The sequence below is a fragment of the Zingiber officinale genome, chromosome 3B, assembly GCF_018446385.1.
Source record: "Zingiber officinale cultivar Zhangliang chromosome 3B, Zo_v1.1, whole genome shotgun sequence".
NCBI lineage: Eukaryota > Viridiplantae > Streptophyta > Magnoliopsida > Zingiberales > Zingiberaceae > Zingiber > Zingiber officinale.
In genome coordinates this window covers 13,437,852-13,509,940 of record NC_055991.1, presented here as the reverse complement: position 1 = coordinate 13,509,940, position 72,089 = coordinate 13,437,852, and the positions used below count along the sequence as shown (strand labels likewise).

At 34.3% G+C, this 72,089-nt stretch overlaps 1 protein-coding gene across 2 annotated transcripts; it reads left to right on the top strand.

Moving 5' to 3' along the window:
• Positions 1-25,534: 25,534 nt before the first annotated feature.
• Positions 25,535-65,937, top strand: LOC122055943 (phosphatidylinositol-3-phosphatase myotubularin-1-like). 2 transcript variants are annotated; one of them, XM_042617641.1, is made up of 19 exons: positions 25,535-25,694; positions 25,792-25,863; positions 27,613-27,687; positions 35,514-35,585; positions 36,987-37,056; positions 38,493-38,542; positions 41,435-41,724; positions 41,840-41,913; positions 42,054-42,114; positions 42,209-42,268; positions 53,970-54,069; positions 54,237-54,350; positions 56,414-56,583; positions 57,419-57,503; positions 58,041-58,268; positions 63,838-63,897; positions 64,012-64,076; positions 64,574-64,853; positions 64,988-65,937. In XM_042617641.1, exons 1-19 carry the CDS (start codon positions 25,641-25,643, stop codon positions 65,495-65,497), a joined length of 2,490 nt encoding a protein of 829 aa, XP_042473575.1. In that variant the 5' UTR covers positions 25,535-25,640; the 3' UTR covers positions 65,498-65,937. The 2 variants fall into 2 exon arrangements, with proteins under 2 accessions (XP_042473575.1, XP_042473574.1); XM_042617640.1 differs by having other exon boundaries at positions 53,970-54,081.
• The last annotated feature ends 6,152 nt before the right edge of the window (positions 65,938-72,089 follow it).

Genomic DNA, 72,089 nt, shown 5'->3' with positions numbered 1-72,089 from the left:
TTAGAATCTCGTACAGAAGTTCGCGTGTTTGTGGGGTATCCCAAAGGAACGAAAGGTGGTTTATTTTATAGTCCTAAAGACCAGAAGGTCATTGTTAGCACCAATGCCCAGTTTTTAGAAGAAGACTATATAATGGATCACAAGCCCAGTAGCAAAGTTGTTTTAGAAGAACTTAGAGAGGACACGTCTACTTCAGTACCAACAGTACAAGATGAAGTACCACAAGAGACTGCAACACGTGTCACACATGATACACAACCACAGACTGTGCCCCGTCGTAGTGGGAGAGTTATAAGGCAGCCTGAAAGATTCATGTTTTTGGGAGAGTCTTCGGACTTGATCCCGGATAAACATGAACCTGATCCCCGAACATATGACGAAGCACTCCAAGATATAGATGCAGTATCTTGGCAAAAGGCAATGAATTTTGAAATAGAGTCTATGTACTCTAATAAGGTCCGGGAGCTCGTAGAACCACCTGATGGTGTAAAAGCCGTTGGATGCAAGTGGATCTACAAAAGGAAAAGAGGGACAGACGGGAAGGTAGAAACCTTCAAAGCTAGGCTTGTTGCGAAAGGGTACACTCAGAAAGAGGGAATCGATTATGAGGAGACCTTTTCACCGGTAGTCATGCTTAAGTCTATCCGGATACTCTTATCCATTACTGCTCATATGGATTATGAGATTTGGCAAATGGATGTCAAGACAGCTTTCCTTAATGGAAGTCTTAAAGAGAACATCCATATGAAGCAACCAGAAGGGTTTATTGAAAAAGGCAAAGAACATCTAGTGTGTAAGCTCAATCGGTCCATTTATGGACTGAAGCAAGCTTCAAGGTCTTGGAACATCCGATTTAATGAAGTAATCCAGTCATATGGATTTATTCAGTGTCCGGATGAGTCTTATGTATACAAGAAGTGTAACAGAAACGTGGTGGTATTTCTTGTACTATACGTAGATGATATTTTGTTAATTGGCAACAATGTCAAGGTATTATCGGACGTAAGGGTATGGTTGTCCAAACAATTTGATATGAAGGACTTAGGAGATTGTGCACACATTCTTGGGATCAAAGTTATAAGGGATCGCAAGAAAAGAATGTTGTGTCTGTCCCAAGCTTCATATATAGATACAATCCTTGCTCGTTTTAGCATGCAGGATTCCAAGAAAGGTTTCTTACCTTTTAGGCATGGAGTAGCTCTATCTAAAGAGATGTCTCCGAAGACATCAAAGGAGATAGAGGACATGAAAGCAGTTCCTTATGCTTTGGCTGTAGGAAGCCTAATGTATGCAATGCTATGTACGAGACTGTCGTGGGCGTGGTTAGCAGATATCAGAGTAACCCTGGACAAGGACATTGGACTGCGGTAAAGCATATATTAAAGTACCTGAGAAGGACTAGAGATTATATGCTAGTTTACCAAGCAGACGATTTGCTTCCTGTGGGTTACACGGATTCAGATTTCCAATCAGATAGGGACAACAGTAAGTCTACATCAGGCTATGTGTTTACTTTAGGAGGTGGAGCCATTTCATGGAGGAGTGTTAAGCAGAAATGCGTTTCGGACTCAACCATGGAAACTGAGTATGTAGCAGCCTCTGAGGCAGCTAAAGAAGCAGTATGGCTCAGGAACTTTCTAATGGACTTAGATGTGATTCCTGGTTTGCCCAAAATCATCACAATTTATTGTGATAATAGCGGTGCAGTTGCAAACTCGAAGGAACCACGAGCTCACAAGGCAAGTAAACATATAGAGCGCAAGTACCACCTGATACGAGATATCGTGAAGCGAGGAGAAGTTGTCATCGCCAAGATTGCATCAGCGGATAACCTAGCAGATCCTTTCACTAAGGCCCTTCCGGCGAAAGCTTTTGATCGGCATGTGGAGGGAATAGGAATCAATGTATGGTAGAAGAAATGACAGCTTAGTCATTAGTATAAGTGGGAGATTGTTAGAGTGTATACTAAAAGCCTAAGCTTTTGTAAACATTTGTTTTGAATAAAGAATCACATTTGGTCTAATTATCTACATTTGTTTGTAGTTGTTCATTTAATTTATATTGTAGATAACATAGTATGTGGTGTCACATACAGAAGATGATGTTATCAGTACCTTATAAATTATAAACAGTAGCTCACGACCAGAATGGAAAGGAACAAACCATTAGAAGGTCGTAGTGTAATTAGGTATTAGTTTATCTTGACTATATAATTACACTAGTACACTCAGAGTGTATTGAGTAGGACCATTTGAGATCGTTTCTTTTATACTGACTTTATAAAGGAACAAAGACCTCGGTTATTATGGAAGTGTGTGCTCTTAATCCTAATATAATAACAAGCACATATATTTGATATTTATTTCTTTAATTTATCAATGGGTGAGATTTAGTTCGATGAATCAATAAGCCCGATAAATTGGGAAATGATATCACTTATAGTGTGTGTTGTTGATTATAGAAGGAAACTGTGTCCCAGAGATACTAGGCTGATAATGTCCCCAAGAGGAGCTCATAAGGATTGTCATGTTAAACCCTGCAGGTGGACTTAGTCCGACATGACGATAAGGTTGAGTGGTACTACTCTTGGACTAAGATATTAATTAAATGAGTTGTCAGTAACTCACTTAATTAGTGGACATTCGATATCTTAAACACAGGGAGACTAACACACTCATAATAAGAAGGAGCCCAAAAAATGTAATTTGGGATTGGTGCGGTAGTTCAATAATAGTTCTCTAGTGGAATGAATTATTATTGATAAAATTAAGTTGTGTGTTCGGGGCGAACACGGGATGCTTAATTTTATCGGGAAACCAAAACCAATTCCTCCTCTCGGTCCCTATCGTAGTATCTTATTTATAAAGTACTATACCCACCTATACCCACTTTCTATACCCACCTAAAGGGGGCCGGCCAAGCTAGCTTGGGAACCAAGCTAGGGCCGGCCTAAGCATGGTTTAGGGTGGCCGGCCCTAGCTTGAACCCAAGCTAGAGGAGGCCGGCCACATTAAATTAAAAAGAATTTTAATTTTAATTTTTTATTATGTGGAAGATATAATTTATTATAGAGAATTTAAATTAAAATATCTCTCTTTAAAAGATCTACAAAAGATTAAAAGAAAGAGATTAGATCTCTTTCCTTATTTGTAGATTGGAAAGATATTTTTTTTCTTTGAAAAATTATTCACATGTTGAAAATTAAAATTATAGGAATTTCTTTTTATCAACCATGAAGGGATTTTAAAAGGAAATTTTATTTTTTTAAAATTTCAAGAAATAAATTAGGAAGTTTTAATTTGTTGATTGAAACTCTCCTAATTTTCTCTTTTGATTGTGGCCGGCCATCACAAGGTTGATTGGGAAATTTTATTTTATTTTTCTCAATTAATTCATGTCAAGGAAAATTAAGGAAATTTTATTGTAATTAAATTTCCTAATTTACCAAGGCTAAGGAATATAAAAGAGGGGGTTGAGGTGCCTTCAAGGGTACAACTTCTATTATTTTTCCTCCCTCTCTTATTCCTTGGTGTGGTCGGCCAACATCCTCTCCCTCTCTTCCTCTTTGTGGTGGCAGAAACATCCCTCTTGCTTGGAGCTCTTGTGGTGGCCGGATACTACTTGGAGAAGAAGAAGAAGAAGGAGAGAAAGTTTGCATCCCTTGGAGCTTGGTTGGTGTATTTCTTCTTCCTTGGTGAAACTTTCTTGTTTTGGCCGAACCTAGCTAGGAGGAGAAGAAGGTGTTTGGTGTTTTCTCATCTTGGAAGACCGTTGCCCACACAACGTCCGAGGTTAGAAGAGGAATACGATAGAAGATCAAGAGGTCTTTCTAAAAGGTATAACTAGTAATTTTTCTTTCCGCATCATACTAGTTATTTTTGGAAATAATACCAAATACAAGAGGCTTACGATTCTAGGATTTCGAATATGTTTTTCGATGTTGTGTTCTTTTGTCTTTTCTTTTCCTTGTGATTTGATTGTTCCTTTCGGTTAACCTAAAGTTATTTTAGGAAATTAAATATTAGCTTTCTATAAAAGGTTTTGTCTAGTCGGTGGTGGTTGCTCTCATATCCAATAAGGTCATGTGCCTCGCCACGTCAATACTGGGAACCAATTATGGAAATTAATATTTAATGGAATTAATAACTTAAGGTGATTTGGGTCGAACGTGTTAAGTTCCGCAGGAGATCCAAGTCAAAACCTAAATGAACAAATAGATTAAGTTTTGGATCAAACGTGTTAAGTTCCGCAGGCGATCCAAAATTTAATTTAAAAGAACACATGGTAGCTAGGAAAAGGTTCAGACCTTTGTACAAAATTTTTGTACAGTGGAACCTCTAGGTTTTCCGAGTAGCAACCAACAGTATCAAGGTCCCACCCCCTGAGGCTTATCTCATCTCCCTCCTGATGACTATGTTACCTTATTCAAAGATCAATTGGTAGCAAGTTTACGCTTCCCTATTCCTTCATTCTTATCGGAGATAAGCCAATATTTCAGTATTCCTTTACAACAATTTATCCCCAATGCTTTTCGATATCTATGTGGATTGTTCATGTTATTTCTCTTTTTCAGTATCCCTCCTACCCCTCAAAATTTTTTCATGTTCTCTTATCCTAAAAAATCAGAGCCAGGAGTATTCCTCTTCCAATCTCATCCCAATATAGTGTTCTTTATAGACATGCTCTCATCCAACAAGGGTTGGAAATCATGCTTCTTCTTCATAAAATTTTCTAGACCTGTTACATGGTCTACCTTATAGCAATCTTCCTTCCCCCCTCTTCCTGATGTAAAAGAACTTCATTAATAACCAGTCTTTTCTGATTATTACAACAGATTGCTTGGTCACTGCTTTTCTATTCACAAATGGATATGTAGTGATCTTCTATACCTTTTTGGCCTGAGCTTTGTTCAAAAGAGATTACAATGTTCCTTTTTGTAAGTTTTGACATTTTAACTATTACTCTTTTACTAACTAAAAAATACTCTTTTATTTGTTGTAGTGGATGTTGTATTCAAAGCTTTGGTTGACAAAGAAATTAACCTAGAAGAGGAGGCATTATTGGCCAAGGAACGAGAGCTCAATGCTAAGCCAACTCAACCTTCTGATACTCCTTTGTCTAAACTCTCTATCCAACCCACAATCACTTCTAGCTCTCACACTATTTCCATGGAGACATCCACAAATTTACCTCGCTTGTCAGAGGACACCCCTTTGGAGCTACAAGAACAGACACCGGAAGCTACTCCTACAAGAAAACGCTCTGGGCGGAGGTTAACCTTAGTGTCCCTCCCCAAGAAACGGGCTATTTCTGTTTCTGGAGATATACCTATAGGAGATATTCAAACCACTTCTCCCGAACCTACTCTATCTTCCTTGTATCCTATTCTCTCTTCCTCACCTATTCAACCACAGGAAGACCCTTCCATTCAAAGTGCTAACTCAGATCCTGAGTTTATTATGACATTCCCAAAACAAATTCCTTTACCTAACCAAGAAAACCAGGATCCTCCTTTTCTTCTCTTCTCTCCTCCTTCACTTCACACTTCTTTATTGTCCTCCTCCACATCTTCTTCCATCCTTCCAATATTATTAGGAGGTTCTTTAACCATAATTTGGGCAAAGGCCTACCAACAGCTTGAAAAGCTCACCTCTGCTGATTTGGCCGATAAGTTTTCTTTCGAGAAAACTAAGGTAACATTCTCTTCATTCCATTGTTTCTTCACTAATGCATTCTACTAATAATTTCCATTTCTATAGCGTTGGGTCATTAATATGAGTGTGGTCCATCAATTGTATGATTTGGATTACGAAAATGACATATTGAGGCAGCAAACCCCTAGAGCATCTTCTTCTCACGCTTCTAGAGAAATATCTGAGTTGCCCACCCAGCTACAAGAGACTCAAAAAAATTTTGAGGCAGAATCTAAGAATCTGAGTCGATGGAAGGCCTTTGCAGAAAACTTTGAGTCTCAAGTTAAATCAGAGACTAACCTTCACGCTGAACTGACATCCAAACTAGATAAATATACCACCGAAAATGCTCAATTATCATCTCAGTTGCAAGCGCTGAAGGATGCTCATGCTTCAGAATTGGCTATTAAAGTCTATGATTTACAATTTAAGGATTTTGAGCTAGTCTCTCTATGTTCATCCCTAACCATAGCTCAGGCAAATATTTCCTCCAAAGAGTCTGACTTGAAAGCTTCTCAAGATGCTCTGGCGAATTATCAAGTGGGTGAAGATGACCGATTTGAAAAGAGGAAAAAAATACTTTTTGAGTCTCCTGAATTCAATGCCCCTATTGCTGCTTCGATCGCCAAGGCTTTCACTCATGGCGCTGAGGGAACTATAAAGCAATTAAAAGAAAAAGGACATATAATTTCTAACCCTCCAGCTAATTTCCTCGATCATTAAAGATTGCTTAATACCATACGCCCTAATTTATTTTCCAAGCTGATATAATTTTCGATCTAATTTTCAACATGTTTTTGTGATGCAGAACAATTCTAAATATTAACCTTCTTTTATGATATTCTAACTATTTACACAATTTGTTTCTATCGTTATTCATCGAGTACCTAGAGATTTACATACTTAGATGAAGTTATGTTGATTTCAGTTGATTTGATTTCATTACTGAAAGGTTGAGCTACTATTTTTAATCATAATTGACATTCATTTAGCTTTTAACATTCACTCAGATTTGTTTCATTGTTTTTAGGGTTATTATTTATTAATCTTCTACAAGCAGATTATCCTTATTTTAATCTATACATTATTTCTTGATAACAACTTTGGTCCGCCCTTTACCAGTCGGTTAAGTTCACTTCTGTATTTAATTTCACTCGGACTTAATACTCGACTGGCCTTTCATGACCGGTCAAGTTTATACTTATATGTATACATATATCTCATAATAACCTTCGAATTTGATTGGTTAGTAATAGTTGACCGAGTTTACACACACACACACACACACATATATATATATTCGATCGGTCAATAATGGCTGACCGAGTTTATAATACAAGAAGCATATAACTTTTATAAATATTTAGTCTTTCTTGGGATCTTGGAACCTTTAAGTTTAACTTCGGTATTGACTTTAATATCTTAGGAACATAATCCTTTGTATCGATTATCAATACTATTTTCCTATTAGTGGCACGTGTGTCCATGACATCTGAAATGTACCTATCCCATTATGTACGTCGTCTTATCAATCCATCCAATGGTTCCTCTTTGACCCCGCCTTTCTTATTACCTCGATCTAACCTTCCTATTTAAAACACATTTTTCGTTACTCTGCTAAGCCTTTTAAAGAGAAAAAGGAGAAAAATCTCTAACACTTCATCTTCTTCCAGTTTACATATTTCTTATTCTTCTTGTTCCTATTAATCCTTCAATGTCGACCTTCGATGAGTGGTATACTCAATGTTTCTCCAAATTTACGAAACAGGAGACATATGAGCTTCAATAGAACTATGACTTTCCTCCGTACCTAGCCACCCCTACTTCCAAGGATCGTCCTCATTTTCCTCCTCCAGAAAATGTGGCCATCTTTTGGGAATATGTCATATCTGGTTTCAGGTTTTCTATTCATCCCTTTTTTGTTAGCAGGTATTTTGACCTTCCCTTGAATCAACTCATTCCTCAATCATTCTCTATTATGGTTAGTTTTGTTGTTATTTCTCGTTTACTTAACTTTCCTTTATCTCCTCGGTCGTTCCACCATTTCTTCATTCCTCGTCAAGTGGAAGATAACTTTTTTAAGTTTCAATCACACCCTAAAATCACTCTATTCCATAGAATTCTACCTCAAGGATAATGGCGGGACAACTTCTTTTTTTTGCATCTTCCTTCTCCCCCAGTATATCTGATAACATGCATCGAAACCTTTCTCCCATTCCCCAATTAGGCGATATTTGTGAAGATCCCCTTCTTCACTCCTCCATGGGAAAATTAAAGGAGCAAAGTTCAATCTACCTGCCTTAATCGTCGAAGGTTTATTATTTGCCTTTGGTCTTAGCCCAACCGACACAACCTTGGACATTCCCTTTGGTAAGATTATTCTCCTTATATATGTTTTTGATCATTTTCATATTGTTTCTAACATGAATTTCTCTTTTTTATAGCTGATGATATCCTTCTTGCTTTCATGTACAAGAATACTCGCCTAACAAGAGTAGTCTTGACTAGAATGGGGGAAGACTTATTAAGGGATCGTCGTCTCAATCACCCTTCCTCTTCTCTTGGTTTATTACCTCCATCTGAGCAACCCAAGGAATCATCAAGCTCATCAGAACAGGAAGATCCCTTCATTGTAAAGCGTAAGAAACCTCGTGCCTCCTCCCCATGTCCACTTGCCTCCACCATAGCTACTTTTGAGCAGATTCCTATTACTCCTTCTGAAATCTCCTACACTAGAGGTAAGGAACCCACTCCTCCTAGGGTCAGAAGGACTCTAGGTTGAGCACTTCGGGCAAGTATCGGGTTGAGCACTTCGGGCAAAATCCTAGAGTTGGGGACTCTAGGTTGAAATCCTGGTAGTCACAGACCAGGTGGAAGTCTGTACTGGTCGTGGAGTGGACGTCCAGCATGAAGACCAGAAGTCTTCAGCACAGAACAAAAGCCCAGTCGATCTGGAGGACCGGTCTGGCAACAGGTAACTTCTCCTTAGAGGAGTAGATGAGGATGCATTCTCCGAAGAGGGAACAATATGTGCCGATTCGACCTAGACTTTCGACGAAACTCAAAGTCAGAACCAAACAGTCATAGGCTGTCAAATTTCAGATTAGATATATTATTTTTTTCCTAGAATAACTTTATTTTATAGAAAATAAGGGGTTAGAAAAAGCTGGTCCAAGCGCCCGGAAGGGGTCCAGGTGTCTAGAGTCCGGGCGCCCGGAGCTGGTCCAGGCGCCCAGGGTCGGTCCAAGCGCCCGGAACTCAAAAGTTATCGCTAAGCTAATGTGGAGCTCGCAGAGTGGCCGAGCCACGTGGTCCAGGCGCCCGGAGGGGTTCCGAGTGCCCGGAACAGCCTATAAAAGCATCTTTGACCAAGAACTTGAGAACAATACAACGAACGACTTCTGCTTCGTCGAACTGCTCAGAAAAGGCTTCTACGACGCCCGAATGCTCCGACGACGGTTCTACTGAAGATTTTCTTATACAAAGCTGTCGGTATTCTTGAAATTTCTAATTACTTGTAAAACTCTATTTGTAATCTTTCTGATTGATTAGTGATTACCCATCGAAAGCATTCTCACGTGCGGGCCTTGGAGTAAGAGTCGTCACATACTCCGAACCAAGTAAATTCATGGTGTTTGCATTGTCTATCTTTGTTTTCCGCTGCATATTTACTCAAAACGAACGAATTAACCACGAGCATTATTCACCCATAGGGATGTAAATGAACCAAATGGTTCGCGAGTTATTCGGAGCTCGATTCGGTAAAAAGCTCGTTCGAGTTCGTTCGTTTATCTTATCGAGCCGAGCTTGAGCTCGATTTCGAGCTCGACAGTTTTATCAAACCGAGCTCGAGCTTAAGGGTATTCGGCTCGTGAGCTCACGAACATGTTCGTTTATAGGCTCGCGAGCCTTAAAACGAGCCTTAAGCCGAGCCAAAAAACGAGCTCTAAAATGAGCCAAAAAAATGAGCTCTAAAACGAACATTAAAATGAGCTTTAAAATAAGCCAAAAAATGAGCTCTAAACGAGCCCGAAAATGAGCCCGAGCTCGCTTAATGTAACGACCCGACCCATTTGGCGACCCTTGGGTCGTCAACCGTCGGCCGTGCCGTTACTCACTAGGACTTTCCACCCCTGGCAGTGGATTTTTCCGCTCACTTGGTTACCAGGATTCATAAACTTTAATACTTAAGCCTGGAGGTTTAGAGTTCGAATCCTGGGGGAGGCAAAAATTCACTACCAGAGGTGGAAAGTCCTAGTGAGTAATGGCACGGCCGACGGTCGACGACCCGAGGGTCGCCAAATGGGCCGCCAAATGGGTCGGGTCGTTACAATAAAAAGGCGCCTTTTATTGTAACGACTCGACCCTTTTGGTCTCTTGGGCGGTCGACGACCCAAGGTAAGCAAGCGTGATTTAATTTTAAATAAACTGTATAACATAAAAATGTAGGAAGGTGAGTCGGCAAGTCAACTTCACGCATAGATTCAGGACCTACTGAATGACCTTCATGCAACCGATAAGAAGGTGGAAAACCGCGGTATAATCAGGTATGCGCTCAATACATTTCCGAGGAACACTTTGTGGGCATCCATGGTAGATGCTTACAAAGTATCCAAGGACCTCTCCTTAATAAACTTAGATGAATTATTTTCTGAATTCGAGCTTCACGAACAAACTAATACTACTCGGGTCGAGAAAGGTATTACTTTGATTGGAGGAACAAGAAGAACGCGGGAATCAAAAGCAAAGCGCAGAACTAAACCTGAGTCCGAAGATGAACCGGACTCAGAAGACGATGACGATGACGATGAGATTACAGTTGAACTCATCAACCTTGTACGAAAACTCTACAAAAAGAAGAAGGGATTCACCAAGAAAGACATCAAGAAAGTGATTAAGTCCAAGATGGTGCAATCAAGTCCAAAAGTGAAGTCCGAAGTAACCTGCTATAGTTGCAACAAGAAGGGACAAATCAAAGCCAACTGTCCGAACCAAAAAAGAAACGAAAAAACAAAGGAAGAAGAAAACACTACAGGCGACATGGGATGAGTCTTCTTCAGAAGACTTTGACGAAGAGTTCAAACAGACGAGCTTCCTCGCGCTTACGACCCAGGAACAAGTCGACGAATATGAAACCGAGAGCGAGTCGGAAACAGAATCCAAGAGAAGTCACGAATCCGTATCCATTTCCGAATAGCCTAATCCCACTGTAAGAATTTCTCAGATAGATAAATTGCATAACTTAGTTAACTATCTCATGCGTAAGTTAGTCAAATCCAACCTCCGAGTCAAGTCACTCCAAAAGGAGGTAACAATCCTTAAGGAGGAGACTAACCTAAGTCCTTTGACTGAGCCAGTTCAAAATGGAAGTTCAACCCAAGTCCAACAACTTGAGAAAGAAAATTCTAATTTGAAAACTCAAGTTAAAGGACTTAAGGACACATTGGAACGGTTTACCTTGGGTTTCAAGAATCTTGATCTGATTCTAGGAAAACAAAGAGTCGTTTACAATCGATCCGAACTTGGATGACAAGGAGAAAACATAAGAAAACATAATATAAAAAATATAAGACATTATCCTTGTCTTTAGTGTCGTTCAAAAGCATCATCAAAAAATAGTCCCTGAGGAAGAAGAAGAAGAAGAAGAAGCGAAAGCAAAACAAAGAGGTCTTCTAAGGGGTTTAGGGGATGACGGTGCCGTAAAATTTCTTATCGATGGAGAATAAGAAATTAGATCAAGATGATTCCCTAAACCCTTAGGGACCTCCTTTTTTATAAGCAACCAATCTGTTATCAGTTTGTAGATGTAACGGATCAGACTAAAGGGTTCTACACATTCAACCCACATCCAATAACCCGAAACCCACTAAACATAAGTTAGATCACTTTAAAGAGTTCAGATCATATTTACATGTGTAACTTATAAATAAGTCCACCAAATAGAGATAATTATATCCAACAATCTCTTATTTGGGATATGTGTGAGTTGTTTGTGAAATACAAGTAAAACTTTATTTGATATCAAGTTTTATAGGTATAAGATACCCCTATTAATAATCTGGTTCATTAACTTCATTGGTATAAGACTAAAGATGTCATACCTACTGTATATGATCATAATAAGCCCCAACAATAATCACGATACTAATGTCATTAATGACATAGATCAAGATGTGGATGTATAGATGGAAATTACATGAAATGTGATCAACACATGTCAATTTCTAACTGGTCCTAAGTGACCCAAAATGGTCTAATCATATTTGCAAATACCGTATGCTAAACTGCAATAGCAAATCATGATCTAAACCTTATCATTCCTAAATAAAATCTATATTATATTTATAAATATCAAATGCTAAATAGCAGTAGTAAGTCATGATATTGTATTTTAGAGTGGTCGACAAACAAATAAAATCCCATGAATATTTTGACTTTAAGTACATACAATAATCAAAACCAAATATTTATCTTTATTATTAAATATAAAAATAATAAATACAGTCTCTCACTAGATAATTCTTCTTCCATAAGAAGGACTCTCATATCCACAACATGCGCATGAAATACCTTAGGCATCAAGCCTTTGGTGAGTGGATAGGTCAACTTGGAATTTGTGCTGATATGCTCTACCATGATCTGACAACTCTAAACTCTTTCTTTAACCACTAGAAATTTGATGTCGATGTGCTTGGACTTCGATGAATTGCGGTTATTCTTGTCATATAGTTCTGCGACTTTATTATCACAGTAGATCCTCAGTAGTCTGTCAATGTTATCAATGATCTACAATGGTGTGATGAAGTTCTGCAGCCAAATTCGATGATTGGATGCTTCATAGCATGCTATCAACTCTGCCTCTATAGTAGAAGTAGCTATTAACGTTTGTTTGACGCTCTTCTAAGATATAGCTCCTCTAGCCAGCATGAAAACATAGCCTGAAGTGGACCTTCTGTTATCCAAGCATCCAACAAAATTAGAGTCTGAATATCCAATCACCTCTAGATGATCTGATCTCCGATACATGAGCATATGTCCTTTAGTTCTTTACAAATACTACATCACTCTCTTAACCGCTTTTTAGTGTGACGGTCCTGAGTTACTAACATATCTGTCTAATATCTCCATTATAAACGTTATATTTGGTCGAGTACAAACTTGTGTATACATGAAACTTTCCACTACTGATGCATATGGGAATTGTTCCATCTCTTTTATTTCAAGTTCAAGTCATGGACACTCTTGTATACTGAATTTGTCACCTCTTGAGACAGGTGTGTCACCAGGTGTACAGTTTTACATACCATACCTTATAAGTACCTTTTCAATATAGCCTTATTGTAAAAGTCCAAGAATCCCTCTTGAATGATCGCGATAGATATGTATGCCTAAAATAAATGATACTTTACCAAGATTTTTCATTTCAAAATTACCAGATAGAAACGACTTGGATTCATACAACATACCCTTATTATTGGTTGTAAGCAATATATCATTCACATATAAAATAAGTATAACAAACTTGCTCCCACTGAACTTGACATATATGTACTGATCAATGGGGTTCTCTTTAAATCTAAATGAGGTAACCACTTAATCAAATTTCTAGTACCACTGACGAGACGCCTGTTTTAAACCATAAATAGACTTTTTAAATCTATATACTAGGTGTTTTGTGTCCTTAAACTCAAAGTTCTCTGGTTGCACCATATATATGGATTCCTCTATGTCTCCATTGATGAATGCAATCTTTATGTCCATTTGATGTAGCTCCAAATCATAATGATCTATAAGTGTTATGATTACCCTAAGGGAGTTTTTCGTCAACACAGGTGAGAAAGTCTGCTTGTAATCAATGTCTACTTTCTAAGTGAATCCCTTGGCAACAAGACGACCCTTATACTTATTGGCATTGCCCGTTGAATCTCGCTTGATTTTAAATATCTATTTACAACCAACAGACTTCTTACCTTTAGGCAATTTGACAAGTTCACAAACGTCATTGTCTGCCATAGATTTTAAATCTTTTTACATGACATTAATCCACCTTTCAAGATTAGAGCATTGTTTGACTTCTTGGAAAGATATATAATCACTTTCCAATCCTAGGTCAAAATTATACTCTTGGAGATAAATATAATCACGAGAATTAGTGATTCTTTGCTCCCTTATGGATAGTCTTAAAGGCACTTATGTTTGAGGTAGCTGAGATACTTGCTCATCAATATAAGGTAATACTTTAATTTTAGTAGCAGACTCCTCCAATTGCAATAGAGATATCATGAAAATATCTTGGTTTACTACACTCACTGAATGTGTGATACATATAATGTGTAGTATGATAATTGCACCGCTATTAATCGCACTAGTAGTGATCACAGGAGAATTACCAACGTATTTCTCAAAAGATACTTCCCTAACCTTATCACTCCCACTGTCCTCAATGAACTTGACATTTTCTGTTTCGAAGAAGGATCTATTAGAGGAAACATAAAATGTATACCCGCTTGACTTCTCAGAGTAACCTATAAAATTACAGTTAATCGTTCTTAAGTCCAGTTTTCTTTCATTAGGCTTGTAAGACCTAGCTTTAGTTAGATAACCCCAGACATGTAAATGTCTAGGTCTTTTAGGGTACGATTGTAACGTTTAGCTATACCATTCTGACTGGGAGTACCAGACATGGTATACTGAGACATAATCCTCACACTCAGCAAGATAATTCGCAAAAGGTCCTAGACGTTATTTACCTGATCCATCATATCGATCGTAATATTTACCTCCACGGTCAGATCATACGGTTTTAATTTTCTTACCTAGTTAAAGTTCAACTTCGGCTTTGAAAATTTTGGACATGTCTAAAGATTACGACTTCTCATGAATAAGGTACAGATAGCTAAATTTGGAATAGTCGTTTATAAAGCTAATAAAATATATGTGTCCATTCCAAAATACCTTAAGGAATGATCCACAAATGTTTATATGTATTAGCACTAAAATGTCACTACAATGACTACCCCCTTTGTTCCTTTTATCAGTGGTCTTCCCCTTAACATCTTCTATGTAGACATCAAAGTCTGACATGTCAAAGGAATCGAGAATTCCATGTGACATTAACATTTCTATGCATTGTTCGGATATATGTCCTAAACGCCTATGCCACAACATGGAAAAATTATCGTCGATCTATTTACGTTTTATACCTATACTATACATTTTTACATTGTCAATCGTAGGAATAAAGGTGTTCAGTTTATAAGGCTTATGAACCAAGGAACCACTGCCAACCAACACTGAATTAAAGAAAATACTAAAAATTTCATTTCTAAATGAACAAGAATAACCTGATTTGTCCCAAAAAAAAATTAAAATTAAATTTTGTCGAAAAGATAGTACAATATATACATTTTTTAAATTCAAAAAGACATTGGTTCCTAAACAAAGCCTAAAAATACCAATCAACTCGACTTTAGCGTTCTTTCCATTTCTATATAGATATATCTTTCACCATCAAATGGAAGTCGGCTCCTGAGACAACCCTGCATAGTGATGCTTATATGAGTAGTAGCACCAAATCTATCCACCAAGTGTCAGTGGGTACAATAGTTAAATTGACTTTTGAACTAACAAAGCTGAAAAGTTTATCTTTCTTTACACGTCAGTTGATGTATTTGGGGTAGTCTTTCTTCATATAATCTTTCTTTTTTTTTTGTAGAAGAAACAAGTAGGCTCCTTATATTGTTTCTTTTGCACCTTATAGTCATAGCCCATAGAATCTGTAGTTTATTTTCATTTTCTTTTATTGGTCATTTTCCTCTTCTTGATCGAACCTTGGGGTCATATGCTAAGTGAGCATTTACAGGTGTCTCCCTTATGTTTCCTTTGCCATTATATCGCATGGTTGCCAACTTCGAAAGAAGTGTGGTAATCTTGATCTTTTCGTTTGCTACGAAATGATCTACTAATTGGCTATGAAAAATCCTAACATCCTCTCCCACAATTATTGAGCCTTTAAGTTGTGCCGATATGGAAAGCCTCATGATACTTAGACACATACGATTTGATCTCTCCCACAGCTGAAATTCAACCCTCTGCTCTATAATGCTAGCACTGGTCAGAGGTGTGGGGCGATCGTTCCTTAATACATAGTCTAAGTTCATGCAGCCTAAGACTACGATAACGTATTCTTTCCACTTAGCAAAATTTGAACCAGTTAGTATGAGGATGTTATTAAGATTAACAGTTACATATTGCACTAAAATTTAAAGAGAAAATTTTATTTAAACTAAGAACGTATAAGTAACATAAAATTATGCAAATAAAATAAAATTTTAAATGCATATAAATGAGTTCTTCATGAGATACCAAATACAGCATAATGTGTCTTTCTTGGGACTGACACATTCTTTGTTAATGATACTCTCTGATATAACTCAAACTTTAATTAGCCACACAATGTGTTTTCCTCTAAGCCGACCCATTATGCGCATAATATGACACTTTATATAAGTTATATGTTGGTTCATAGCTTATAAATACTTTAGTCTACCATGCAATATATCCTCCTTTGGACCGACAAATTTTGTGTATGATCTGAACAAAATAATATTTTGTTCCATAGTTGTAAGCTACTATGTGCATATATCTGGCATACAAGTAACTTTCTTTTGGGTCGATTACTCTTAACATATATATACATCTACTAACACAAAATGCGCTAAAGCTACCTGAGGTGTCTTCCTTTGGGCTGACACATTAGTTCAACTTAGTAGCACGTTATGTAAATAGACTCAAGAAAACTCTAAAAACTTTATTCAAATATAAATGACTTAATCAGTCATACCACCATAAAATTAGGCTTATTAATCGATTGATATCTTATGGTAATTGATTGGTATAATCTAACCGATTATCCCAATCGATCTAAAAGTCTACTATATATGACTATATTATTATATATAGAACTCTGCCTTAAAAAGTTAAATCTTTCTGTATAATTAAATAGTACTATTTAATATTATTTAATCCCTTAATCATTCCATTAAAATTTATTTAATTTATTTTTTATTTATAAACCTTTAGTAAACATTGCTAAAAAAATGTTTAATATTGTTTTGAAACAGTGTGAATAGAAAAAAAAAACATTAACCGTCTACTTGGTTAGAGGGAGTTGACCATGGGAAAGGGTATGAGAATCAATTGGTATGTTTGGTGAGTGGGATTGTTTACTAAATAGTAAATTCCATATACTAGTATATGAGTTTTCTCCAATCTATAGTAAATTGGGGGGAATGAAAAAAATACTATTCATTTCCGATCCCGATTTAGCGCGCCTGCTTTCCCTCCATCTACCCTATTTCTTTTCTTTACCCATCCAAATCGTCACACCTCTTCTCGACCCGTTCTCACCATAGTTCTTCCCTCTCCATGATGTTGTCCTCCCTGTGACTCCACCCTCTCCGTGACGCGTTGGTGGACATCGTTCCTCATTGAGAAGTTAGGTTTTTTCCTCAACGTGTTCTCGCCATAGCTCTTCCCTCTCCTCAACGTTAGCTTTTTTCCTCAACGTTATCCTCGTCACGAATCTTCCCTCTCCATGACATGTTCTCACCATGACTCTTCCCTCTCCTCGATGCAGTTCCTCGCCAGGTGAGCTATCTCTTGAATGTTTATCTGATTTTGTTCTGCGATCTTGATCTAATTTTTTTCCCCCACAAAACTGAGCACACGTTCTTCTTTCAAGTCATCTTTAGGTATTTTTATTTTTGTCTCAATCTTTCTATCTAGTTGCCTAGGCATTTGTTTTCTTTGTACTCTTCTGTGAGCATGCAACTAATCAGGTACTGATATAAGTAATCAAAATGCATTATTTTTCTTTGTAGTCTTCTACGCATGCTGCTCATAAGAATGCATTTTTTCCACTCATATTTAGAACTGGTAACCAGGTAGAGGTAGGAATGGTTCTTTATAAAACAATAGTAGATGCACAAATAATTCCAACAAGGAATGTTCTTCCAAGTCATCTTTTTGGCATTTGCAACTTTGTCAATTTGCACTGTCTCAATGTTTCCTGTTGCCTTGGCATTTTTTTTTTGCAATCTTGATCTTTATATGATATGAAGAAGAATATTTTTAGTAGCTCTTCATATGATATGAAGAGGAATATGGAAAACAGAACTTGAAACACATGGTTATTTGATTTATATGGAAGATGTACCTTGAGAGATTTGCTTGCAACATATGATGCCCATGGTTTGTTTCCTGTTTTAAAAATGGTAACTAATTTGCTTGTTACTAATGATGCTTGCACTATCTTCCAATCCAGAAGTTACAATTACTTGCTGGATTTTTTTTATATAGATCAAATGGCTCGCCTTCCTATTACCGAACAACGGCGAAAACTAAAGAAACTATTATTGCTTCAACAAATAACCAACAATATGTTGGTCTTGTTATTTGCTCTATATTATGTACTCATTTGTTTGTACCTTCGAGATAATATTCGTCATATCAAAACAAAAGAAGAAAAAAGAGGCAATCGAATGAGATGGATGTGTAGATTGACAACGGATTGTGATTCTGCTTGCATTAGTCAACTTCGCATGGATAGAGCAACCTTTAGGATATTTTGTGATATGGTAGCATACATTGGAGGGCTAAAACCCACTAAGAACACATCCATAGAGGAGGTTGTAGCAATGTTCATATATACCTCGGCTCATCACAAAAAAAGTAGAACAATTAGCCTACTTTTTTACCGTAGTACAGAAACAGTAAGTCGGCAATTTCATCAAGTTCTTAATGCAATTTTAAAATTATATCATATTTTGCTCAAGAAGCCAGAACCTATTACTCAGGATTGTCAAGATGAGAAGTAGAAATGTTTTCAGATACTTTTTACATCTAACATCAACTTTAATACATATTTTTTTTATAATAAGTGCTAATCATATAATTGTTAACTTTGTAGGGATGCTTAGGAGCGTTAGATGGAACATTAATTAAAGTTACACCTCATACCAAAGATAAACCTCGTTATCGAACTAGAAAAGGGTGTATTTCAACAAATATATTAGGTTTTTGTTGCCCAAACATGCAATTCATATATGTATTGCCTGGTTGGGAGGGATCAACGCATGATGGTCGTGTGCTTCGAGATGCAATATCAAGACCGCATGGTCTAAGGGTCCCTCGAGGTACATTTGTGTTGCAATGTATAACTTACTATGAATTTTATTTTTATTTTTTAATGTTACTGATCCGGTAATAAGTAGGGGCGATGGCACGTGGAAAGTCAACGGTCAACGCCGTGAGTATCCGACCGAGTGGACGTATGTGTGTCCGATTCTGCATTACAGCTCGGCATCAGGCCGAGCTTCCGATGCTAAGAAGACTCGAGCATGACTAGCAAGGAGGAACGAGGGTCGAGCGACCGAGCGGCCTCGCCGCTCGATCGATCGAGGAGCGCAATTTCGACCCTGTGAATACGGTTTCTTTGCTCGGCGGGACAGAACCGAGACAATAAGATGATTGGTTGAGCGAACATCTCGCTCGGTCAGGCCCTAGTGTCGTCGGAAAGGCACCAGCTGAACGGTCCCTCCGCTCGGCTCGGTAGAGGACAAAGGAAGCAGTTGACGGTATCTTCTTGGGGACCAGTGACGCCGATAGGTGGCATGGTCGGCGACATGGTCAGACAGAGAATCGTACGGAAGTAGGTTCTACTGTCTCGTCAGGGATATGCTCGTGCTATTGAGGTATGGCGTCAGACACGCTTTTCTAACACATCCATTCCAAGTATGCTTTGAGGAGCGTGCACGACTCGGGGATCATGCACGCGCCTCTGGGAGCCCTATATAAGGACCCCCAGACTTCGACGGAGGTATGCTCACTTCTTTACTGTAGTTACAGTGCTCGTTTCCTCTTTGCTCTACTTCTTTCTGCCAGATATCTTACTTGAGCGTCGGAGGGCTATCGCCGGGGAACCCCTCCCCGGCTTGACGTTGTGCTTGCAGGTCCACATCGGCGGGAGATCTACACTTGCAGAGTCTTCGACCAGTCAACGGGAGCGCCACATCCCCAACATCTATCGACTTAGCTTTCGAACAGGAACAGTTACTAAACAATTTCATTTATTATTCAACAATGAAGGTTGTTATTACTTGGTTGACTCTGGATATTGCAATGCAAATGAATTTCTTGTCCCATACCGAGGACAATGATATCATCTAAAAGAATTTCATGGCCATCGACCGGAGACACCAGAGAAATACTTCAACATGAAGCATTCCAAGGCAAGGAATGCTATAGAAAGATGTTTTGAGTTGTTAAAGGGAAAATGAAAGATTCTTGCATCACCATCATTTTTCTCCATTCAAACCCAAGTTCGCATTATCATGGCATGTTGTCTTATACATAATTTGATTCGCAAGTTTATGAGCTTTAATCCACAAGAGTCACTTATAGCAGATGAGGAAGAGGAATCTAATGGGAGAAGTGACGATGAAGAAGTAGAGTATATTACGCAAATTAATCCAAGCAACGAGTGGTCATCATTTAGAAATAATACGGCAACCAATATGTATAACACATGGTCCATTAGAAATAGTGGCAATGTTAATGATTGAGTTCTATTTTGTAAGCATGTTATAACAATTGCGTATTCTGATTTTATATATGTATTCAAATGGTACTAGTTGTACTCGACATTATAAGATTCATATATTGGTATATTTATGTGGTGTTATGTTTTATATGTGTACTTGACATTATAAGATTTATCTATCAGTCATTACTAATGATTAAAAAAGTTCCTTTATGCCAATATAATATTCCTTTCATACTTCTTACACTGTCATATTTTTTGTTAGGATGACTACAATTACTCTATCAATTGCACGTGGAAGAGGGAAAAACAAATAATATTGGACGGATGAGGAGGTAGAAGTGTTGGTTGATGCTCTTATAGAATTGGCTTCCGATCCTTTATGGAGGGTAGATACTGGTTTTAAAAATGGTTATATGGTTCAAATACACAAAATGATATTGGGTAAGATTCCAAGTTTCAATAAAGCAGTTATTCCTTATATTAAATCCAAGATCAAATATCTTAAAACCAAGTACAATCCCCTCTTTGAGATGTGTATGCAAAGTGGGTGTCAGTGGGATGGCATGGAGCACAAGATTAACTGTGAAAAACAATGGTTTGATGAATGGTGTCTGGTAAGAGCTTTGTATACATCGATCATTTTTTTTAAGATAGTACTGTAGTGATTATTTTTCTTAATAGCAGTACATTTTCTAAAACATTATTTTTTATTTTGTACCTCTATTTGTATTCTTTTGTGTAGACTCACCCCAATGTTGTTGGATAGCGGGATTTTAAATTTTCATATTTGTGCAAACTGGACATTGTGTGGGAAAAGGACAGAGCCATGGGACTTGGTGCTGAAGATGTGGTTGGCGCAAGCATGGATGTTAATTGGCAAAAGAATTTGAATGTGAGTTCTTCCTCAGACAATGAAGATGAACTTGTTTTGGACATCTTATCACAAGGCTAACCTTCGAGTTCGTCATGTAACAATGGATCGAAAAAGAGAAAACAACTTTCACTAAGAAGGGAAAGTTTTTACAAGATAATGAAAGCATCAACACCCCAACAAACCATTGACTCGAGATTGGACAACTTTACTAATAAGTTTGAGGTCATTTGCGATCAAATGATAATACAATATGCTACTATTACAAATGTTTTGATTGCAGAATCCAAGCCAGAATCCTTAGGTGGTGAAAAAATGCAAGAGGTTATTGTTGAACTACTTAAAATTGGCATATCTCCAATAGATGTTGGTAGAGCTGCTGAAATTTGTTACAATAACCCTGCCAAAGTTCAAGTTTTGTTTGCATTGCCAAGCCATTTGAGGCAATCCTATGTGCTTGGATTTATCTATCCATCTTCTATTCCATGAAACATGTGTGGATTCATGTTTTTTTTTGTTGATGTTAAATAACTAGGTTATTTTGAATTGTATTCGGTATTTTTGAAGTTGTAATATTGTAATTAGGCACATGCAATATTGTGTTAACCCAGTTATGTTGTAAGTCAGTAAAAATATTTTGTAATATTGAGGCATCAGCTAGACAAAAGCTTGTATCAATGCTACAACTTTAGCACTTGCTGATTCAGATACTGTTTTATTTTGATGAAGTTATTATTGGCGTATGTTGTGTGTGGAATTTGTTGTTTGTTGGCTTTCAGATAGTGTAGGAAAGAGAATGAGGGAGCTTTGCTGAGCTGGTAATGGAATTCATTGATTGGTGTGACTTTGTTTAAGTTTGTTTTGTAGTGCTTGATTTTTATCTGGTGTTGGTGAATATGGCCTCTTGTGTATGGATTTCTTGTGTATGAGATGTGGTTTGCTGTGTTTTGTGTGCAAGTGTTGGTGTTTTTAAGTTTACAGGTTGATGTTTGTAGATTTCTTTAGGGAAGTGGCTATGACGATGCACGTTTTTGGGTTCTCAAAAGATCTCTATTGCCATTGGATTTGCTGATATTTGGATATTTTGTATGTGGAATTTGGTGTTGTTGGCTTTTGGCTTTTGGATGGTGTATCTCATTTATTTTTCTTATACTACAATGGTGAAGAAATGGAGCTATTATTTGGTAGTTTGCTGTGTTAGTTTCTGTGGAATTTCTAGAAGTTGTGGATGTGTTTAATCTTAGGAAATATTTATTCATCTAATGAACAATTTGTATTAGCATTTCATGTTGAAAAGTAAATAAAATATAAGTAACATATATATTGATATTGATTCCTTCATTAGCAAACCAAACACCATCTATGACAATGGTAATGATTCCCTAATATTAACCAAACAACACACTTCTATCAATCATATACATTCCTATTATCCACTTTAATCAATCCCAATGTCATTCCCATTCCATGGTTCTAACCAAGCAGATAGTAAGTTTTTTTTCTCTCTTCATATTGAAACAGTTTGTTATTATTTTTAATGAAATACTGTTTCGATTTGAAAGAGTTTTTTTTTTAAAAAAATTATAAAACACTTAATTATTTCACGAACGAGATTGATTAAAAATAAAAAGAAATTAATCGAAACAAATAATTTCAATTGATTAAAAATAATTCTAATCGATTGATAATTGATGTAGTCACAAATTTAAGACTATTAATCGATTGAATTTTAATCCTTTCTATTCAAAATTTTAGACTTAGTAATCGATTGTTCGATTAAAACAATCGATTGAACCATCACAATTTTACTTAAAATTAGATTAAATAATGACGATTTTCGTCGTTCTTCGCAGAAACACGAGAAACTCGAAAAAAAATTATAATAAGCCTATCCTAATTTTTTGTCTTATATGATTTTTGACGATCAACAATGTTATAATACTAGAAAAACTTGATCTAGCCGCCATGTGCGCTTCTCGATTTATCCTAGTAGATGGTGAGAAATTCCGTGGGGCCAAGCCGGTCACCTTAGGGATAGTCAATGAGACTGACTGAGATTATCAATTTTTTTTAGAAAAACTTGATCTAACCTACAAACAATAAATTGACAAAAAAATTTAAACTTTATTGTCAATAAAAACGACGAAATAGAATTTGTGGCTCTGATACCAATTAATAGAGTTAATTGTTTTCCCTAACCTTATGATTTCTAAGAACAAATAAGGAAATCCAAAGAGATAAACAATAAACCTAATCAAGATCTAGTTACGTCATAAATAAGACATAGTATAAGAAAGCACAATATAAAAATATGACAAGGAATCTAATTGAAGAGACATTGTCATTATCTTTAGCGTCGTCCATAAATAATCCTTGAGGAGGAAGAAGAAGAAGCGGAAGCAAAATAAAGAGGTTTTCTAAAGGGCTTAGGGGATGACGACGCTGAAAAACTTCTTGTCGATGGGGAATAAGAAATTAGATCAAGATAATTCCCAAAACTTTTGGGGACGACCTTATATAAGAGTCAATCTGTTGTTAGCCCATAGATGATAACAGATCAGACTAAAGGGTTTTACATATTTAACTCACATCTAATAACCTAAAATCCACTAAACATAAGTTAGATCACTTTAAAGAGTTTGGATCGTATTTATATGTGTAACTTACAAATAAATCCACCTAATATGGATAATTATATCCAACAGTAACCTCTCCGAAGCTAGAAAATTTGTATAAAACTATTACATGCTTATTTAACTCTTTAGCTAAATCTTAAGACAAAGTTAAATTGCTTAAGAAAGAATTTAGGATCATCAAGGAGGAGAGCATTTCATCCTTCACTTAGAAAGGTTAAGAGGAAGATTCTATCCAAGTTGAAAAACTTATGAAGAAAATGTAATGTTTGAATTGCAAGCGGATGAGCTAAAAAAATAATTTGAAATAATTTATATTGGTTTCCAAGCATCTAGATATAATATTTAAAGTCAATGTGGCATATTATAAGGCAAATATAGAGTATAGAAAAATTCAAAAGTAACTTATATTTCTTTGGTTGATAGAAAGTCATCTCTTATATGTAAGAATGCAATAAAGGGTATTAATAAGGGTATGGTTTTCAAGGCTTGGGTATTTAAAAAAGCTTACAACACTTTAGCACATATTGTCAAAATATCTTATTAGATGTTTGATCTTCTAATACAAAAGGTCATTATGCTAGGATAAAATGACCATGTGATTTATTTGTTTGTATCTTTTCATGTGAGCAATGATACCGGATTGATTAGGATGAACAATATCACCTTTTGCTTTAACATTTTTATTGGATAAAAGCAATTGACTATATCACATCGCGTATTCATCAACAAGAACAGAGCTAGTTGGATCAACTTCAAAAAATTTGTAACAAAATTATCAATGTTACTTCACTAGACCCAAAAGTAACATGACGCATCCCTCCAAGCCATAACGAACAGTAAAGCGTTCACGTAGTTTCTCAAGTATTTACGATTTGAATCCCAACTACAAACACAAGGTAAGATATTTTTCTCCAGTGAGATGAAAAACTAGGATGTTGGCTATTGAACGAGGAACCGCTTACACTTTCGGATTTATCTGATGACTATTTTCTAAGACTGGTTCGTTCATCTCTAGGACTAGTTGAACTGAAAACTCATATACCTAGATTATAAAATAATGCAGAGAAACATGACGCATATTTGAAATACAACTCCGTCAATAGTTCATTAGGTGAATCACGGTGGTAACGATTATAAAGTGAAATGATAGCCCCCATGGGTTGACATAGTTGATAACTACATGAATGATTACTCCAATGAGTCTTGTGGTCAATTCTCAATAGGTGTAAAATGCCACATTGGACGTTTGACCTCTCCCATGTAAAGAGCCACTGTGCTAGGGCATATTTGAAATACAACTCCGTCAATAGTTCATTAGGTGAATCACAGTGGTAACGATTATAAAGTGAAATGATAGCCCCCATAGGTTAATATAATTGATAACTACATGAATGATTACTTCAATGAGTCTTGTGGTCAATTCTCAATAGGTATAAAATGTCACATTGAACATTTGACCTTACCCATGTAAAGAGTCATTGTACTATAACAAAATATCCTCATAACTTATTTGCCTGTACATAACTAAGAGGCAAGTGATATTGGACCGTGATATAAGTGTTATCATTTTTCTTAATAAAATGAAATGAAAAGAATTTGAAAATATTAGGGGTGTTTTGAAGTTTCTGAAACTTCCGGAAGCAATCTTTCAGAGGAAATTTCAAAAGAAGATAACGTATTGGGTTAAAACAAAATTTTCCAAAAAACCAAAAAGGAAGAAATAGAGGCAGGAAGGTATCGGAAAATAATGAAAGAAACCTCCTGGTTCGGCCCATTGTGAATTAGCCCCGTCGTGCAGGCACCGGAGAGCCTGGAGAGAGAAGCGGCAGAAGGAGATGGACGGCTCCGGCAGTTGGGAGTCTCTTCTCGTCGAGTGGACTCCGGAAGAGGTTCTTCATCCTTCTTCCCTCCTCTCTCTCTTCTTTCATGCTCGTGCCCTAATTCACGGACTCAACCAATTTCTACGGCGTGTTCTTGCTGTCGCAGTTGCGCCAGTCTGAGTCGCATTCGCATGGCATGACTGAGTTCCTATTGGAGTCTGAGGATGTTCTCGTGCAGGTAGGCGACTTCCGTATCTATCGATTGTTCTGTTTACAGCATTTGTCGTCTTCAGTCTAGCAGATATCTTTCGCTCTTTATGATTTTTACCTTTCGTTGCGTGTATTGATCGACCATTCTTTATGCCCTATATTTTTGTCCCATTCTTTGTGATTACGACAATATCTCTGGTGTACTGTTATTGGTCGCAAAGAATTATCTTTTGAAGGGTCAAAGCCTTATAAGTTAGGCTCATCTTTGAGCATATCAGGGACCAAACTGTATGAAAGTTTTTTTGGTATGATAGGCAAAATATATAATCAACCACTAAAATTCCTACTAGTCAGATGCAAATAATTTATCACTTTTTAAAAATAATTATGAGAAATTTCAAAAGCGAGCATGCTGATATTGAATATCATTGGGGAAGCTTGGGTAGCGTGTGATTAATCTTTTATGATTGTATATAATGGAGTTAAGTGTTGTTTTCTCAAGGAAATCTATTTTAAGGCATAAAATATGCGGAAAAACTCTCTAAATGTGGACGATGGAAGTGTTCGATGGTGTATTGCAAAGGGATATGACAGAGAGTATTGTTCACCATTGAAAAATTGTATATTGAGATGGTTAAGTTCTGTTTCTGGCATATAACACCACCTTTGAATAGGTTCTTGACGAATAAGTGTTTGATGGTCCGGCACATTTATCCAACAGTTTGAGACTTCCAATTTGTGTGATGCTATTGTGTGCTTTGCACTCTAAAGAGAAAAAAAAAAGCCAAATTGCACTCAGGTGCTGCCTAGGTGACCAGGCAAGGTTTGAACACCTCAAATTCATTTTAGGCGAGTGCTTTTAGTTTGGCACAAGTCAGGTCGCCTCTAGGTGAACTGGCCCTCTGTTGAGCAAGCTAACAAGGAGAAAAATGCAACTGTAAATTTCTATTTTGTATTCTTACATCTCCTCCATTTTCCCTTCTTTTTTACATTAAGTTCACATGATTTTATATTATTGACCACATTGAAGAAAAAAATTCCCTTAGTAAGAATGATGAGCAATGATATAAATGAGAATGAAAACAAAACAAAATGAAGCACAGAAATCTACTTTTGCACAAGTGGGTTAATTTTAGCAGTTCTGTGATAAATTTCATTCCATAATGCTACTGGATTTGATGATAAAATGAAAAGAAGGGAAAGCTTTTTGGTGAATTAGTGAATACATTTTGCAAATTTTAACTCCTTGTATTTGACGAGGAGTTACTGACTACATATGGGCTTAGACAACATTATTTTTGTTTAGTTACATAATACATATGTGAATTTGATAAGCATTGAACGATACGGTGATGTTGAGCTAGCAAAGTTAGGTAGTTTTAGTTATTAAAGAGTACTTAGACAATCATAATGAAATATTGAACGGAACAATAAGCATCGTTTCACATTGAAATTTAGATAAGTTGACAGGAATTTCAGATGGAAGTCTATTTTGTTCTCTCTACAAGATGGTAGGCATGACTTTCTGATTGTTGGGATGATGTGATGGTTGCTTTCCCTCTCTAAATCATTTTGACTGCTAAGAGGTCAAGTATTTCTTATCTTTTATTGATAATGTTTTGTTGCTTTAAAATAGATGGACAATTATATTTTGCTTATGACAAGTAATTCTTCAATTGTTTTATTGAGAAGCTTGAGAAATTGGTCCCATTTAAATAATCTTCATGAATAGTTTGCTTGTCCTTGATTGTTTAACAATTCTCGTTACTTCTGGTAGGGACACGGTGTTGTTCTAGTCAATGCTGATGTGGCGGGAACACTAGCAGTTACAAACTTCCGCATTCTCTTTGTGGTATGAAGTCTCAACATATTTGACAATATAGAAAATTGTGAAAAGAACATTAGATGGCTATTCTAATTTGTTCAAATGGAAAATATAAATTTTAGGGGGCGTTTGGTACGCGCGTTTTCCATTTTCATTTTCTGGAAAACGTGCGTTTTCAGAAAAATGATGTTTGGTTTGCGTTTTTCGCGCGCGTTTTCTAAAAAATTGGCTATCGTTTTCTAGAAAAACAGAGAATGACAAAAAGTCGTTTTCTGTTTTCTAGAAAACGTGCGTTTTTTCAGAAAATGAAAATAAAAACTGTGCAAACCAAACGCACCCTTATCTTCTTAATCTTCTTAATCTATATAGTTGACAATTGTAGCAATTGTTCATTATTTATTTTTTGATGTTGATTATGTAGTCTTATCATTGCAATGTGAAGTTGACCTTGTAGTATTGGCTATAAAGAGGTAGATATCTATTGAAAACTTTGTTAAGTACCATTTTGCAACCCTTCATCAATTTTCATGCCAACTTTTTAATTCTAATACTAGGGTGAGTGGATATTGAATATGCAAAACTCCATAATTTACAATGGATTGAGGTAACAATACTTCATGTTCTCTATATTAGGTCACTATAAACCTATTCACTAGACAAGAATAGGTTTGCAAGGGAATACATTATTCGGTTGAAAATAGAATAATAGATGAATAACTTTTGTAGAGAGTTGATGTGGTACGAGACAACGATTGAAAGCATGAGTTGTATCGCCTGGCATGATTGAGATTTGCCATTCTCTCATGGGAGTGATACGTAAAATTGGTTGACACAGGCAAAGCGTTACTATTCTGCATGTGCTGGCACATTGCATGCGCTAATATGTGATGAGGTTCATTTAGTTCTGCTTGGTATTGGCTGATATTTGAGGAAATTGCCTTAGCTGTGCATTTGTGAAATTGGATCCAATTGTTGATCAAGGGATGGGGAAGAAAGGGTTAAAAAGAGAGAGTAGACAAGAAGAGAAGCCAACAAGCTTACTGGAATGAAGTAGGTTCTGACAACATCAAGGAAGTGATATCAGAGAAGTAGAGGAAGCAATGTTGAGGTAATATGCTTTTATTGGTTGGCGCAAGAGGAGGAGGAATGACGCCACATACTCACACTCCATCAGGAGGTAGGCGAGTGATATCTTACCTCATTTGTTTACCTCGTTGGATTTGGGAGGAAGATCTTGGTCTCAGAAGCTTTGGGTCTTTAAGAGACTCCTGAGATACATAATCAATTAAATCATTTATCTATAATGAATTAGTTATAATTTGATTTAGTTAATTTAATTGATGTAATCTATTAATTGATTTAATTGGTATAATCAGTTAATTGATTTAATTAATAAATCAATTGATTAATTATAACTTGAATAACTATTTTAATGTTTATGATTTGGTTAATTGATTTTATTTGAATTGTTAAAATGGATTAGTGTATAGCTTTAACTTTAATTATACTTTTGTTTCATCAAAGTTTATATAATAGTTAATCAAAATGTGTAAAATAGATAAGTTGATGTGAAATTAAATTAATTAATAGTTAACATAGTTGGCTATTTATATGTTTTAATTAAAGATTATAGTTCTATCAATTGTTTTTAATTTGAAATGATTAAAGTTGATTAGTTTACATGAATTAAGTTGCTGTTAATATAGTTAATTATTATTATTATTATTTATAAAATTAATGTCTATACAATTATAATTAATTAATTTTAATTTAAATGAGCAAAACCATTCCATATATGGTATTAAAATACTGTATTGTAGCCCCCCGAGCTTGGCTGAGTTGGTCACCACATGGTAGAGTTGCCAAATCAAGCAAGGGTGGATTCCTGGCGAAGTCGGGAGAAATATCCTCTCATGTGGTGGCCTGCCCAGTTTCTGATTTACCTCTCTACAAATGGCTTCGGGGAGGCCATGTTTGGGGCGGCCATGTGGGGTGCCCGGGGTCGGCATATGACCTTTTTGCCAACTGAAATACTGAATTGTTTGGCTCAAAGTTCGAAATTCTAGCACAACTCCCAAACCTTGTTATAGGTACAAAGTTTATTTGTTTAGGAAAAAATATATGGAATCAACAATGTTAAATGTATGGAAAATAAAAGATTAAGATCAATATGGTTCTTTTCAATATTCAATAAATTAAAGAAAGATGGCAAAAAAAAACTTATTACGAACTACTTAACTAACATTCTATTGAAAAATTACTTTAGAATTAAGTAGTGTTTTTGGTCATTGGTGAAAGATGCATTGTAGCACTTGATCAATGAGGTAAATGAAGCTTAAAAACAACAAAGAAAGGTAAACAGTTTTATGTTTGAATGGTTTTCTTGTAGATGCAGAAAAAGTTTATGATATCCATGTGTAATTTAATTAACTTAGTTATCTAACAAAAATTTTGATAATTGGGAAGATACCTGACGATTTGAAAAACTCTTTACTAATAATTCATAAAAATAAAAGGGAGTACTAAGTTGCCTAATTATAAAGGAATAAGTTAATAAGTGACTATATAAGAGTTCCTAAAAGAGCATTTGAGAAATGAAAAGAGAAGTGAAACAACAGTTTTCAAAAGTCAATTTGGTCTAATCCTCAAGAGATCAATTATAAATATTCACTTATTTAACAATTAGCTAATGGAGACATAAAAAAGGAGAATAATATACACATGATTTTATTTACTTAAAAAAGTTTTTTTAAAAAAATCTTTGGTATGTCGTGATAGATCTTTTAAAAAAGAAGTTTCTAGTGTTTTTTTGTTGATGTCAATCATAATATTTACTAGTTAGAACCTTAGATTAAAATATCGAGCCATTTCCCTCGTTACATGTGAAACATCTTGTTTTGCCCATGAACCGACATCGACACAACGCCAGACGCATCACACGGATCGGACGACGTGTACAAATCATTGCGCGATCTCGACGATGCATCCGAATGCGTCCCGCGGGCCTGTCGACATGTACAGACACGTCGTGAGGTCCCGACAACGCATCTGGATGTGTCCCCGCAGGTTGCGTGTGCCCACGGTCGTCGTGGAACAACCGAACAAAGGTAGGAGGGGGTGATTTTTAACTTAGGATTTAATAAATAACTTAGGTTAATAATTTCAATCAACTTTTAGTTATGATTGAGATAATTTAAATAGATTTAATGAAAGCCTAATAAAATTATCCCATATATATATATATATATTATTTTTTTTGTTAATATATTTTATATTTAAAAAATACCGAAATTATATCAGCATGACACGATACGTTATTGAAAATGTATCATTCTGGTTCGGGACTGAAACCTTGGCATGACGCTAGATTTTAAATCAACTATTAAAAGCATACTCAATATTTTTTATTATTTTAAGCTTACATCAAGGATTTACTCTATATAGATATTAGATGAATTTACCAATCTTATTGAAGATTGACTTCCATAGTGTATATTCGTTGATGATTATGGTGACTGATAAGAATTTAATTAGAACAAATTTTCTTAAGATGTTTGCATTTTGTCTGTGTTTACTATTCACTTCCAAGATGAGTATCATTTGGGAGAGAATGAAACCTTACTTAAATGGCTCATAACAACCACAAAGTGGCAATATGAGACTAAGGAATCTTAAACACCCTGCTACCTAGTAAGGCCGAAGAGAGCTGCAAACATATACTGTTAAGACCCAAGAAATAAAAATCTGACTCTGTAACATGTTAGGCAAAGTGCCAACCTACATGGTGGGGGATATTTGTAAACTAGTGGCGGAAGATTAAGTAAAAATGAAGCTCAAATCTGACCTTATAAAATTCAAAATTATTTTTCAAGTTTTTTTTTTTTAATTTCTGTTTTGTTAATGTTTTTAACCAATAAAATTTTGAAATTTTAAGTTTCCTTCCCTCCAAGGAACTGGTTGGAAGGAAAACTCACTTCTTTCATTCCCTCCTAGGAAATCATAATGAGGACTATTCCATGACTCCATTCCAACGCCTTTTCTCTCAACCTTCTTTTCTCAGAGGTTTCATTGCCTCATGGAAACAAGGCCTAAGCATTCAATTCACAATATCCATGGTGCAAATGCAGTGAGAAATTAGATTGGAGGTAAATTTGCCATAGAGTTGACACACACTGACAGTATTAACATTTCCTTTTCCTATTTTGTTTTATCCTCAATTTGGTTGGGATATTTTTGAAGTTTAATTGGAAATGGAATCTTATCAGCTTAGATTCACTCAGGATTTATATATATATATATATATCTAGCAAGATAATGAATCTGAATGAGGATCAGTTGAATCATATCTGGCCAGATTAACATAAGACATAGCTGAATTTGGTAAGCCAGTGAATCTAAATGAGGATCAGTTTATCAATTATTTTTATTTTGATTTGAGTTAATCAATGATTTTATACTTGTTAAGTCAATTCCGTTGGGATTATAATCCTACTTGAATTATTTGTTATGAACCATAAATACTTCTGAAGTGGAAATCCATCTTAGAATTATCAGTATGGATTTGATGAGAGTTGAAATGCTTTAGGTTCTTGTAATCATACATTTCACTGAAAGAAAAGACCATGTTATAATCTTGGTAGAATTTTGAAGACTATGAAGTGTGCACTGGGACGATACCTTCAGTACCTGCCATAGTTTTTTTTTTTTTAAGTATCACATTCCATAATGTTGATGAGCATGAGGAGAAATCAAGGAGGGAAGGAGAAAAAGAAGCGACGGAGGAACATTACATATCAACCTCCGGTAGAAACCATCACAAAAGAGCTGAGATCGTGAGACCACATAACTGCTTTCATGGAACCCTAGTTTGCGGAAGATGAACTTCAACATGAACCCTCATAGAAGAGACGAGATCTGAGTCATGAAAGACCTAGGGAAGCCTCACATGGAAGATGTGCTTGAGGAATGCTTGCTTGGGGAGGCTTTATGGATGAAAATTGCTTGAGAAGTCAATATCAAGTTGGTTGACTATTCCATATGCTGGCTGGCATGGACATAATTGATAGAATTACTCCAGTGCAAGGTTCTAAAATTCGCTAGGCGCTAGTCGGGCGGCAGACCAACGCCTAGCGCCTAGGCGGGGACTAGGCGCCGCTAGGCGGATTGCTCGGTATCCCTTGTTTCATGTGGACTATGTATGCTGAAATAAATGTATACTTTCCAATACCAAAAAATGAAAAACTATAAAAGAAAACTAATAGTTTTGTGCAAAGGAAATATATTAGACTCAGTAAATATGAGTAAAAGAAACAGTTGAACAATAGGACATGCAGTAAGTTATCATAATCATATAGTAAACAGTAGAACATTAGAAAATAGTAGTAATAGTTCAATTCAAGATTACAATGCATTGTGAACCAATAACCACTAAGCAAAATATAATTGTTAAAACTGATTTATATAAATTAATAATATTTATTAAATTTTTTAAATTTTAATATAATTTTAATAATGAATATTTATAAATCCGATTAATATACATTTATAATATATAAAATTTATAAATATGATTTATATAAATTAATAATATTTATTAAAATTTTTAAAATTTTAATATAATTTTAATATGTATAAATCCGATTAATATAAATTTATAATATATAAAATTTATAAATAATTAAATATGATTTATATAAATTAATAATATGTATTATATGTTTTTAATTTTAAATATTTTTATATTTTTAAATCTGATAAATGATAATATTTATTATAATTTTTTAAATCTGTTAATATATAAATAAATTAATATTTAATATTATTTATTTAAAAAAATTAAATATATTATTTATATATTTAAATATGATTATATAAATTAATAATGGTTATTAGAATTTTATATATAATTTTATATATTTAAATTTGTTTTATATAAATTAATAATATTTATTATAAAAAAGATAAATTTTAAATATATTTAATTGGGATCTTAATTTTATTAGGCTTTATGAACTCAACCCTATTATTAAAATTATCCCCGTTAGGAGTTAGGAATTGTTTTAATTTATTAAATCTAAAAAAATTTAAAAAAAGAAAAAAGAAAAAACGCCGTCTCTGTCGCGACGGTGCGGACGCCACAGGCCACCATCGGCGGCTCGCGGGAGGCCTCTGGCGCTGCCGGAAGCTTCGCCGGACGAGTCCGATGCGTCCGGCGAAGTCCGGCGTTGCTTCCAGCGGCGCCGGTAGCGTCGTGCGGAAAGCTTTTGGCGCAACCAGAAGCATCGCGACTCTACCGGTGTTGCTCGAAGCAACGCCGGACTTCGCCGGACGCGTACGGCGCGTTCGGCGACGCTTCAGGCAGCGTCTGACACCTGCGATGCGTCCGGTGTTGTCACAACGAAGATTCGAGAAAAAAAAACATAAATGAAGAGAAAAAAAAACTTCCCGGAAGCAACGCGATCAGGGAAGACGAAGAGTCGGCGAAGAGTCGGGGCGATGAAAGAAACGAAGCGCCTGGCAAATACCTAAAAAACGGGTTTAACATGCCTTAAAAAGCTAGGCCCGCCGAACCCGCCGAAGCCTGCCGAGGACCGCCTAGGCGGCCTAGCCGCCTAGGGCTTCCGCCTCGCTGGTTTCCGGCGCGGCATCCTGCCGCACAACGCCTAGGCGGCCGCCTAGGGCGCAATTTCAAACACTGCTCCAGTGCAACCTTACCTCACGAAAAGTAGAAAGCCTCTGAGAAAAGGTGAGATCACTAGCTGCGAAAGACCTACGAAATCCTCTTGCGGAACAAGACTTGCTTGAGGAAGTTTCATAGAGGAAGATTGCTTGCGAAGCCAATTTTCAGCGTATCAAGTGTTTTGTATGCTGAGCGACAATCAAAATGGTGTAAAACAGTAAATTACATTTGTGTTGATTGACATAAAATGAGATTTAATACCGTATATGATAGATGAAACATTGTAAAAAACGAGGGGAGAGGAAGAGGTGAATCAACAATTAGAGCATACCAACTACAAAAATAGTTGATGCCAAAGTTGGAAACATTGGGAAACATCATACAAAATTAGTTGATGCAAGATATCCGTATCTCGTGCCTATGCCTCTTTCAATTATAGTATGGTCAGTCCAATTCCAATAGTTAACCAAGATATATTTAGGGCCATGTGGCGATACCAATTATAGTACTAGATAGTCTTTCAATTATTTAATCTCATAGAGGTTACAAGAACCAACGCTCATCCAATGTATGATACTCATTTTGGTATTGATATAATTATTAGTTGAGATGCATGTTATAATATATTTGGAGGTAAACAAGCTAAATTAAAGAGGATTATAGTATTAAAACCCATTTACATTGATCTCATGCTTTCAGGTGTGTTGAGTGTAACATGCCAACTGATGATTGAAAACTCTGGCACAATACTTTCAACTTGGATAGAACATGTATTACCCCAGTCTTAAAAAAATTGTAATGTTGAAAATTCCAAATACCAGAAGATAATTTAATTAGTTTATCACTATATTACTTTTATTTCCATAATCTATTAAATAACTAACAGGCCCGAAATAATGTTAGATAGTTTAGTGAAATAAAACAAGGAGGTTTATTTCTTCAAATAAGCTTACAAGTGATTAGTTTTGTCCCGTTTAGGCAATCAGGGTTGCATAGTTTCTATCTGAAACAACTATCATTGTCACTGAAGATTAGGAATTATGGACATTTTTATATAAATGTAAATCCAGAGCCATGCGATTCTGTTCTGACAGTTGATATGCGCTTATTTGCTATCATATCTTGTGGATGACACTCTTTTTTGTGCATGATTTGCCCATTTTTTCTTTGGCAGAGTGAGGTGTCGCAGCAGGTAATTGAATTAGGTACCATCCCATTGGCAACAATTGAAAAATTCAGTAAATATGTAAGTAAAAAAATCTTCATCATTAATCTTTTACATTTTCTGGTGGATTAGTGTTTGCAGATTTTTTCCAAATTCTAAGCGTCTTTATACTGTTGTATGCCCAAGGCTTATTCAACTGAATGTATGTTGAAGCCTAACTAAAACGGTTAGATGCACACTTCATTCATATGGGTTTAAGCCAAGTTGAACCTAGCTGATCTAGGCATTTTTAATCAGCATTTATTTGCAACACTCTCTACTTTGTTTAATAAACTAAAATGATCTAAAAAAAACTGGATGACACAATTGAAAGGAGAAAAAACTAAAGGAGAACTGCATACATGTATTTGAGGATTTAAATCTTGTGCCATGTTAGGGCGAAATTTACTATTCTGCATGTTGACCGGCATCGACATAGTAACGACACGACAACTATGAGGCCGTTGTGACCTCACAACGGCTTCGGAGGTCGCAGAGGGTGCTGCAACCTATGCGGCGGCCTCAGGGGGCGCGCGACACTCACAGCGGCAACCAAGATTTTGTTTTTTGATTTTTTTTTCATGTTTTATTATTTATTTTTCATTTTTTTAATTTAAAAATTTTAATTTTAGGGTTGATTTTTTTATTTTTTAAATAGCTATTTCTTTTTTCCTATTAAAATTTTCCTTCTTAAATTTTTTCTCTTTTTATTTATTATTTTTTTCTTATTAATTTTTTTCCCTCTTTCATTCATTATTATTTTTTCTCCATCAAATAAACAAAGAAAAAAAAAATACCTCTTAAGGTAAATAGAGAAAAACCAAAACCTCTTAATCTTTATTCATTTCCCTTTTTAGATAAAAAAATTAAATATAATATAATTTTTGACTTTATAAAATATATTACTACTAATAAATTAAATTATTTTATATATAAACTAGATTTAGTTTTAAATTGAATAAAATATATCTAAAAAAAAATTTAGCTTAAACCTTCTTAATGAGCTTCAATTAACCTAAGTCGACTTTTACTAAATACGAATCAAACATTTCATGGTATAATATCAATACTTAAATTAACATTCAACTCTCAAATATAACTTAATAATAAATATATATAATGATCAAATATTAATAAAAATATTTTTAATTACTATATATTTTATATTTTAAAATGTCTTGAAACCGTATCGGCACACATGATACAATATCAAAACCGTATTGTTTGGGTCATATACTGAAATTTCGGCACGACGCAAAATTTTAAACCTTGCATGTATTAATGAAATCAAAGCAAATCAAAGTGTAGCATGTTTATGTGCCAACTTTGCAATATCCTCCTGTTGCTATGGACTGCTCTGTCAACTGTTTTTGTGTAGATTTTTTGGTTATGTAATATGAAGCAGTATTTCCTTGTGCTTTCTGTCTTTTGAACTTATTTCAGGCTGTGAAGCTCCCATCAGCTCCTCGTCAATCTATTAAGGCACCATCCCGTCGTCTTCTTCAAGTTGTTGGTATGTTCAAGGATATATATATATATATATATAATTTTTGTAATGCAGATAAGATATTAACATGTACTAGTTCTACTCGATATGATGCACTAAAGCATAAGATCACACTAGATTGTTCCATGTCATTGATTGGAGAAAGCAAGCTTTTCCTAATCCCATGATTACTTCAGAGAAGGAATTTGATTTCTGCAGACAGGCGGTAATATGAATGCCCCTTGATGTCAATGTGACGTGTGATGTGTGGAAGGGAATCTGTCCACAAATGACCTTGCAAATTCAGTTTTGGCTATTTGTGCTTCAGCCTAAATATTGACTAGACTAAGCCAAAAAGTGCAAAGAGTTGGTCTTGCCTCGCCCTTCGCCTCTACGACCCATCTCTTCCTATCTACAATCACATTGTCTGACTGCTAGGCCCACCTAATGCCAACTGTAACTGGACTGTAAAGGACCTCTAATCCTCCACCGCCGTGACCCTTGTCTTCCTTGCTGCTAATTCTGATTGTCGGGAAAGGGGCCTCTGACCATGTTTATCTCACTGCTGCGCCTGCCGATGTTGACTGTGATCTGGGAAGAAAGGGACTCCTAGCAACTGAGGCAAGGGAGTAATATATTAAAGGGTCAGGATTTCAAAGTCACAGTCATGGCACCACACTTTGGATGCCTTGTATTCCATCTCAAGGTTGTGGAGGAAAGGAATCACCATCTTTCAATCTTCACAGTTATGGTGGAGAATAGGGAAGAAGATAATGATGAGTGGTTGATTTGGTCCTCCCACTGTCCCTGCCTTTCTTCCCATTACCAAGAAGTCAACCTTGAGCCTTCTCTCCTCTCCCTCCCTATTCTCTCCTCTCCCTCCCCCCTTCTCTCCTCTCAAGTAAACTGAGCCTCTGGACATGTTTACTTGGAATGTGAATTGAGTGAGGGCTAATAATTCACAAATTTGAGGGATGTGGGGAAAAATGGGAAGTATTCCTCCTATCCTATTTACTTGGATGGACGAAAATGCAAATTAAAGTTGAACATGAAGCTTTTCCTGTTTAATTTGTTAAAAATTAGGTATGGAAGCTTTAACTATATAAAAGTAATTGTTAATGTGTTTTCCTTACCAAAGAATGGTTGACTTGATAGAATTATTTCAATTGCAATTTTCTTTTTTTCTATACCCTACTGAAAAATATTCTGCTCTTTGTTCCAACCCCTTCCATTTCTCATCTTTCTCTTCTTTTAGGTAAATATCTATATCCAAATATTTGCAAGGTTCTGAGTAGTACCTAACTGCAGTTACTTTTTCTCCCCATTTGATCTTTTTTATTTTTTCTCCTACATTGTTTTCTAAATTTCTATTTGATCTTTATAGATGAAAATTCCTCAAAAGTATGTTGCATAATTCGAATTAATATAAAAAAGATCTAAATGACTTTTTTTGCCTTTCGTAGGGAAAGACATGAGAACAATTATGTTTGCATTTCGTCGGAAATCCAAGCAGGTCAGTCACAACACTTCTATGTTTACTCATAGCTTCATATACTCGTTCAATTGATTAGTTTCCTTTTCAATTGGTATTTTCTTTGTGAGATATGTTGGAAATCGAAGCAGGTTAGTTACAATGGATGAGTTTCAGGTTGATATTTTCTTTATGAGATCTGCTGAAATTATGCTGATGTAATCATATAAACTATATGTATTTTATTTCTCATGTGATCAAGACCTTGGCTTTCTTGGTGAGCTAAGCTGAATGTATTCATTGAGGACCATAGTCAAAATATAAATTAGTGGCCAATAAATTGTTGAGATGAGGATGCCAATGCCATGATAGTCTATTTGATTATACGAATGATCATGCAAACTTTTGTATATTGATGCTTATAAGTAGATACATTGAATCAAGGTTTTAAATATTGTGCCATGCTGGTTAGCACAGGCAAAATTTACCTTTCCAACCGTTGACCGACACTGCGATTGCGAGGACTCCTGAGGTCGCAAAGGTTGTTGCAACCTCGCAATGGTCTCATGAGGTTGCGAAGGCTTCCGTAATTTTCTAATAATTTTTTACTATTTTTTTAATTTTAGATTGAAAATTTTTATTTTTAAATTGTAATTCCTTTCTCCTATTGATTTTTTCTTTCTTCTTAATTTTTTTGCCTCTTTCATCCATTATTTTTTTATTCCTTGTTAATTTTTTCTCACTTACATTATTAATTGCACAAGAAGGTAAATAAAGGGCAAAGAATACTCTTAAGGATGGTTAATTCTTTTCTCTATTATTTCTTCACAAGGTGAATAGAGATTTTTCTTAACCTCTTGAAGAATGATTATTCTTTTGTCTTTTTTATTCATCCACGAGATAAACATAGAGAATTTTTTTTAAGGAGGTAGGAAAAAAATTATAAAGAAAGATAAAAAATAAATAAATATAATATATTTTCTAACTTTCTAAAATATACTACTAATAAATTAAATTATTTAATATATAAATTTGGTTTAATTTTAAACTGATTAAAATAAATCCAGTTTAAATTTATTATATTCTGACATGTCTACTTTAGTTAATCCTAAATCGATTTTGCTCAATAAGTATCAAACATTTCATGAGATAATACCAAAATTTAAATCAAACATTCGACGTTTCAAATATAACTCAATAATAAACATCTATAGCGATAAAATATTAATGAAATGTTTTTTAATTAATATATTTTATACATTAAAAATAAAATATATCTTTTTGTAAAATAGGGTAAGGCTCCATAAAATAAACTCAGTATGGTTCAACTCTTCCTTAGGACCTCATATTGGTGAGAGCTTTGTATATTGAGTTGCCCTTTATCTTTTTAAAAGTACCAAAATTGTATCAGCATGACATGATATAATATAAAATATCGTTCATAAACTCTTGTATGACTCAAAATTTTAAACCTTAGCTGTAGCCTAATCGAAAGGTGGTGTGGACTTGAAAAATAATGGATTTGACACATGAGATCAATGATATGGTTGATGGAGGTGGACAACATGGTTGGTTTGAGGGAGTTTGGGGTTATGATGGTTGATCTTAATGTCTTATAATTCTGGGAAGAAGTCGAGGAAAGAGGAAAAAGTTTTTTTGTACAAGGACTAAGTTTCCCATATGGATCTAACATAGGATCTTCCACCATATAATAAGCAGTGCTGCTTTTAGAAGCAATACCTGTGCCATCTTTGCTCCCTATATATTTTTTACTTATTATTTATTTATTTATTTATATATTATTATTATTATTTTTTGGGGTGGGTGCCGCAGAATAGGGGATTGAATGGGAAATAAGGAATAGTTTCTGTAGATCTAAAATAATAGAATAGGGCATGGGAGGCTCCTATAGAATGTCGTTTGAGCCATCAAGGTACCTTATATATGTAGGCGAATGGACGTTGGGTGATTTCTGTAGTGGAAATTGATTTTGCAGGGATCAATTATGATGGCTATGAAAGGTGTTGAATTAATTAATTGGTAGATTCCAAGTAAGAGGCTGGCAGAGAGGGAGATGAGGAAGATGGCCTCCAAGCTTCACCTTGCTAATTTCTCCATCCAACTTCACAATCTTATTGGCTTACCTTGTGAAGGACAAAGAATAATCCCATGTTGCACAATCCACGTTCGTTTACACTTTTCATCTCCTTGTTCTCATAGCACATCATGTGTAGCTTCTTCTGTATAGGATCTTGATGTGAAGGCTGAAGGAGTCTTTATTTTGTCAGGAAGTAAAACATCAACATGGATTTTGAGGAGAGGAAATTATGGGTTCATTGCGGTGGAAGGAGGGGAGGTCGTGCTGTCATATCAAACTCTGGGAAAGGATCTGGTTTTGATGCCAAGTTATGTGGGATTAGATATTGTATTTCTCCGAAATATACACAATATATATATGATTCAATGCGGGGACTAAATCTATTTAACTAAATATACAATTATGATTCTAATAGGAATTTTAATATTTCTAAGAGGTCAAAGATTGTCCACAAATCATAGACTGTCAACAATTAAATCTGGAATCAATTCTTGTAGAGGTACCCTAAGCGAAAATATCAACTTATGGCTTCGATAGCTGAATGGTTACACTTGCATGACTCCGTTGTTGAAAAGTGGGAATTCTATTGTTTTGGTTTCTTATCTGGGGTCTAATAATCTATCACTATAGACGACATTATTGATGAATGATTACTGATTTTGTAACGGGTAATGTAAATAATGGTTTCATGATGTAGCTCTGCCAATAAGCTATGAACGAAGTAATCTGAATCTCCAATTTTTGTACATCTTAATCAGGACATCTGTAGGTGGATAAATAATTTGTAAAAAGCATTCTTTTGTCAACTAATAGCTTGTAGTAATTACCCTATGCAGAGACGAGCAGTGTTCGATGCCCTTTGTGGACTTACAAAGCCAGAACAGCTGATGGATCTATATGTGTTTTCTTGTGGTCCTTCTACATTTAAGAATAGTAATCCAAAATTACGGTTACTTAAGGAGTACTATAGGCTTTTGGGTAAAGGGTCTGTCAATGTATCAAGCACTGCAGTTGAAGATGGATCCCTGTCTGCTTCAAATGGTTTGTGGAGGGTTACTTCAATCAATTACAATTATACTTTATGTTCCACATACCCTTTTGCAATAATTGTTCCAAAGAGTATAAGGTACTTTGCTGTTCTTCATAAGTGCTCTCTTCAATTTATTGTTTGATTTTCATGTCTGTTATAGTATGTGCCTAAACAATTTAAGCTTATCATGATGCTGGTTTCATGGAAATAGTGATGAGGAAATACTTCAAGTTTCTAGTTTCCGTGGTAGATGTCGCTTTCCTGCAATTTCTTGGTGTAACCCTGGTAAGTGTGATTTTTCTCTCTTTCTCTTTTGCACACAGACATTTTTGAACACTTGCAAACACACTAACATAAGATGAACACATGTTCAATGATAAGTTTGTATAATATGATTTAATGCTGAACCAACTCTGATATTCTAGGAAATGGCGCTGTTCTTGCACGATCCTCACAGCCATTAGTTGGTCTTATGAGTCAGAGGAAGTAATATATTTCTTTTTAAGTCCTTGTCCACGTTCATTTCAGTACTTAACTGTTTATAGTGAACAACGATGCATTTATATACATTCAATTCCAGTCTTGCAGATGAGAAGCTTGTAGCTGCTCTTTGTACAAATGCCCATAAAGGTACCAGAAGGTAATTTTTGTAGTTTTTTTACATGAATATTTATTGCTTTGCCATCTTATACAATTTTAACTCGATTACATCCACTCACCTTATTTCTTTATGGATTTTATAATTTATTTGCATTTTTAATCTTTATTGGAGCAATGTATGACAGCTTCTTGTTTATCATGTCCAAGTTGCATACTTTGAAATAAAGGGCCATTTCAAAAGTAGTTTATTGTTTGATAAATCATATTTCAAATTGCAAAGTTCTTGGGCCAAATAATGCATTTGGTAAAAGCTTATTAATAAACAACATTTTATGAAATTAATAGCAAGTGCAAATGCATTAAAAAGTTAGATGTATTTAGAAAAACTTATATTTACATTAGTACAAGATGAACTAACCATTCATATTCAGATAGTAATCTCCTTGATACATATCATTTATTGATGAGATTGGGTGAATTGATGAGAATGCTCTTAATTATGGTGAAGAACTCTAGAAACCAAGTCTCAAGTAGAACGAAAATTGAATTTATGAAATTTAATTTTCGTTAAACTTGATTCAATAGTTAAAATGGAAGATTATCAAATTTATATAAGAGATTTAGATATCTTGGATATATTATTCAAGAAGAGAATAATAATGAAGATTAATTAACATCACTACAATAATATGATAAAGAAAGGATGATCAAAATAAAAAGGATCAACTTGAGTCTTATGTGATTGTCATGTCTCCTTAGGCTAAAAAGAAAATTTTGTAAGCCTGTGGTCAATCTTTAAAATCTCAAGTCATGCTAGAGTTTTGGTCTTTTGACTAAGTAATACTATTTCTATATTATACCGATGTTATGATATATGGTATTGGTGAATTGGAGGTGGAAGGGAGGTGAAAGGATTTTTGTTTTGATGTATGGTGTCGACGGTGAACTAGAGGTGGAAGGGAGGTGATAGGATGAAAATGTTGAAGGAGAAAAAGTAAAGATAAGACAACTATATACTAGTTTGGATTTTGTGCTATATCTAGAATGATACAATTTTAGTATTATCTTGTATGAACACAACTACAAGAAAAACATTATCTTAGTTCATCTTCACGTGTGTTGTAGTATGCCAAAGGGTGTTGATGATAACATGACACAATATTCATCAACAAAATGATTGACACAATGACATGACATTGTATGCATCGAGTAGTATTGAGTTTTGGGCCCCGAGCTATGGTGCAACGACAAGGCGCTCAAGTAGCTTCCCAAGTACTCATAGTTCGAATCTCAGCTACGACATTTTCCTGCATTGGGATAAAAAATCAAGGACGTTGCTTGTTGGATTTGCCTGGTGGTCAGTTTGTTGGGCCGGGTCGTCCACCTCCAAGACTAGTTGGACTGAAGGCTCAGACACATGGATTATCAAAAAAAAGTAGCATTGAGTTTTGACAATTTATCATAACAATATGTTTTGAATGTTCCACCCAACATGTTTAAACCATGTCTATGGTACAATCCGATATATGGCATAGATCAAAATTTTAGGCTATTAGAAAGTAATATGTACAAAAATAACAATACTAAAATGGTTTTGAGAATTACTAGAAAAAATAAAATAAAAACTAATATTTAGGAGCAATTAAGTGTTTTATAGGAGATGATACAACAACAACCAAGCCTTATCCTACTAGATGGAGTCGGATTGGAGATGATAAAATGAGGGAAAATAAATTGAGATAATATGGATATATTTAAAGATGATTGGTAAATTCTTTAGTTAGAAAAGTTAATCTATAATAGTTGAAGCTAAAAATGTAGAGAGGGTGGCTAAAAAATATTTGTCAATGTAAAATGATTTAATTAATTTGAAAAAATACTGTTCATATAACTTGTAGAGAGCTTAATGAAGGATAAGCTTGATTTTGCTAACCTCAAAAATGACTTTGCATGCACTGTAAATTTTATTTTACTATAAAGTGTATCTTTTTATTATATATTTTTCTCACTTGTTATTGGCATGTAGTAATACAACTTTATTAGTCGGAAAATTTCTTTTTAGTGTTAAGCTTATTTACAATAAATTAATTTTATAACATTGATAAACTTTACAATGTCCAATACATTACACATATAAAACATTGTTCATTCTCTAAATATTTTATTGTTATTTAATTTATATATTTTTGCCTGATTTTATTTTAAGGTTATCTGACATAATTTATACGTTTCCTTATGGTATCGATATACGTTGATCATATAAATTCAAACAAAAATGATTTTATAAATTAGTTTTGTTATACATATTTGTAGTTAATTTTTGTTATAATATTTTTCCTATTGAAACTATAATTTTTTAGTTATTACCACATATTGATATTAGTTTTGATTATGTTTACTTGTAAGTTGTATGTGGTAGATTAGAACTTGAAACCAAGGTTAAAGCATTGTTTCAATTCGAATAACAATACCTGGTCAAACTATTCTGTGCCACTATCATGGTGATCTGCCAACACGAGGTGCCTATGCCACTAGTTAGCAGGGTTGAGTTGAGAAGAATTAATCCCCTGTTGGAAATGAAAACTGTATTAACGTTGTGCCCACACACTTACACAACTAGTACCTTAATTAGGAGGGTGGAATTGGGAAGAAGGAAATGAGAAGAAAAGAAGCATCAAGTATGGAGGAATCGAGAACAAGGGTACCTTACTTGAATGAGTTGAAACTCACAATCTGCATACTTAAGAGGCATTCGGATTCTTGTCTTGCGTCAACAAGAAGCAACTGTGCACTCTAGTTGTTTTGCATGACGAAGTCTTGGTTCTCACCTCGCTTTTCCTCAATAACAACAAGAGCAGCTTTATTGCCTTAACTCATCTTTTTTGATCTGAAGGAAGTCGTTCTGAAAGGGGGAAATTAGAGGGCGTACATAAGGTGGAGAGGGACCTGTGTGCGTTGAGCTGGACTGGTTTTCAAACTCATCCTGTGTCCATCAGCCAAAGGAGCAATATGTTTTATCTTTGTTGATTGATAAAATAAATTGGCAACATGATTTTCTAGACCATGCTTGAATTACTAAGCTTTAGAAATTCAGCTATGAGAATGAACCCTCCTAGTTGCAGTGGGAAAAGATCAAAAATTGCATTTCGGGTTCAATGCTTTATCATACAGCAAATCTTGATCTCAAAGTGCAAAGCTCAAACCCATGGTTATCAATATCAATATTGGCATCTAAATTTTTCAAAAACCTAGGCATTAGCTATATCAAATTTGTGGTAACAGAATTGATAAATAAAATTCTTAAAGTAAAAACAAAATGAATGCCACAAAACTCCATTTAGAATCACAAATAATTTTCATTTTCAAAAAATCAATAAAATTTTAGTTCATTGTTGTACTTTATATCTGTATTATAACTTTTGTAGACCTACCTATTTAAAATCTATGATTTAAATTTCAATTTAGTTTTAATTTATAATTTCTGATTTAAATCACTTTAATTAAAATGATTCAAATAAATTTAATTCAATTATTTTAAATTAATCATCAACTTTAATTAATTTTAATTAACAGAATAAGAGTCAATTTATTAAATTAATTTTCTTTAATAAAATTGAAATCAAATTAATAAATTAAAATATGATTTAAAAGTAAATTTAATTTAAATTTGATTTAGTTTTTAAGTTTAATTTAAGTTAAATTCAACTTATTCTAAAATCTATACTTGAAACTAGATTTAACTAATTCAATCTATATCTGAAGTAAAATTTAATTTAATTTAAAATCACAATTTAGTGTAAACTACATCAAGTAACTTGATGGTTAAAGATTTGAGTCATTCTAGAACACGTCTGAGAAATCAACTAGAGTTGGATTGCCTATGCTAATCATGATTCAACTTGGTTGATTGTATTAGGATTGGTTGAGTCTGCTAGCCATGGGTAAAGAACATTATGAATGCATTGTCTCTACTCCCAGTTGGGAAATTGGTTCCTTGTGATTAGACGCAACGTGATGTTTGTTAAGTGTTTTACATTAGCTTTGATGTTTGTATTTGATAATCTTCTAGAGTGTGGAAGTTTACGACAACAACCAAGCCATATTCCACTATGTGGGGTTGACTATATGGATCCTTCTACGCTATTGGCCTATCTCCTATTATATTATCATCTATACTTAAATTTTTAACTTGCTTTATTATTGATAACTAAGTCTTTTTTTTGTCTTCTTCCTCGTTCAATGTGAGTATTTGTTATAGTTTCACATTACCTAACTAGAATATTTGTTACCTGTCTAAGTACATATCCATAACATCTTAAACGTATCTCGCGGAGTTTTCCTTGAATAGATGCAACTCCGATTTTCTCTCTAATGCTCTCATGTCTTATTCTGTCTATCCTCATATATCCACACATCCACCTTAATATTCTCATCTTCTGCTCATGTGCTTGAGTTATAGTCTCACATTCAATGTCATATAACATAGCATGTCTTATCGTCGTTTTGTAGAACTTCTCTTTAAGTTTTAGAGGTACTTTAGGATCATATAAAACACTTGACGCTCTCCTCCATTTCAACTAACCTGTTTATATTCTATATAAGATCTCTCTCAATCCCTCTATCGTTTTGCAAAAATGATCATAAATAATTAAAGCCCTTTCTAGACAACTCGTCATTTCCTATTTTAACAATTGTCTCATTATATCTAATATTTCTAAACTTAAATTCTATATATTTCGTCTTACTCTATTAAGTCTAAAACCTTTCACTTTTAGTGTTCTCGTCAAGATTCTAGTTTAGTATTTACTCTTTCATTTGTCTCATCTACCAAAATAATATCATTTGCAAATGACATGCACCATGGTACTGTGTTTTGAATGTGTCTAGTGAGTTTGTCCATGATTAATGTAAAAAGTAGGACTGATTCTTGATATAACCCTGTTTTTATTGGAAATGCTTTTAGTTAATCCGTCTAAAATCTTCGCTCTGGTTGTTATATCCTCATACATATTCTTAATTAGTTCAATATATGCTACGTTAAATCCTCTTTTTTCTAGAATTTTTCATATAATTTCTCGTGAGACTGTATCATAAGTTTTTTCTAATACTAAGAGTATTATTCGGGTGGATTCGGGTGGGGTCGGAGCAAGGATATTACAAAAAATCTCAACTTGAATCCGAAAACCCTAAACTCGAACCTGGATAATCTAACCAACCTGAATAACTCGACCCGAACTCAACTCGATCGTAACACAACCCAAAAACCCCTAACTCTCCGAAAACCTCCAACCCTAACTCGATATTTTTTGGGTTGACTCGGGTCGGGTTTTCAAGTCAGGTTCATTTTTGACACTCTTAAGGAATACTATGTGCAAATCTTGCTTTTGCTCCTTATATTTTTTAATTTGTTGGGAAGATGCATAATTTTTATTGTCGACCTTCCAGGTATGAATCTAAATTGATTTTTGGTCTCGTGGTCTCTTTTTTTAATATTTTTTCTATTGTTCTTTTCCAAAGTTTTATAGGATGACTCATTAGTTTATTATCCCTATAGTTTGCGTCTCTTTTGTTCTTATATAATGGAAATAAAGTACTTATCTTCATTGATCAAATATGTTTTTCGTTTTCAATATCATGTTAAATAGTTTTGTAAGTCATTCAATACGTTGTTTCCCCAAACACTTGCATTCCTCTATCGAAATATCATTTGGTCCAACGACTTTTTCATTTTGCTTCTCATTCAAAGCTTGTTCTACTTGAAATTTGAATTCTACGATAAAATTTTAAATTTCTATACTCATTTGACCTACTTAAATTACCTAAGTTAAGTTGATCACCAAAATCTTCGTTAAAAGTTGATAAAAATACCTCTACCACCGCTCTTTTATTTTTCCATCCTTTACTAGTCCCATATTGCATTCATCTTTAATACATCATATTTGGGTAATATCTTTTGTCTTCATCTCTTTCACTTTAACTATTCTATAAATGTCTCTTTCCCTTTCTTTTATATTCAGTTTTCGATATAACCATTCAAAAGTTTTATTCTTTGTTTCATTCACAGTTTTCTTTGCCTCTTTCTTGTCTATTATATGTATTTTATAAGTTTTACTCGTTCTTGTTCGTTTTTCTTCACTTTCTTTTACATTTTCTCATTCTATCACCAAATTTCCTTGGTGGTGCATGCCCCTTTGACTTTTCAAGTACACTCTTGATTACTATTTTCAATTTTAATACCATCTTATCATATGTAGTATTAGAGTCACCGTATATTTTATCTAATATTTGTACTTCTTCCTTCTTCTTAAATATGTTTTGTTTCTCATCTTTTAATTTCCACCGCTTAATTCTAGGAGTCGTGTATATTTTCATTTTATTGATAATATGATTGAGGTGTATATCCAACACTACTAATCTATGTTGGGTAGTTAAGTTTTTTCCAGAGATGACCTTACAATCTTTACAAATCTTTCTATCCCTCTTCCTAACCATAAGAAAGTCAATTTGCGATTTATTATTCTCACTTATGAATGTGACCAAGTGATATTCTCTTTTCTTAAAAAATATATTAACTAGTATAAGGTCGTATATTATCGCAAAATTTAATATAATTTTCCCTTCTTCATTTCTTGTTCCAAATCCATAACCCTCATGCACCTTCTCATATTTCTCATTTTTCACTCAACATGTCCATTTAGATCGTCTCCTATTATAATCATTTTATTTGGTTGAATGTTTTGTAATATTTCATATAGGTCGTCTCAAAACCTTGATTTGATATTTTCATCTAAGACTACTTGAGGTGCATATATGTTAATTACGTTTATAGTTTCTTTTGCCACTGCTATCTTGAAAGATAGAATTCTATCCCATTTTTTAACTACTCTTATAATTTCATCATTTAACAAATTATTTACATTAATACTCACTCTATTTCTTGGTTTACTCTTTCCTGTGTTCGAGTTCTCAATCATCTTTGCCTTTTCGCTTACTCATTTTATTTCTTGTACACATAAAATGCTAATTCTTCTTCTAATCGTCGTATCTACTAACTCCATTACTTTATTAGGGTTCTTATGTTTCAAATCTTAGACTATTAGTTTTTCTATAATATTTGTTCTTATTTAACATATGGTGTGAGAACTCTTGCCTATTTAACACTACACCCAAGTTCTCATGGAGATATAGTGACCCTTATCGATACGTTACAGTCGGACTCTACAATGCGAACTCTTGCATATTTAACACTATACTTGACTTCTGGAGATGTAGCGGTCCTTGTCGAGATGTTACAATCGGACCTTGCAACGCGTTCCTTATAGAGAACAACTTAACATTAACACAATAGTTTAATGGATCCATTCATTGAACATTTGCCTTAGTTTAATACTGCTTGGTACCCTAACGCAACCCTCCTTTATCCAGGCTTAGGACCGGCTATGATGGAGTAATTCGTTATGGGCGGAGTTTACTCATGCTAATTTGTGGATATCAACCTTAAAGTTTAGACCCGAAGATATATTGTGTTGTATTTTATTTTGGGTAGACTATTGAAAAGTATAATTTTGATTCTAGGTAGAGAATGCTATCTAGGTAGCTTTATCCTTAAATATATTGTAGGACTATTAAGCAGTTTAGATAGCTACAACTATTAGAGTTCTACTGTGACCTACAAGTGTGTAGGGGTAACCGACGGATAACATCCCAACTGTCTAGCCTTCTCGAAAGAGTTAGGTTGACCTTAGATTTTTTCTAGGTCACCTAAGTAGGTAATTCTTAAATTAAAATCAAAATTATTTCAATTCTAATCAATTTGATTTAAAATCTTAATTTAGTATAGAATATATCAAATTTAGTGACGTTTTGCATGATTTTTAGTCATTGCAGGATACGTGTAGAAGATCTCAGCTAGCATGGGATCGATCACTTAACTTGATCATACTGGGATTGTTTTTTTACTAATCATATTTAAAAAACATAGGAATGCGTTCCTACATTGTATTGGGAAACAAATTTATTCCTTGTGATTAGACATTGTGTTTTTATGTTTGTATTTGATAATCTTTTAGAGTGTGCATATTCAAATATTGTGTTGTGTTGGTCGGCATAGGTAGAGTTTTCGTTCTACCCGTGGATCGGCACCAATATGGTGCCGTGGATGAAGTCGTGACCTCGTGGTGCCCATCGTGAGGTTGCAAAGATAATGCCGCAAGGTTGCAGATGTTTCCGTTTATTTAAAATATATATATATATATTTTAATATTATTTATTTATTAGTTTTTATTTCTAACAGTTAATTTAAATTTCTTGTTGAGGTATTCGTGAGGTTGCTACCTCTGTTTTTCTAAAAAATTAATTAATTAATTTTCATATAAATAATTTTTGTAAAATTATTTATTTATTTATTTTTCATTTCTAATTGATAATTTAAATTCCTTCCTTTATTTTTTTTTAAAAAAATTCTACTTAATTCATTAATTTTTTTTTGGAGGATTGTATAGTAAAGTTGCTGCCGTGTAACTAAGAGTCATAGATTTGAGTCTCGAGAATAACCTTTTGCAAAATAGAGTAGGACTGCATACAATAGACCCTTCTCCGGGATTCGCATTTGCGGGAGTTGCATGCATCTAGCTGACCCTCTTTTTTTATTCATAATTTTTTTCCTCCTTCGTATTTATTTTTTTTGCGTGTTTATATTTCTACGAGGGTAAACACCGCTTTAAGATCGAGGAAACATATATATATATGCACGCTATTATCAACTAAATTAATATAATAATAATAATACATAAATTTATATTATGATTTTTTATATTAAATAAAAATGTAAGTAAGTTAAAGTAAAAAAATATTCAATTTAAAAAATTTTATACTTGTATTTATAATTTATTCAAATGCTAATCAATCAAATCTTAAATTAATTTTATTTTTTTCTAAATTTTAATAAATATTTAAAATTTTGAAATATAATTCTTAAAGTAGTAAACAATTTTAAAATTTTTTATTGTTAATTTTTTTAAAATATATGATTTTAAATATTTTTAATAAATTAATTTTAGAATTGTAATATAAATTATATATACAAACGTATAAATTATAATTTTTTATATATGTTATATAGAATGTATGTATTTATAAACTGTAACTTATCAATAATAATAAAAACATTTTAAGTGAATATGTCGAAATCTGAATGCAGTAATAAACACATAAAATAAATTTAATAATGAGTGGATTATTTCGGTCTCAATCGAAACTTCTATCTGACTCGAAATTTTAAACCATGGGGTAGACTATTGTAAAGATACGATTTAGCCTGTTAAGCCGTAAGTGTTATCTAGGGATCTTTATTCTTAAACATATTGTTTGTGATTAGGAGCTTAAATAGCTTCAACTGTGTGTCTTAGAATTCTACGGTGATCTATGAGTTTGTATGGACAACCTAGATAAAACATTCTAATTAGCTAGGCTAGCCTTCTTGATAGAGTTAGGTAAACCTAAATTTTTATCTAGGTCAACCTAAGTAGTAGTGCTAGGAAGCTAACTTACAAAGTTTAACTTAGCTCAACTTAAAACCTATTCGGTAGGTCGAGTCAGTATGCTGACCTAAGTTGGCTGAGGCCACTAAAACTTTTGTAGGTCCATCAAGATTTGGACTTAGCTTCTAACATTTAGATTTCTTAGAGTTAGGTTTATCTAAGACTTTAGGTAGGTTGACCCAAACACAAAATATGATAACTAATATCTATAAATTTTTTTTTTTTTGTGTTCAAGTGAGCAAACAATGTGAAAACTAGGATTCAACGATATCATTTGTGTCTTCTCTTAGCTTTGGTTTCAATGTCAAAAAATAATTAGAGTTTGGCATTACATTTTAAATGAAAATTTATTAAATAAAAATAATTTTATTTATTAATTTTATTATTTTAAATTTATTTTATTAAAATATAATATAAGATACTTGATAACTATCTTTGAATAACACAGATTATTTTTAAATAAAAAATTTTATACAGTTCAATTTGAAAGTATACAAAATTTTCAAATTCAAATTAAATTTTATTAAATTTAGAATGTAAAATTTCAAATTTTATTGAGTTGAATTCAAGTCAAATTATATATTTTTCATTTTTAAAAACTATATTTATAGAATTAAAAAATTTACTTACAAAATTTTAAATCTAATTTAAGCCTAATATAATATTTTACATTCCAAAATTTGAAAACTCTTCTCACTTTATTTTTCTTTTCTTTTTATAATTGTAGTTAAAAACAAAAGAAGATAATATAATTTTGAATTATTTCACTCATTGTATTCAAGAATTTTAGTTATGTTTTATTAAACAAAATACATATCGAACAAGAATATATTTATTGTTTAAATTTCTTACAAATGCTCATGAACAAATTTTAAACACAATTACATAAACCTATAAAAATATACATTCATTTCAAATAAAATTACATCCTTAATGATGAAAATCTTTTGGACCTTCAAGTTTGAAATTACATAATATTACAAAATTCAAAAGAAAATGTGCCCTAATTTATATAAAAACATGAAAATCTTTTGGACCTCATTATTTGTTCAAGTAATTTACTTGGAAAAGTTAAATAGATGATAGGCGTAAAGTGTAAGAACTATATACTTTACAAGGGGACAAAATTAAGAAAAGATTATAATTTAATTACTTGCAAGCATTTTTAAGATTGAGGCAATCAAATTCATTAACAAATATAAATAAACATAAACATATATTAGCAATGTAATTAATATTAAATTGAACAACTATCGGAACCGTACTAGCATGATACAATACGGTATGCAACCATATTATTTCAGTCAGAGATCAAACTTCGACTCAAAATTTTATATCTTGATCAACAACAACCAAGTCTTTTCCCATTAGGTGGGGTCGGTTGTATGAATCTTTTACGCCATTGAGCTCTATCTCCGATTATATCATCATGTATATTTAAATAAATTTTATCTTGTTTTATTGTTGCTAACCAAGTCTTTTTTGGTCTTCCTCTTCCTCGTTTGATATGTATGTTTATCATAGTTTCACATCGCCTAATTGGAGCATTTATTGGTCGTCTAAGTACATGTCCGTACCATCTTAAACGTGTCTCTCGGAGTTTTTCCTCAATAGATGCAATTCCGACTTTCTCTCTAATGCTCTCATTTCTTATTTTGTCCATCTTCGTATGTCCACACATCCACCTTAACATCCTCATCTCTGTAACTCTCATCTTCTGCTCATGTGCTCGAGTCATAGCCCAACATTCAGCTCCATATAACATAGCAAGTCTAACCGCGGTTTTATAGAACTTACCTTTAAATTTAAGAGGTACTTTACGGTCACATAAAACACTCGACGCTCCCTTCCATTTCACCCATCCTGCTTGTATTCTATGTAAGACATCTCTCTCAATCCCTCCATCATTTTGTAAAAATGATCCTAGACATTTAAATCTCTCGGTTCCGGGTAACTCGTCCTCTCCTATCTTAACAATTGTTTCATTACTTTTAATATTGCTAAACTTAAATTTCATATATACCTTGATCGCATGACAAATTTGCAAGCACCATCTATTCACCCACCTCAAGCCTAGAAGTTGATCCTCAACACTTTAGATCGTTTAATACTTATGGAACAAAGTTGGACCCCCTTTTTTTTTTTTAGTTTTTTATATTCTAGTTGAAAATTTACTGAATCATAGTTCCATATGTTTTTCAGGAAGCTCTATATCGCTGATGCAAGGCCTAGGAAGAATGCTCTTGCCAATGGTGCTATGGGAGGAGGTTCTGAGTCATCAGCTAACTATTTTCAATCTGAGGTTTGCACTCAAGTTAGTGCTTCAATGTGCATTTATCTGTATATGGGAACTTTGACATGCCTTCATGGTCATAAATTGATTTTCTGTAGCCATCACTTCAGACAACTTTCCACTGTGTTTCTTCATCATATATTACATTACTTTTTTATTGTTTTTTTATCCTTTAGGTTTTTTTTCTGGGCATTGAAAACATTCATGTCATGAGAGATAGTCTTGTTCGTCTCAGAGACTATTTGGATACCCATGGAACAACATCATCCGATGGAATGTCATCTTTTCTGGTGTGTGATTACCCTTGTTATCTTCTCAGTTACCATTATTTTTTCTGTTACTTGAATATGAAGTACTGCTGGCTCTTCCATTAGGTATATTATCAAATAATTCCTTATTTTCTTTACTTTTTTTTTTTTTTTTATCTTTCTTGGTTTGTGTATGTTGTCTTGTGAGCATGAGATACACAAGGAAGAAATTGCCTCATTTGCTTCTTGATTTGCTAGACATGCATTTGAGGAATAGCTTTGGGTTTGACCTAGTCTTTTTTATATCAATAAAATGGCACTGGGTTTGAATCTTAAAAGGCCAATACAAGATGTATATTAGAAAAAGGAAGTTCTGCCTAGAATCATTGGGTTACAATGTTTTTCCCATGGAAATAATCTGACAATAGTAAATTAAGAAGTTAAAACCATTTTTCCCCTTATGTCTCTGTTTCCTTATCTTAAGTGGAATTTACTAGTGATAGTTGCAAACTCCGTTAGCATCTCTCTATGTTCTTGTCTAGTTGTTGCTTGTATTCAAGGATTGAGATCTTGTGGCGAGCCGGTCGAAATGGGTGAAACATTTCGTTCTGTCTGTCGATTGGCACCGGCAAGAACCCGACACCACGGAGGCGTCGCGACGCTCGTGGCTGCTCTGGAGACTGGAGGGGCGTTGCGATGCTCACGACCGCACCGGAGGGGCGTTGCAATGTCCGCGGCTGGGCTGGAGGGGCATCGCAATGCTCGCGGTCGCGCGGAAGGGGCCGCACAACCTTCATGTTCACGTCGGAGAGGTCGCACAACCCTCACGGTTGCGCAGAAGGGGCCGTATGTCCCTCGCAGCCGCACAGAAGGGGCTACACGACACCCACAGCCATGCCAGAGGGGCTTCGACGCTTCGTGACCCTGCGACTGTGCCTGAGGTCGCGGTAGGTTTTTTTAATTAAAACAATTCCAAGATATGGAAGGATAATTAAAAGAGGCTTAATTACATCCTAATAAAATTATCTAGTTAATTAAATATTTTATTTATTTAAATTTTAAAATATATAATAAAATTTTATTTATTTATTTATTTTTTAGTTATGTTATTATTTTTTTTAATGATCTAATTATCTATAATTTAAATAAATAATCAAATATATTTTTTAAAATTAAATTATCCCATTAAAATATATAAAAATTAATTTAAAATTTTAAAAAATTCTAATAAAATATTATATATTCCTAACACTCTCTAGGGATCGCTGTGTAGCATTGGTTTCTGCGGGTCATTGCAACTGTGGTTTTTTTAGTTTTTTTTATTTAGTTAATTTTTTATTTTTAAAATATCTATTTTTTTTATAAATAAATTATTGTTAATAATTATAAATATGAAATATTATTTCAAAATTTTTAAATAATTTTAAATTTTAATAAATATTTTAAATTAATCATAAATTTAAAATAATCCAAAAAATTAAAAAATATATAATTCTTAAACATTTCAAATAAATTTTTTAAAATTAAAAATTTACAAATACATTAAAAAAATTAATTAAAAATTTTCAAATAATTTTAAATTTAGTTTTGAATTTTAAGAATTACTTATTTTTAAAATATTGTTTATAAAAATTTAATAGGCATTATCTCATGAGAAAATATTAAAATATAAATTCAATATGTCAAAATATAAAACATATTTAATAATAAATATTAATATATATTTATATTTATATTTAAAAAATATCGAAATTATATCTGCACGGTACGATACGATACCAAAATTGTATCTTTCAAGTTCGGGACCGAAACCTCGGCACGGGTTGAGAATTTAAACCTTGTATTATTTGGGAAAGATCAATGCCATTGTAGTCGATAATTTCTAAATAAGTGTTGCAATTATTCAATTAACACTACTACCTTAGCAAATACATATAATACAAAATTTAAATTAATCTATGATAAAGAACATTTTAGGTAAAAGTTGAATTAGATATTGCACTATGACTACTTAGTCTTGCATCTCAAGCTTTTACTTTCTATTCTTATATATGTGAATGATTTTGCTGAAGTATTATTTATCTAATGTGTATCTTATAACGTAGAGAAATGGAGGTTCTACTTGGGGCGGTGGCAACCTAAGTAGTATGTCTGCATCTGTTTCCACCCTTGGTGATAGTGGTTGGTTAATCCATGTACAAAGTGTTCTGGCTGGCTCTGCTTGGATTGCTGCATGCATTGCAATGGAATCTGCATCAGTGCTTGTGCATTGCAGGTTTTTATCTCAGTTCTAACTTTGACATTGTTTTTCATGATTTATGATTTTGAAAATTATCTTGTGTTTGTTTGATATTGTAAATCTAGTTTTAGCTTCATTATCCAAAATTTTCTGAATATATTTGTATCTTACTTCAGCAAAGGGGAGCCAAATCCATGTAAGAGGGGATGTATGGACTTCCTCCCCTTCTTTATTTCAAGTGATACAATCGTGGTTTGTCGGATCGTGTGTGATTGACTTCATAGATCCCAAATACAATAAAATGCATTTTAGCAAACTTAATGTTGATGGGGTATGAAGGTGAATCTAAATTAGAATGTCATTGTCCTTGGTAGAACCTATCTAGGTTGGATCGCTACGGCATATTTCAGTGAATTCATAGCATTTGAATGCCCTTAGGTAATCCTGTTTCTGTGGTCTAGCTGGACTTATTTTAAATGCATGCCTTATTTTATGATAATAATAATTAAACCTCTTCTGAGTTCACATTATTAGCAGTGTTTTCTGACCTTAGCTAATATATTGCCAGTTAGATTATGTTAGTTTTGTTCAAGCATTGGTCAGCGAACATTATGTGTATCTTTTTGATGTCAGTAGCTAAAAGCCATGTTTGATCAAAAGTCATGTTTGAACAAATTTGTTATATTTGGAACTTTAGAAAATAATTTTGAATAAAAAAGCACTAGTCATTTACCACAATCTGGGTTCCTTGTCTAGAAAAGGAAATGTAGTTGTTTAGCATAAATTTACTGACAATTTAGCATACAGTGTCTTTTTTTTTGTTGTTATTATCTTTATTTTTTGGTATTAATATCCCAATGATATTTTTTAGTGATGGATGGGATCGAACAACTCAACTGGTCTCACTTGCTAGCATATTGCTCGATCCCTATTATCGGACCTTCGAAGGTTTCCAGGTATGAATTGTTTGTTATTGTCGCTATGAGGGCTTGTTTAGTGATCTACAATTTCCTTTCTTTGTAGGTTTCAGCAATGTATAGTCATTCTTTCCTATTGATGCTTGAATCTTTAAACAAATTTTTTTTGGGGGGTTAAGAATTCCCATTTCCATTTCATTATGTGTTAAAACAATAAGCTTTCTTATTTGCACCCAATGTTGCCATGTCAAAGTTATTGGGAACATGATCCTGTTATTCTTTAGCATTGAAATTCAGATGAGCTATCTTGCTTCATGCATTTGCTTACTTTTTAGTGGATAAGATGCCTTTCCTAGTTGAATTTGCTTTTGTACTTCCTTGTTATGGGCCTAATCTGTTAGCAATTATCCATAAATCAGATTTAGTGTTTCATATTGAGGTATGATCCAATTAAAATCCTCCCATCTTTTTCCATGTATCTATATATCAGGTGTAGTGTTTTTCATTGGCTAATGTTTAAGTCAGAATGTTTACAATGAGATTTGTGATCATAAACTTTTCTTTGTTGTTCACCAGGCACTTGTGGAAAAGGATTGGCTTGCATTTGGACATCCATTTGCAGATCGCATGGGATTTCCAACATTATCTGGAAATAACAGCATGCCTGAGTTAACCAGGCAATCTTCTGTTGGAAGCTTGTCATCATCACCATTAAGAATTCCTTCGGGTTCAGGGTTCACATCATCAGCTGGTAATACAAGTCATGGTCAGACATCAACTAACTCTTCCCCCATATTTTTGCAGGTAAATGGTCTTTTCTTTTCCTTTTTATTTCTTTGGAGACAAATGAGTTTTCTTGGATATTAAAACGTGGACAAGCTGTTTGTTTATCAACTATAGCTTAAGATGTTTTGCTGTGATCTCACCTGTACGTTGAAGATGCAATCTGATTAGTGTCTGAGTAGAATAGTAGCATGCCTTATATAAATAAGATTTAATTTCCGACTACAACAAATGCTAGTCGATTGGGCAATGTTGGACTAAAACGTATTCATGCTCAACTTCTCACACAAAGCAGAAAATCAAGTTCCACCAAGTGGCTCAGTTAACATATCAACAATTTGGTCTTCAAAAGAGGTGTGCCTTTACCTTTTGATATGTTAACTGAAGACCAAATTGTTGATATGTTAACTGAGCCTTTTAACGTAGACAAGGCTGATTTTCTTGAACATAAAGTATGTGCCTTTTGCAATCAACCTGAATATGTCTAATACGATCATAGAACCCTGAGTTTTGTAAAAGAGTACTCTTGCCATATATAGGTTTCTGGCATAGTACTCGAGATTAAATACCTTACTAAATCCATCACTTTTTTCTTATAATTATTGTATCTAATAACTGTATCATAATACTATTGCATAATGATGTGATGCTTTGGATTGATCTTTAAATAAGTTGAGTAGTGTACATGATAAAGATACATGTTGGCATGATCATCAAATGAGGAAAATATTCTCTTGATTCTCTTCAAACTAAAGATGCCCGAGATTATGAAGTTGGCAAGGATGAAATGGTAATGCGTTAAAGGTTGTGTAGAAAAGTGATAGATTACATCTGAGAAGAGAAAGGAGACTAAGTTCAATTGTGATATCTACTCGAAAAGAGGATATTTGAAGAGAAAGAAAGACTAATTGTCACACATAAAGTAGGTTGCCACAACTATTGGTATGATATGGAAACCATAACGATCATATGATATTCTCCTATGCTTATGGTTATATGATATTCTCCTATGCATGTGCTAAGCTGGAAGGAACCAGACAACTATAATCCAAATCTCAAGAAATATGCTAATATTAACTGCATTTACTAGATCAACAACAACAACCAAGTCTTTTCCCACTAGGTGGGGTCGGCTGTATGAATCCTTTTACGACATTGAGCTCTATCTCCTATTATATCATCATCTATATTTAAATAAATTTTATCTTGTTTTATTGTTGCTAACCAAGTCTTTTTTGGTCTTCCTCTTCCTCGTTTGATATGCATATTTATCATAGTTTCACATCGCATAACTGGAGCATTTATTGGTCGTCTAAGTACATGTCTGTACCATCTTAAACGTGTCTCTCGGAGTTTATCCTCAATAGATGCAACTCCGACTCTCTCTATAATGCTCTCATTTCTTATTTTGTCCATCTTCGTATGTCCCCACATCCACCTTAACATCCTCATCTCTGCAACTCTCATCTTCTGCTCATGTGTTCGAGTCATAGCCCAACATTCAGCTCCACATAACATAGCAGGTCTAACTGCGGTTTTATAGAACTTACCTTTAAGTTTAAGAGGTACTTTACGGTCACATAAAACACTTGACGCTCCTCTCCATTTCACCCATCCTGCTTGTATTCTATGTAAGACATCTCTCTCAATCCCTCCATCATTTTGTAAAAATGATCCTAAATATTTAAATCTCTCTGTTCCGGGCAACTCGTCCTCTCCTATCTTAACAATTGTTTCATTACTTCTAATATTGCTAAACTTAAATTCCATATATTGTCTTTAATCTACTAAGCTTAAAATCTTTCCCTTCTAGTGTTTTCCTCCAAGATTCTAGCTTAGCATTTACTCCTTCACGTGTCTCATCTACCAAAATAATATCATCTGCAAACAACATGCACCAAGGTACCGTGTCTTGAATGTGCGCAGTGAGTTCGTCCATAATTAGTGTAAAAAGATAGGGACTTAGAACTGATCTTTGATGTAATCCTATCTTTATTTGAAATGCTTCAGTGATTCCGCCTGAAGTCTTTACTTTGATCGTTACATCCTCATACATATCCTTAATTTGTTCAATATATGTTACGCTAACACCTCTCTTTTCTAAAATTCTCCATATAATTTCTCTTGGGACTCTATCATAAGCTTTTTCTAATTCAATGAATACCATATGTAGATCTTGTTTTTGCTCCCGATATTTTTCAATTAATTGTCTAAGAAGATGTATAACTTCTATTGTCGACCTTCCAGGCATGAACCCAAATTGATTTTCTGTCACTATGGTCTCCTTCCTTAATATTTTTTCTGTTACTTTTTCCCAAAGTTTCATAGTATGACTCATTAGTTTAATACCCCTATAGTTTGCACAATTTTGTACGTCTCCCTTATTCTTATATAAGGGAACTAGAGTACTTATCCTCCATTGATCAGACATTTTTTTCGTTTTCAATATCATGTTAAATAATTTTGTAAGTCATTCAATATCTTGTTTCCTATGCACTTCCATACCTCTATCGGAATATCATCTGGTCCAACGGCTTTTCCATTGTGCATCTCATTTAAAGTTTGTTTTATTTCTGAAGTTTGAATTCTACAATAAAAATTAAAATTTCTATGCTCATTTGACCTAATTAAATTACCTAAGTTAAGTTGGTTACCAAAACCTTCATTAAAAAGTTGATGAAAATACCTCTTCCACCGCTCTTTTATTTCTTCATCGTTTACTAATACCCTATTACATTCATCTTTAATACATTTTATTTGGCTAAGATCTCTTGTTTTTCTTTCTCTCACTTTAGCTATTCTATAAATGTCTCTTTCCCCTTCTTATGTATCTAATTTTTGATATAACCGTTCAAAAGTTTCATTTATTGCTTCACTCACTACTTTCTTAGCTTATTTCTTGGTTATTGTATATTTTTTTAAGTTTTCTTCATTCTTACAGATATATAATTCTTTATAAGCTAATCGTTTTTCCTTCACTTTCTCTTGTACTTTCTCATTCCACCACCAAGATCCTTTACTTAGTGGTGCATATCCCTTTGACTCACCGAGTACACTCTTAGCTACTATTTTCAACTTTGATACCATCTTATCCCATGTTGTATTAGAGTCATCGTATATTTCACCTAATGTTTGTACTTCTACCTTCTCCTTAAATATATGTTGATTCCCATCCTTTAACTTCCACCACTTAATTCTAGGAATTGTATATATTTTCTTTCTATTGATACTATGTTTGAGGCGTATATCTAAGACTACTACCCTATGTTAGGTAGTTAAGCTTTCTCCAGGGATGACTTTGCAATCTTTACAAATCTTTCTATCCTTCTTTCTAACCATCAGAAAGTCAATTTGTGATTTATTATTCCCACTTTTGAATGTGACTAAGTGTTCTTCCTTTTTTTTTTTAAAAACGTATTAGCTAATATAAGGTCATATGCTATCGCAAAATCTAATATAGTTTTCTCTTCCTCATTTCTCGTTTCAAACCCATAACTCCCATGTACCCTCTCATATTCCTCATTTTTCACTCCGACATGCCCATTTAGATCACCTCCTATTAAAATCATTTCATTTAGTGGAATATTTTGTAATATTTCATCTAAGTCCTCCCAAAACCTTAATTTGGTAGCTTCATCTAATCTTACTTGTGGTGCATATACGCTAATTATGTTCATAGTTTCTTTCGCCACTATTATCTTAAGGGTTATAATTCTATCCTCTTTTCTAACTACTCCTACAACTTCATCCTTTAACAAACTATCTACAATAATATCCACTTCATTTCTTACTTTACTTTTTCCAGTGTACCATAACTTAAATCCCGAGTTCTCTATCATCTTTGCCTTCTCACTTGGCCATTTTGTCTATTGTACACACAAATTACTAATTTTTTTCTCTTAATCATCATATCTACTACCTCCATTGATTTACTAGTGAGAGTTCCTATGTTCCATGTTCCAAATCTTAGATTAGTAGTTTTCCTATCATATTTGTTCTTATCTAACCTACGGTGTGAGAACTCTTGCCTATTTAACACTCCACCCAAGTTCTCATGGAGATGTAGCGATCCTTACTGAGACGTTACAGTCGGACCCTGTAACGTGAACTCTTGCATATTTATCACTACACCCGAGTTCTGGAGATGTAGCAGTCCTTGCCGAGACGTTACAGTCGGACCCTGCAACACGTTCCTTCCGGAGAACAACCTAGCATTAGCATAATAGTGCAATGGATTCATTCATTGAATATTTGTTATAGTTTGACGCTGGCTGGCAACCTAACGCAACCCTACTCCTTTATCCGGGCTTGGGACCGGCCATGACCGGTCGTCATGGGCGGAGTTAGTAGAAACCTTGTAGTTATAAGAAATTCTTATTTGTTTTTTCTTGACATATTTCAATTTTCAATTTTCAATTTAAACATGACCGAACCAAAGCCAAATGATATCTTGGGTTTGGAATATTTATGAAAGGGTTAATATATTATCTTACTTAACCTTTTGGCATATTTTTTAAACAAATCTAATACAAATTTCAATTTCTTTTTAAAAAAAAACTAGCTCAATGTTTATAAATTGTGTTAAAATCTAACACCCACCAACCAAATTTTGTTTGGCTGTCCATTAAACAACCAATTTGATACTCATTTAACATCTTGCCAATTTAACAAAGTGCATATTGAGATACCTATATGACTTATGGATTGTCTATCTTTATACAACTCCAATACCCACGTAGACCACCAAATATGCACTTTGTTGACATAAAGCCATCTGAGTTCCATATCTACTTTTTAATAGTGGTTAGATTTTAGCACAATTTATGAAAAATGTTCTATATTTAAAAAAAATAAAAGGCTGAATTATATTTAAAAACGTCAAAAGATTGTGATAGAGTCATATATTAACCCTTTGATTTTGGTTTGAAATATTAAAATCAAAGAATTTCAGTTTGGTCCCAGATCTGCCCTTCCCATTGCAGAAAGTAATCTATCATGAGCTTAGAAATTGAATTGCATAGTAATATATGCACATCAATTGTAGTTGTGAATGTTGTTTATTCCCTAGTTAAAACTTCGCCAGCATTTTGTCAGGAAATAATTGCTTTTATTTCTTAAACTATGTTACTCAGATTTGGTATAAATACTGACACATGTATATATATCCAACTACCCATCGCAATTATTTCTATTTTTTTTACATGTGATCAATAAAGATAAAAGATATTATCAACTCAAAGTGTCTGTATCCTGCAAAGGTAGAGGGGTAGGATAGGTAATAGTCCATGACTAGATCCTGAGTTTTGTTGAATCATCCTTTTCTCCTTGTATCCCCTTTCCCTTTATTCAAATGAAGATATGAACCATTGGTACCTTTTATGTCTTATTTTCAAATTAAGTTGATTTATTTTACTCCTAGTAATTGTAGGTGGGTTTGAATTTCTATCTTTATCCTTGCCGTTTTTAATTTATAGAACTGTATTGCATGGAATATACTTTAATAGGAACATTCATATGTAAACTTTTACATTAGATTTTTCTTTTATTTTGGTTATGTTAACCATTTCCCCTATTTGGGATCTTTTGCCAGTGGATTGATTGTGTCTCGCAGCTATTACGCATGTATCCATATGCTTTTGAGTTCTCTTCAGTAAGTCTTTCTATCCTGACAGATTTGGGTATCTGAATTGCATGATGGCAGTTGCAAACAATTGAGATAAATTGAATGTCTTTAATTTATCATTGGTTTTGTTTGTTTGTTTAGGCTTTTCTGGTTGACTTCCTGGACTGTGTGCTTTCTTATCGGTTTGGGAACTTCTTGTTTAACAGGTATTTCTTTCAGATAGCTTAATTTGCTTCAGAAAATATTAAATCAATAATATGGATATATAATTTGCATCAATTGACTTTTAACTTGTTTCATTATGGAGTTGCTATTTGCTGGACAGTGGGTTCCAATATACTGTTGATGACTTGATGTCACAACACATGATAATATATTATATTAAAAGTAGCAGAACTGAAAATATTATTTTATCATATGGTTTTGTCTTAAATTTGTTGTTGTTGTTTTCATAATATTTATAAATATATAATATTGTTTATGTAAATACTATTTTATGGATTGTAAAATTTTATATTATGATATATCCTTACTTTTTTGAATGCTAATCAACTGAAGCATCTCATCTGATCTTTTATTCTTGCAATTATGTTTCCATTTATTGATATTTATGCTTTCAAATGGAGTGCTTTGATTTGCTTATTTCTTTCATATTATATTCGAATTTTATTTTGCTGAAATATGGAATGTGTCAATTGGCAAGCGAGAAGGAGAGGCAGCAAAAAGGTGTTGCAGACACTTGTGGGTGTTTATGGGTATATTTGGCACATTTAAGATCTGGTGCAGAAGACTCTCATGTCCACTATAACCCATTCTTTGATCCAGTGAAATATGACGGCGCATTGTTGCCTCCAGCAGCAGCATTAGCTCCCACTCTTTGGCCTCAATTTCATCTGCGTTGGGCTTGCCCTACAGCAGCAGGACCTGATGAGATACAATCTCAGTGGCGTACCATGACTAAGAAATTCTCCGAAACTACAAAGGTATCCATATCACTTATTCCATTAGGTTTGTTTCGTCTATAAACATTTCTTTGATGACATGGCAGTTATTCGCATGATTCAATGAATCGTCTTCCCATGTCCCACTTGGACTTCTCTTATGTTTTTTGTTCCAGGAAAAAGAGACAGCAGAAATGGAGGTTAAGGAGCTCCAGCTAAAATTGGACTTGCAAGTGGCAGAATTACAAAAAGAAAGACAGCTCCGCAATTCAGCTTTAGCCATGGCTAAAAGAACCAACAGGGAATGTCTTGCTATAAAACGAGCAGTACAGTCACTTGGCTGCAAAGTGAATTTTTTAGGGGGTGGGAGTGATGCAGTGAATACTTCATGGTTAGAAACAAGAGAAGGATCATCATTCTCTTCTAGAAGCGACTCTGATGCCAGAGGGCATCCTGACGAAAAAGCTGATCTATCTGTTATCATTTCAGCTACTGAGGATAGCAGGGTATGCGACTTCCCCGACAGCTTTGTATGTGAGAGCATTTGTCCCTTGCGTTCAAGAGAGGGTTGCAAGTGGCCTGATGCTGCATGTGCTCAATTTGGTAGTCAGTTTGTTGGATTGAAGGCTAACTTCGATGCATTCGACAGACTTTCAATTTATGATAGCTATTTTGGAGCCGATTAGTTTTTCATTACCTTCATCTTAGCATCCTATTGATGGTCATCTTCCTTCCTGTTTTCTGAAGAACACATCCACTAATCACTGACGACACCATCTTAAGCCATATGTTAGCCACTTAAAATGGCCAGCTTGCTATACAAGGGACAAGTAGCTGGATAACTGAGTGGCCAAGTATCAACTTTGCCGTGAATGGAAGGTTGGCTTTGACCTGAACGAATAATCCAAAATATCTTGTCATTTGTTCATACGTCCTCCATAAGCGTAACTGTGCCCTGTTAATATTTTTTACAGAGCGCATCACATGTTTTAGGAGTATACGAGTCAAAACAGTGAACAAGTTTATTCTTTGTAAGCTGGATGTAATTGGCTATGATGATTGAAATAATCTGCTCTATTAGTTAATCCATAATATTGGCTTGAGAGAATTCTCAATCCAAATTCTTAATCGGTGGACATCAGGTACTGTGTTTTTATTAGAGTAATTTTCTGTTTAGACTTTGCTTTTATTCATTAACAAATTTGGATTTCCTTTATGATACTAACGAATTGCAGCGATGCGTATGGCCCAATCACACGGTTATGTATGGTTTTGTTATTTTTCTAGTTTACTTGTTCAGTTGGTTCGACCAGTCAATTTAATGACCTTTTAGCCTTATCGACTCAACTGGTCTGGTTTTCAGAATTTGGTGACAAGAAAGAATAATATTAGCAGCTACTAGGACAGATGCGTTTGGGGCAAGGCATTCATAACTTTGAAATTCTAAAATCTCGTCTTTTGGCTATTGCAAATACAAGCCCAATAAAATATTATCAATCAATATTAAAAATTATATGGCAAAAAAGTAATGTAAATAGTTGAAGCTAATGGTTACAATTCTTAAGTTTCATTTCACGACCTAAAATGAATCACCTCTTGAATTTTTTGTACATAAAATAATATCTCCTAGGAGGTGAAGAAAATCTGATATTTTTTTTCTCCTCCTTTCCGTATAAATAGAAAAATGCAAGCATGAAAAAGAAATACAAAAATGAAAATGAAAACCTTTTAGCAGAAATCCCTCATCAATAGAAAATAATGAGAGGAATGCATGTCAGAAAATAATTAGAAGATGACATGTTGGAAGTCACTTCGGTCGTCTATTTGTATTCACAAGTTGTTGGCCTTTAGTCAACTTAATCTCTATATCAGTCAATTGAAATATAGATTCTAAAATCTTATTCTAAGGGAATGTAGTTGATTCAATCCTCAGCGGTCGACTCACATTGTTCATCGGCTCTTTATTAATTGACTTTAATCTTTGTCAATTGTCTTCTGGTCCTTTTTTATTATACAAAAGGTCATATGGTGACCTTGGATGTCCCACACAATTAGCCTCAGCCACAAAGAGGTAAATCAGAAAATTAAATAGGTCATCACGTGGAAAGATATTTACGCCGGCTTCATCGGAAATCAATCCTTGCTCAATTTTACTAATCCATCACGTGATGATCAACTAGGTTATACCCTGAAGATGATCTTTTCTTTTATTGATTACCTAGATAATGACATGATTGCTCAACTATATCTTTAATCAACTAAGGTGGCGTTTGGTTCTTTCTTATGAATCAGAATGGGAATGAGTATTATAGTATTATGGAATGAGAACGAGTATGAGCTTGGGTATCATTCTTAAAAATAATGTTTGGTTAGTTGAATATTTTCAATCGGAATGAACCTAAATTTTCTTTTTTACCCTTAGAGAAAAATAAGAGAAAAAATTAGATGAGAGGAAAAGTTGAATGTGAGAGAAACATATGATGAGAGAGAATGATGAGAAAGAAAGTGTGATAAGAGAGAAAGTGTGATAGAAACAAATGAAGAGAGAGAAAGTATGATGAGAGAAAATGAGGAGAAAGTGCATGATAGGAGAGATTGAGAAGAGAAAAAGTATGATGAGAGAGAAAGAGTGATGGGAAAAAATGAAGAGAGAAAAAGTATGATGAGAGAGAAAGTGGGTTGAGAGAGAAAGAATGATGGGAAAAAATAAAGAGAGAGAAAGTGTGATGATAGAAAATGAGGAGAGAATGGTAAGAGAGATTGAGGAGAGAGAAAGTACGATGAAAAAAAATGAGAGAGTGTGTAATGGGAGAGAAAGTGTGATGGAAGAGAATGAAGAGAGAGAAAATGAGGAGAGAGAGTGTGTGATGGGAGAGAATATAGAAAGAAAATGGTAGAGAATGTGTGATGAGAGAGAAAGTATGTTGAGAGAGAAAGTGTGATGATAGAATAAGGAGAGAGAAAATATGATGAGAAAGAATAAGGAGAGAGTGTGAAATGAAAGAAAAATTGAACAAATATACTAAAGATATTTTTGTCCAAAACTTAATTCACATTCCTATTCCATCAAAATACAAGGGAAGGGGTGAATTTCATCCATACCCAAGTTTTTGGGGTTCATTCCAAAATCTTGATTCCATTCCTATCAACCAAACATAAAGTTTGGAAATTAATCCAATTCCTCATTCCCAAATCCCTAAATCAAACGGTACCTAAATCTCATATTATCTGACTCTCTTATATAACGTTGTGGCTATTTCATGGTTGACATAGTTCTAATCCCACCAGACTCAAATTATGTAGCTAAACATTTTATCTGGCAAAGACAATCTTAAATCAACTTAAGATCATTCTAGTCTACTCAATTCAAAAACACAAGAAGTTAACTAGGTAGTTAATTACTCAAGATAGGTAGTTACAATTTAATAGACTCAAGCAATAATAAATGTGTCTATGAGTAGACATGTAGTCAACTACTAAATCAACTCAGCTATTAAATTGACTAATAAACCCTTTAGTTAATTGAAGCTGCTCGATTTCACGTCTACTTTAACCTAGAATATATGTTCTCTAGTCGAGTAAATGACTAATTAGAAATTTCATACCAAAAATATCCAAAATAACATTCACTTGACATCACTCATCCATGTCACATATTTTCAAGCCTAAAATGCTCTTATCTCGAGTACTTGACAAAGCCTCTAGATCTTTGGAGTGTCCAAGCTTCCCAAGCTAAACTTACATTTTCGAGTATTGTTCGATTTGGATCTTTCAACCATCGAACTAATATTTTCAGACATACAAATCTTTTGTGACACTTGTCGAATGAAGAGTTTCTTGCTCCACCACCCTCTGTAACTTCTTCATCTACCAAGAATCTTTTGGACACTTCTACATTCATCAGAAATTCACTTCTCCAAAACTTCTTCATTTGCAAGATACTCTTACATTTTTATCAGCATCGATGGGACTTTTTCACTATCAAAATCTCTAGTCATTTTGTCTAACTTAGACTTCCAACCCGGATATGCAATTTTTGAAGTTCTTGCTTTTGCATACTTAAAGCATAGAATCATAAGAATAGGATAGGGTACTCATTCTCCCAATAAAATATTAATTTAATCTCTCTTCTTTCCTTCCTACCCACATCAATAATATAAATTAGGAAAATTTTCATGCACTCATTAGATATGTGGAGTAGTACATAGAATAGAGCATATGCGGAACACATTAAACTCCCCCCTAAGGTAATCTATTCTTAGAATATGATAATGGAGCTCCTGCCTCCATGGGCACGGTACATTGATTAAGGTATCAAGAAGGATTTTCAAAGCACCACGAATCAATTCTCAACTGGACATGCATGAACACTTAATTTTGTAAGAAAAGACGTGTTGAAGGATCCATGGTTTGAGTACTTGGTTTGGGGCACGCACAATCCTACCGTGATAGATGATCTGTGGAAGTTGGCTGCCGACGTACTACTTACTACTATGAGCGCTTCTAGATTTATTCGATGAATGAACTAGGGGAGGACCGTTCACCTTCGAGACTAGTCAGAACCGTAAGAATCTGGACACTTGGATTAACAACAACAACAACAAATAATAATAATAATGATGGAGCTCCCTCTTTTTTATGCTTCTCCTGCTTCAGGTAGGCTTTTCCACTACTCAAAGCAAATATATATGCACTTAATCAAACAGTGTTTGTTATTCCTTCAATTGGCTGTAGTGGATGCTTGATTAAACACAATTGAAGACAAATATGATTTTCAACATCATCAAAACTTTGTATATATATCATAGAAAAGTATTTTTCAACAGTCAAAAAATGTATTATTAAAATAAAAGCTTAGTTAATTTCCGAACAAAAGGAAATTTTATAATCATGATGTGAGATGTGATCAAGGTATAAGTTAAGAATTCTTAAGTGATCATGTGATCACTCTAGAAAACAAAATAAAAGTAATCATTAACAAAACTATAAATAACATCAATCAACCCCATCTGTTCTGTGCCAATTTCTGTTTTAATCGAACTACATTCATTTTGAGTTAGGGTTTGATGAATAGGTCAAGAATTTTCAATGAGGAATTATCGTAATCAAGTTCTATGTCCTTGCCATATGATCTTTAATAAAATTATATTGTCCCCGTGGGATCTTCAGTTAGCTAGAGAATGGTAGACTTGGTATAATAGAGTAAGTGATCAATTCTCAATGGGTGTATATCCCGGGGAAAAAATCCCTCTCATCCCTAGCTAACTTTACGGTCGGCTATAAGTTGACCTAGGACTATAAATGAGTTGAGTCGAGCTCGAGCCTACCTAGGCTTGAGCTTGGCTCGAATCGATCTATACTGGCTCGATTCAAGCTCGAGCTTGCTCGAGCATGTATAGTTGAGCTTGGCTCGATATTTAATTATGGGCTCAAGCTCGAGCTCAATTTTTTTTATTGTTTTAATAAATAAATTAATATATTATATATTATATATTATAAAAATATATATTATTATTAGCTTGCTTGACTCAATAAGTCACCGAGCCAGTAATAATTAGGCTCGAGCTCGACTCGATTTCTTGATTCGAGCTCGGTCAACTTCGAGGTCAAGTCAAGTTTTGATCGAGTCGCTCGTGAGCACCTCATGAGTAGCTTGACTCATTTGTACCTGTAAATTGACTTCGTAATTTACCTCCCTTCACATAATCTAGAAATGAACTGTGAAGAACGTCTAAGGCGAATGTAATCATCTTTTTCCTACAATTAATAAAATTATATTCCCCTCAAAAGTAAATCACTCATGAGTGACTCATGAGCAGCTTGGCTCATTTACATCTTTAAGTTGATCATGTGATTTACCTTTCTTCATATAATTTGGAAACGGACTGTGAGGAGATAATCACCTTTTAACTATAATTAATAAAATTATATTTTCCAGTTGTCATGTTGTGCCAGGGCCATCCACTGGTGACTGGTACGAGTACTTAGCTTCGGTGACTTTGGACTGGGTCGGGAACAGAAGAGCCCTACTGCGGAGTCCTTTCTCCTCCACCTCTTGCCAAAGATTTGCTTCCTCAACTCGATGGAGCAGAGCTTGAGGGTCGGCCACTTGAATGATGCGCTACGGACCTCATCTCCCCTCCCTCGCGAGCTGCGCCATCTAGTTCACCGATTGACTGTCGTGGTAGAACATCGTCAACAGTTTCTTGTTGAAGCGGAACGGGTAGGTTTCGGCGAGCAATGTGAAGGTAGAGCCCTGACTGAAGGTGAACACCAGACTGTAATTTATTGTCGGGGATGTTGAGGTAGTCCATGATCTTGGTCTAGACGTCGTACTTGGCCTGCCTTTCTCGGCGCTGTCGGACAGGTTGAATGCGGGGACTCTCAGGCCTGGAAGCTCGGGAGGTAGGAGAACAAGCCGAAGCCACAGTAGTCGAGGCAAACCAGGGTGCTGGCATCGGCAATAGCTAATAATTCTCTTAATTAAATATTAGAATATTTAAATAAATTAGAAATTTGTTTTTTCACTAATTGGTGATAATTTGGATAATTGTGATGGAGGACTTCAAACTCAACTGGTGCTTAGTTTGAATATGCCACTTCAATAATTCATAATCATCATCTGATTGAAATATATAAAGATGTGCTGTAATATTTATATTTTACACCTATTTTTCAGATAGAAGAGTTATTTTCTTAAAATATTTAGTACAAATAGATGATTTTAAGATAACGTATCTCGGACCTTAGAAGTTCTTTCTTACTCTCGGCTAATGGAAATGGTTATAGCTGATCATCGGTTAAGTGAATATCATGTAGATCCAAATTTGAAATTACTATTTTCTTATCCTTTACATGGACATATCTCCTCCATTAAAGTTGAAAACAATTGAAATTTGAAGCAAAGCTTCTTAGCACACAAAGAAATCCCAAAGGCACATCAGTCAAATGAACTTGTAATTTGGGTTACAAGGCTAAACTTAAGCAAAGACTCAGCCTTAGAAGTGGTTTAAGTTAAAGATTGACTTGATTGAAGGTAAAATTCAATTATCTTCTTTGTCAATCAACTAAGTTGTTGATTCAAAGTTAATCAACCAATAAACAAAATATTTTTATACGTGGTTGAGTTGAGTGGACAATAGATTGAGTTGGATTTAGTTGATTGTTTATCTAACAAAAAGACTATTGAACTGAAGCGGAAGATTATGATTGCCAATTGTTTACATGGTATAATAGTTTGGTCGATTGATGGTAGATTGTGTCATTTGAAGTATCCAT

Coding starts and splice junctions, on each gene's coding strand:
- LOC122055943 (XM_042617640.1), top strand. CDS start 25,641: ATGGACGGCTCCGGCAGTTGGGAGTCTCTTCTCGTCGAGTGGACTCCG. Junction 25,864..27,612: donor CTGAGGATGTTCTCGTGCAG/GTAGGCGACTTC, acceptor TACTTCTGGTAG/GGACACGGTGTTGTTCTAGT. Junction 54,351..56,413: donor ATGGAATGTCATCTTTTCTG/GTGTGTGATTAC, acceptor CTTATAACGTAG/AGAAATGGAGGTTCTACTTG.